The 72,089-nt window shown below is 38.5% G+C and overlaps 1 protein-coding gene and 1 long non-coding RNA gene across 3 annotated transcripts; one reads left to right on the top strand and one right to left on the bottom strand.

Annotated features, from left to right (window-relative positions):
• Positions 1 to 28,736: 28,736 nt before the first annotated feature.
• Positions 28,737 to 32,334, bottom strand: TMEM18 (transmembrane protein 18). Its single transcript, XM_040553049.1, has 5 exons — positions 32,244 to 32,334; positions 31,912 to 32,032; positions 30,307 to 30,361; positions 29,446 to 29,539; positions 28,737 to 29,356 (listed from the first exon to the last, which is right to left on the bottom strand). The coding sequence occupies exons 1-5, from the start codon at positions 32,289 to 32,291 to the stop codon at positions 29,267 to 29,269; spliced, it is 408 nt and encodes a 135-aa protein (XP_040408983.1). The 5' UTR covers positions 32,292 to 32,334; the 3' UTR covers positions 28,737 to 29,266.
• A 10,431-nt stretch (positions 32,335 to 42,765) lies between these two features.
• LOC121068297 lies at positions 42,766 to 68,004 on the top strand. 2 transcript variants are annotated; one of them, XR_005818785.1, is made up of 3 exons: positions 42,766 to 43,400; positions 53,873 to 54,045; positions 67,974 to 68,004. It is a non-coding gene; the product is annotated as an uncharacterized LOC121068297 (long non-coding RNA). The 2 variants fall into 2 exon arrangements; XR_005818784.1 differs by lacking the exon at positions 67,974 to 68,004 and adding an exon at positions 54,335 to 54,697.
• Positions 68,005 to 72,089: the final 4,085 nt, after the last annotated feature.

Raw genomic sequence — 72,089 nt, 5'->3', positions numbered from 1 at the left:
AGATGTTTAAGTCAGTGAGGGGATATCAACATCTACCCTTCCAGAGATGACTGCAGTTATGAAGTCACAGTTTATTCCATAGGGATTTGAGTGGAAATGGAGGAACAATCCATCCATCCTCTGGAAGCTGTGCAGCTGTTTAGAAAATCCTGTGAATAGATCATGAAAAGCTCATCTGAGTCCTCTGTGCTTAAGCATGTAATGCCTAAAGCTTGCTGTGTATTGGCCTCAGGTCTTAACTTCAGTGTGGATTCATCTGAGATGGGATAGCTCCAATAGATTTTTATTTTTTTTTTTTCATGCATGGTACCCTGTTTCTCCTCCCTTTGTTGGATCCTGTGGTTCCTTTCTCCCATCTCCTTATAGGTTATTCTATCCCATTCTGTTGCTCATCAGTAATGTGATGGCACTAATTATATCTTTGTCCATCTTCTAGCTCAATGTCTGGAGCCCCAAGGAACTCTGTTAGACTACAAATAAGCAATAGTAGCATTTATTGGCTACATCTTGTCTTGTCCTTAAGGTGTTGTCCTCTGGCCTTTCAGTCTCTGATTATGAAAATTTCAAGAAAAGCACAATATTTTCATCTGACCAGAAAAATTCTATGGAACAAGTGGAATTACTATATTCATAATTAACTCTTTATTTAACTTTGATGAAAAAAACAAACAAACAAACAATATCAATAAAACTCAACCAACCAAGAAAAAAGAAAAAAACTCACAAAACAACCCACAACATTTTGATGGCCTACAATATTATCTTATTTAAAAGATTTCACTTAAGAATTTAAAAGTTTTTTTCTGTAAAAAAAAGAACAACACTGCCAATCGCAGTGCGGAGGACACCAATAACAGTCTACTGTCATATCCAGATTGGATGACAGTTGTTTTTATCTTCTCAAACAAAGTCATAGAGAATTCAAGGAGAAATTCTTAACCATAACATGTGAAATCAAACCAATTTTTATATATATATAAAGCCACAGCTAAGTCTAGGCAAACCAAAACATGAAAACATCTCTGGCACCACCTAGAGAAGTAATTCAGTATTAGCTTTTAAAGTTTTCAGTGAAAAAAAAAAAAAAAAAAAAAAAAAAAAACAATGAAAGAGAAATGAAGAGGAAGAAAAAATAGATACATTTGTGACAACACAAAGAACTTCAATAACTAGAACTAAATGGATGCTCAGCTCTCTACTGATGAAATGCTGTTTATTAATAGCTGCTGTGCTTCCCATGCAAACTTATTCAATCACCAAAGTGTGCTTACATGCTTGTGAATAGTTTGCAGGAAATGAAAAGTGACAAGATACAATCTGTGATGTGTGGAAATCAGTTTTTACTATGAAGATCTTACTTCCTAGTGCTGGAAGACTATGTATATAGATTAAACATATTTTCACAGCTGGATTTTTGAATAGAGCCTCATTAAACTGGTATAAATATACACCATATTGGTGTGTGTGCGTGTGTGTGTGTGTGTTTTTCTCATCAGCAACAAGACTGCTTTGGTACAGAAGAATGCTGTTTCATTATATCCAATCCAGCTGTGCTCTTCTTCCAAAGCCCTAGCGTTTTCCAAATGTAAAACTTAGCACTTGCTCACGACAAAAGTAAGTTGGTGAAGTTGATTGAATGGAACATAATACTGATGTCTAGATAGGGTATGTGAAGAATTTGAAAATGGAGAGAGAATTTTGTCTACAAATATTTTTTCTCCACTAATCCACCGTGGTTGCACGACATCTTTTTTTATTTTTATTTTTTTTATTTTTTTTTAGCTAAGGGTGTTGTGGTTATTAACATTAAAAAAAAAAAAAAAAAAAAAAAAAAAAAAGACATAGCAGCAGAAAACTCCACAAAGCATGTTTAAAAATACACAAACAGCATTCTACATCCCTAATATTGTTTCAAGTTGGTGCTCAGACGTCTATAAAGAAATTATTCCCCATTAAAAGTGATCTGAAAGCCTCAGTAAGGGCCCGTGCTTAAGCATTGGCTTAGATAGTGGTTAAGAAAGAAACAAACGAAAACTTAAAAACACGAGCTCTGTGATGTTAAAGACAAAATATCTGTTGAATTTCATCAGGGCCAAATTTCATTTGTGGACTCATTAGAGGTAAAGCAGGTACTTGAATGCCTTCCAGATGTGGGACTGTGGCATAGCTGTGAAGTCAGGGGCAGTGTATACCCATTGGGATCTGCAGTCCTAAAGGAGCCAGTTGTCGGGCTAGATGTCTGGAAAGCCGCCAGGGCAATGCTGGCAGACCAGCATGGCTGGCTGGTAGGGCTGTTTTACCCTTAAAACAAGTCATGTTTAGCTATACCAAGTATGCAGAACTTCTGTGCTTCTCACTGGGCATTTAAAGAAAAGAAGCAAGGTGTTCATATATTTATGGAGCAAGCAGCTTCGTGAGAACCTTTGTTTTTCATGATGTTTTGTAATTTGCCAGCAAATACATTTTTCCCAGAAGTTACTATGTAGTCTCCAGGTAGGCATCAGATTCAAGAAAATTGTTGTATATATTCATATTTGTGTTCTTCACAATATATGATAAGTATATAAAATGTCTATAAACACTCTTTATTGATATTCATTACTGAAAGTAGCTCCCTGATGAAACTACTTCAACTGATTGCACTGATGTCGCTCAGAGGGAAACTAGACTGAAGATTGATTTGACATCATTGCATTTCCTTATAAAAATTCATTTTTTTTAACCTAAAATAAGTTACATTTCATTACATTTTGAAATGAGTAAATATTGAGTAAATATTTAACTTGAGATTGTTATGATCCCATTAAAATACGTCTTTTCCTGTATTAAGAGTAATGATTCACTCTTCACGAGTGAGCTTTACTTCACATAGACCATTGACGTTAAATGCTAATCCTTCAGCCAAATCATAGGCAGAATGATTTTCTCCTTGAGCTGCAACATAAAAATCCAGTAAACAAACCATTTAACCTATGTAGGAGTCTCACAAATATCATTTACCAGAGAGCCAAAGTCCCCTACTCTCAGAGAAGGCATTGGAGAATATATAATTGCAATGCCAAAAATCCATGCTTGCTCCCAATGGATAAAATAGCTACTTCTATGCACTGTTCCACTCAAACTATTTGATCCTGTTAGATATTTGGTTATGCTGTAGTTAGTGTCTTTATCAGTGTGGATATTGCCTAAGACAATAATGCACATTCTTCTGCACAGGTTTTCTGCCTCAATGGGCAACTCCTTCCCTTTTTTTATCCAGGATGTTACTTTCACATGCAAATAAAGAGAGAGTTTTTTAAGCAGAGTTCTTTTCACCCGAGTCACCTATCCTTCTAGTGATTCAATACTCTACCTGGGAGAGTCCTCTATCATCAAAACCAGAGGTGAGTTTCTTCAGAGCCCTTCAGCATATACTATGTCAGATATTTAAGAGAGTTTTTAATTACTTTTCTGGTGATTATCAAGCTTTCTAGACCTGCTTACACAAGGAGTATAAACTAAGGCTAAAAGTGTATTAGTTGGATTAAGTTGAACCCCACCTTGACTATGGAGAAGAGGAAAGAGCTTTAGGTAATGGACTGCAGAGTGATATCCAAGTACCAACCACTTTCCATCTTACAGAAACAAGGGTGGAAAAGGAAAGGAACAACAACCTTGTTTACAAAGCAGGTTGTTCCACGTTGCAATGTGTGACATGCTTCCCAAAAGGAAAGCACTATGCTTTTATTCACCCTATGGGAAAACAGTTGAGTACCAGTGACATGAGGACGTGTCCTGCTGTTACAAAAACAAACAAAACAACAACAGCAACAACAAAGACAACACAAAACCTGTGAAATTACTATACCTGAATAATGATCATGGGGAAAAAAAAAATCTCTTTTATATTTTTGGTTTATTCACTTGTACAGTTGATAGCACTTTTGATATTGTCATTTTCACTTTCTTCTCTAAATTATCAGCTTTTCTCTTTCCTTGAAGAACAGAAATTTATGCTTATCAGGCTTTGGTTTCTTTTATTTCATTTCTTTTAACTGATCATATTTCGTGCTCACAGCATTTCCACTAACACATTACAGTCAAGAACAGGGAGGAAGAGCTGTATCTATTGTCTGTTATATTAGGAGTACAAGATTTGTATCCTATTTTACTTACCTAATCTACTTTTTATTATTTCCATGGCAATTGTCATGGTCCTATGTAAAGACAGAAGTCAGTAAACTTATTCTGGATTTATTCAGTGTATTTAAACTCAAAATCAGAAACTGCCACTATAACAAAATTTTCTCTCTTAATGGGACATTTCTGTAAAGAATAAGTCAGTTTTGCATTCTGGGTGGGTTCCGTTCAATTAATTTGAGATTCCAATTCATATGGGCCACATAGAAAGTTTTATTAGAACAGTTCATTAACGCTTTCCCTCGGGTGAGAAGATGATGCTAAATTGATTGCTTAGCAATAAGAAGTCTGTCAGTCACAAATCTATCTCCAGTCTTCCATTTACTAGGTGTTTATTTGGGAGGCTATGGAAAACTATTTTCATTTAAACTGTTTTCCTCTGAATTCATGGATCAGCAGTGTCACTATGAGAAAGAAGTGCTCTTATAATGTTGACTGAGTAGATTTTTGGCAGACTTCTTACCAACTCTGCATACTATTAATGACTGTTGATTTTTAATCTTCTTTAGAGATCAGGTAGGGGTTGAGAAGACTGTTTTCTTTTTCCCTGTTCTATTGTTTGGATGCAAGTGGTTCCAACAATGCTGTTGTCATGGTAGTGCTTCTTGCAAAATTATGTTTTTGTTTTAGGAGGCAGCTGCAATTTTTTATTTTTCTTCCTTTGGAGTCCTTATAGTGTATTATGTCCCTCTAACAAAAATAATAATAATAATATAAACATTTAAAAAAATAATAAATCACAAGTACTGGGCAAATTTCCCTTGAAGAATTAGCAATGAGAAATTTGTAAGATGCCAAAATCTGTGAATATGATGACTCACATCTCAACAAAGAAGCTGAATGAATATAGCAATAATATCCAAGAGTTAGTATTCCACTAACCTCATGCCACTGACTCACTGCTTGATTAGATACAGCACACAACAGCTCCAGTGAATAGAGCAGCAACCTTCAAGTATAAATTGCAAGGCTCTTATCAAAGACCATCAGAAATCTCTAGAAGGTAGCTGATCTATCCTGCAGATCCCACTCTCACCTCCATCCCATTTTCCAGCATCAATATTTGCTAGAGCTTCCAATAAATGTGTGTAATAGGTGGATGTGTTAATATCACTCTTATAAGTTTAAGCCAGAACTACCTGTAGTTAGTATTAGAAAGAATTACGGTTTTCAGTAGTTATTTGTGAATTAGGGAATTCTCTGAACCTTAAACTACACATATGCATGCATGTTATTAAAAATAAATGTATTTCAAATAATTTCAGAATTAGAAAAGACTGGAAGTATGATAAATCAGAATCCTGAAGCTGAAAACCAGTAAATTTCAGAAAGGAATATTTTCATTCTATCATCTTGAATTTTGCAAAATTACCTTGTGTAGAATAGACAAAACATGTTTATTAACACAGTCTGACATTTACTTTGAGTCTTTATTGCTAATAAAAATTAATCAGAGTGCTCTCAGTGTCCTTAGGAGTGAAATGGCATACCATCCCAAATCAATAGACCCTGGAAACAAACAACGATTTTATTTCAGACATTAAAATATTGTGATGTTTCTATTATGATGAAAGTATATAACAGGTTCTAATAAGCCATCTGGAAAAATCTTGCCAAAATAAGATAACTTTCTAGAAAGGTAAGATTTTAGGCCTGTTTTAACTCCAATGTGGAGAACGGTTTGCTCGCTTCCTTTCATCAGCAGTCTTTCATGGATCTGAAGAGTATTTTCATGTCTTGCTTCAGACTTATCCTTCTTCTCAGCAACTCCTCCTCATCTTTCATGAAGATCAGAGCCCCAGGCTTGCACAAACTCCAACTCAGAAAACGGTTTTGAACAGGGAGGAAAGACAATTGTATATGTCATGCAGGCTATCACTGCCTTTACATGCTACTGGCTGTTGTTCATCTGTAGCTCTAGAAAACACTAGGGGCTATTCATCGTCTTGGCCACTGTAATCTCTAAATATTTCCTTTACAAAACTGCTAGCTCACCAGTTGCTCCCATTCTGTATTACTGAACTGGACTGTCCAAATGAATCTTCCACTTGACTTTGTTAAATATCATAGTGATTTAAGACTATTTTTCTAGTTTGCCAAGATCATTTTGAATTCTAATTCTCTTTCAACATATGTGCAGTCCCTACCTTATTGAACACCATTGTCAGCTGTGTTCTCACTATTTATTTGACACTGTTCCAATTCTTTGATTTACTAATTCTTTTTCTTACTACTGCAAAATGAAAGTGACAGAATGATGCTGCTTCTGCTGCCCCCGGAAGCAGTTCAGTAATTCTGAACTACAGATCAGTAGTATTCACAAAATGAAGACTCATATAATACTCATACTTTATTAATAGGACTAATGGACTAATAAACCCACAATAAAATCCTGGGCACACAATGAAATGCAAAATGTTCAGAGTCTAGTATGAATAGTATTAAAATAGTCTAGATGATTGTATAAATAACTGATTTTTAATATTGGTTGAAAAAACAAAATTTAATTTTTTTTCTTATGGGGAAAAAAAAAAACAACTTTTTTTTTTTTTTTCCCCAGTCAAATAAAATGCCTGCTAGAACTGAATAAGAACATTTAATTTGTGAGCTTTTTGTATGTTCTTCCTGAGATTTATTTGTTTTTCCTGTCATTCAGAAATGAACAGTAGGAAAAGTTAACTAAAATACGGCTTATTTTTTAAATCAATATTTTTGCCTTGTTTTATCTTTTTTTCTTTTTTTTTCTTTTTTCTTTTTTTTTTTCTTTTTTCCTTTACTTTCTGAAATTATTGAAGACCTACTTCAGGACTTCAAAAAAGAAATCTTACAAAGAGAGGGTTAAACACAGGAATAAGTTCCATGAAGATATTGTGAAATTTCCATCCTTAGAAATTTTCAAATCTCAACTAGAAGAGGCCCAGAGCAGACAGATCTAATTTTGATCTAATCCCACTGTGAGCAGGGGGTTGAATTACATAACATCCAGAGATTCCTTCCAATCTATATTTTTCTGTGATTGTGCATAAATTGAATAAAGGACATATATTAACACTGGAAAATGATAATAATTTGCCTACTTAGTAAATGTAAGTATCCGTTGTTTCTTCCAGAATTAATAAGCTAGTAGTGCTCAGGCTGTTTGTTAGCACACAAATAGATATGCTTATTAGGTCAAGGCAGGACAATCAGGCTGGATTACTCAAACATCTTGAAAGTTGAGGAGATGACTCTAATTCTTTGTGGGAAGTTTCATCACTGCATCTCTGAATGTCAGTGACTCTCTCATTGGTTCTTGATCTCCATCAATACTTTCTTCCGGAGCATTCAAGTTCCAGTTCAAGGACAGAACAGGATTTGCTAGTTATGAATGGGAGTTGTAGAGTAGGAGTGAGGGCCACCAAGAAAGGAGAACCTGCCAGTGTCCCTCCGTCACTGGGCTGTGCAGGGAAGACCTCTGGTTCTTTCTTTGAAATGGGGCCCAGGGCTGTGGGGGAGTGTCCTGGTTTCAGTTAGGACAGAATTAATTTTCCTCCTAGTAGCTGGTAGGGTGCTATGTTTTGGATTAGGATGAGAAGAGCGCTGATAACATGCTGATGTTTTAATTGTTGCAGAGCAGTGCTTACACCAAGCCAAGGACTTTTCAGCTTCTCGCTCTGTCCTGCCAGTGAGCAGGCTAGGGGTGCAGCAGGAGCTGGGAGGGGACAGACCCAGGACAGCTGACCCAAACTGGCCAAAGGGGTATTCCATACCATCTGACGTCATGCTAAACAATATATAGGGGTGGCTAGCAGGGGTGGGGGGGCCAGCTGCTCGGGGATAGGCTGGGCATCGGTCAACGGGTGGTGAGCAATTGCATTGTGCATCACTTATTTCGTACACATTATTATTAGTAATACTATTATTATTATTATTATTATTATTATTGTTGTTGTTGTTGTTGTTTTTATTATTTTCCTGTCTTAATAATCTGTCTTTATCTCAACTCACAGGCTTCACTTTCCCGTTTCTCTGCCCCATCCCAGAGAGGGAGGGGGGAGGGTGAGCGAACGGCTGTGGGATGTTTAGCTGCCGGCTGAGTTAAACCACAACAGGGAGGACCGTGGGGGCTGGGCAGGGGCAATCAGGGCTGGAGGTGCACTCAGGGCCTGGACTCTGACATCTAGGACAGAAGCCCTGTACATGAGTGGGTCGATCTCACCCCAGGCTGACAGGGAAACTGAGCCCAGGACCTAGTCCAGAGGGAAGCGGTGTGTGTGCAGACCATGTGCTTTTCCTTCCTCCAGCTGGGACAACTGTCCAGGCCCAGCAGACCTTGCCCTTTCAAATACCTGTGCAGCATGAAAACAACACCTGGCAGTGCAGAACGTGAAGGTTCAGCTTTGTGATGTGAAAACACCACGTTGGTGGGCTGTAACAGAGCCTTGTCATTGATTCAAGTGCAGTCAATGAAACGCACACTGAAGTACAAGCGAGTCTCAGATGTGCTCCGTGGTTGTCAGAAGGGAAGGCAGTGCAACGTGCAGCTGTATTACCTGAGGTAGGACCCTACAAATGCCACTTGCTGGGCTGTCAGAGGCATTCTGCTTGTGACTACGCTCTCATGCTCTCAATGAGGGCTGGCAGTCTTGTCACAGCCTTTCTTCTGCTGGATTGTCCCGGCATACAGTTATTTTTTAACAGCTCCAGGCATCATTACTTCTGGCTTATGGAGTTTGATAGATGCTGCCACTAAGTTTTTGATCTTCACTAAGACCTTATTCTTCAACTGCTGATCCTAATAAACCTCTGCGTGCACTGCTGATCCTAACAACTGCTGATCCTAATAAACCTCTGCATGCTATGGTATAAGAGCCTACAACAAGTAAAGAGTACGGCTCTGTTGAACCTGTTTTATTAATTTCTTTTAATTCAAAGTTCTTTCACTTTTTAATGACTTTGCTGTTAACTCACTTGGCTGTGCCCAATGGGAGACTGAGAGTAGGTTCTTGGAATAGCATATCCAAGAGTATTGCCCTTCTTTAATTGCAACGCATCATCTTGCCCAGATCATTATACCTAGGATTTACTAGACTGAAAATATTCTGATAAAACTTTTCTAGTAGAAAGACTTTTAAATCTCCTACCTTCTACCTTCCCTCTGCAACCAGCCATCCTGTTTGAGGGACTCAATTATCCATATGAGCATTAACCGGTGAGAATGATCTCAAATAAATAAATATTTAAATATTTTAAATATTCTGTCCAGAAGTGTCTGTGGAATAACCTGCATTCAAGCTCCAGTGTGCCAAGATTTTAAAGAGTTCAAATACAGTGACTAGAGCAGTTTTCATTTTGCTCAGGGATGGTACTACAGTTAACACTTGATCTGCCAGCTTTTATGGAGTTAAAAAATGTTAGAGTTAAAATCTATGAAGAAAAAACACAGAGGGCAACACAAAGAATATAATATTTTTTTTTACACATCTTTCTTCCAAAATAAGTGTGTCAGTATTTCCTGATCGAGTCTATCTCATTATACATAGTAGCCTCTCTGTTTTCCAGTTACTTAACCAGAACTGACTATGGTGTGTTATCCCCGGGATCTCAGGAGAGGTGATACTTCCATAGATTTACTACCTGGAAGAGTTATTTGATTACTCCCCAGTGACTTTAGTTTCTAGAGGAAATGATTTTTTAAGCACAGATACAGAAAACATTTAGAGCCTTGCAACAATATTAATGTTTCATTCATTCACTGTGTTGGTCATGTCTAAATACAGTTGTCTTTAAAATGTGCATGCCTCCAAAACGCTCCAAAGCACCACCTTTCTTAGGCTACTCCAAGGTGACAAGCAGAACTCGTTCATAACTTGCATGTGTTCTTACATACTCTAATTCTCTATATGAAGAGAGAGGTTGCGTGTATTAGATCCTATTTGCTATGTGGCATTGCTGAAAATGATGTAAATTAAATTTTATTAATATATTAATTAACATTACTTATATTTAAATTAGCACATTCTGCCTGTACAGTTCATATTCTTCACACTTGGTATGTTTTGCTTTCATTCATACAGTTTGCCTAATTATAAACTTTCAGCTGATCCTCATTATATTGTGAGAACTGTTGAAAACTCATGGCACATTTTGGAGCTCAAGTAAATGTTGTGAGTAGAAGTCTAGATACACTGAAGCAAGTGGAGAATCCAGGTCAGTAAGACCAGATTACACTCAAGGAAACTCTTCCTTCTCTTCTTTTACGCATTTTCTCCACAGTAGCCGTTCTGACAAGATGAACAGATTGCTCAATAGCAAGATCAGAATTCTGAAACAGATCATCAGATGCTTCATGTTTCTGTGCTTTATTCTGGCTTTTGGTCCCTGATCATATGCTCTGCATACATGCAAGACTGGAAGAGACATCCAGAAGTATAGATACTGACAAATGTTGTTCAAATCAGCAGGCTATGACATGTCAATTCACACACACAGACACACAGATACACAGACACACTCAAGATATGCTACAAATAGAGCTGATCACGAAGAGATACTGATGCATACCCTAAAGAAAGGTAAGACGACAAGATTTTTGTTTCCATTTTCAGGGAATTTTTGCTTTCTTACAGGATAACTATCAGTTTCAGCTCCTAGGACCTATGTATTCCTCCCAATCAGACTACTGTATATGAGAAATAATAATGTGTGTGCTCAGTGCAATAGTTGTAGAGTAATGGTGCCCTTAAAAGATCAGGAGTATGAGTTTTTCAGAACAGTAAGCTTGACAGGTCAATAGCAACAAAATCATAGCCCTTTAATGCATATTGTCAGGACCTGACTGGTCAAGTTACACTGATAGGAAACAACGCAAAAGAAATCATTTTCTGTATCTGAAAACAAAGCAAAACAGAACAACAACAAAACACACTTTTTAATTACAGAGAGGTATTACCAGTAACTAATGAGACTTCATTAGATGAAAATAGAAAGTGAGGGAAAATCTCAATTTGGTTTGCCAACATTCATATTTTAAATGTGTATTTTATTCTTTACTTGTGCTGGTAGTAACAGAGCTGCTGTCCAGATATCTCTTTAGCATGACCCTTCAGGCTAGCCAGGCCTGATCAGTGATTCAAAGAAGGATTAAAAGAGCTGGGCAGATTCATTAATCTGGTGAAGAATCTGAACACTGAAAAAGAGATATATTAAGTGGTGCTGTTCTTTCTTTTCACTTTGGTTCCTTTAAACTGGTTGGGGGGTGCATTCCTGTACAGAAGTGTACTTCCTATACTTCTTGTCAGAAGTGACATAAGATTTTGTGTAAACTACAGTCCTTTTAAAACATGAGAATCAGGGAACCTACACATAAAGGTAGGATCTCTAGTGTCTAATGTGTTGGAGACACATATTTTAAGCATATGTTTTCAGTATAAAGAAATCCAAACACTGGATCAGTAGTAATAATCTCAGGTTAGAATCTACAATAAACTCATTTATTCCTACAACAAATATTGATTTATGAACAACTCACAAACATAATTTCAGTACTTACCCAGTGCTAACATCCAGAAGGGCTGATTTGCTATTTTTGAGCAATTGCCAAACTTCTTAATTCCTGTTAGCTCTGGGAATTTTAGAAATATGTAATCACAAATCCAGGAAATCCAATACACATATGATCAATCTGAACTTTATCCACTTGCATAAGCTTCTACATTTTAGACAGAATGCATTTCCACTAAAAAAAAAAAAAAAAAAAAAAAAAAAAAGTTATACTGCTAGTATAAAAATATTGTCTTGGATAATTAAAACAAAATGTCCTGAAAAAGACAAAGGTTTCCTAAAACTGGCATAGACTTATTTGAATAATGCCCTGTAATAGAAAGGTTAAATGTACATCAGTTATATGTAATTAATATCATACAATACTGTTCATGCTGCTTTTCCTGCATCTGTCTCTAAAAAATCATGACATGTTGAAGTGAGCAAAATGGATGTGTTTATCTAAACCTGACAGCGATATGTAGTACAGATGACAGCTCTTTGAAGATTACACAAAAATGCGAAAAGGAGATACAGTTCATAGAGATCCAGAAGGAATACAGATTTGTTAAAAAGAGTGGTTTGTAAAAATATGGTTTGTTAAAAAGAGAGAAAATATGAAACCTGCGGCATATTTTTTAGTTCTGCATAACAGTTGTGCCTAGATTTATTTCTTTTCATTTTTTTTGTAAGACAACATTGAGTTAGCAGTTGAGGTGTGTTGTTAATTGTTAGGTGATTGTTAATTTTAGAATTGACCAGAAAATCTTTAAACCTTATAGCCAAAAGCTTGCATGCCAAGGAAACAATGTTCTGTAAATGCTTTAGAGGTGTTAGCTAGAAAACAGTGTTTAGACTGTCTAATAGTGGTAACCCAGGGTTAAGTGTCATGTAGAAGAAGTCTGGTTTTATTTTACATTTAAAGATGATTTTGGCAGAAAGGCAAAATTGGAAACACCAAATATAAATGAGGTATTTATGACACCACTGTAATCAGGATGTCTCAATGCAATGAAATTAAGTATGGCAAAGTGGTTCTCCAATAACTGCACAAAGAAAATTAAATTAAATGAAAAACCATTAAACATTGTTACCCTAGTCAATTCTTAAAGAATAAACAGTGAGAAGTCAAGATCTAGATCACATTTTTAATTTCTTATTAAGCATTAACAGATACTAAATATTAAAATGTCAGCTTTGATATATATATACATATAATTAATTGACCATGCATATTTAAACTTACAGCTGTTAGTAACCTACCACTAATGTAAAATAGAAAAATAATTCAGATTTTTTTTTCTGTCATGGTTAACATCTTTCTAACATACAGTGACTTAGAACTTATTTAATTATATAGCGTTGTGTGTTTCTTTGCTCCAAGATAGGTTGGATGTTAACTAGAACTCTCAAGGAAAGGGTAAGTGACCCTTTGTTTCCCATCCTAATGGTCAACTGGAGCTGGAGAGCTCCGGTTTTCTGGTAACTGAGCAAAGCAGCTTCCTCACCTTTCTATTTCTCTCAACAGAACTTGTACATCCTTAAACTTGGTATGTGTTGTCTTTGCAATAACATTTGTGTGTCCTTTGTAAAAGGAAATAATATTTACTTATTTTCATAAGATGTTTTCAAGGTCAGTAGAAGAAGAGTCATGTACAAAAGCAAAGCATTAGGATTTAATAAAGTTTTGGTAAAATAAACCACTGTCAGTTATACAGAACTAGTACTCAGGCAGCTCACCAGTTATTTTCACAGCTTGCTTAAGCAAGGATGAATGGTATATTGACAGTAGTGAGAAATTTTAGCACCCTTTCTCCATGCACACTCTTCCAGCACTTGATGCTCACAAGGCACCCATACACTGTGGGCGAGCAAGTCCTCCTCCTGGCTAGCAGTGAGGGCAAGAGCAGTATCCGATGTGACTTGAAGATGTTTCCTTCTGTGCTGTACCACCTTAAAGAATATCCTGGAACAAGTGCCTTTTTTACCCTGCTTTCAATGGTGCTGTGTTTCATGGTGTCTCTATGACTTCACCTGTCATCTCATTTCAAGATATTTAATTCACTGCCTTTCCTCACTTTAGAGCCAAAGAATTAATTTGTATTTCTAACATGACTTAAGGTGAGACTTCAGATAATTACTTTTGTATCTGCTTCCCTTCAATTCAAAGAGTAAACATAACTGGTTATTATTAGAGATTGCTGAGATGAAGCGAAAAGTTACCTGAATCCTATTTTCAGAAATGGGGGAGTTAGGGGTGCAGGTGGGGGCAAAGGGAGAAGGGGGGGAATGGATATATTGTAAGAGAACAGATGGGGGATGTCTTATGCTTCATTGAGGCTGGTGCTTGGTTCAATACCCTAAGGAATGTTTCCCAAGAGAATCACAGCTGACGGCTGTGTCAAATTTTGCTCTCAGACTGTAAGAGAATTTTAAGCACAACTTTGATCTAAAAGTTGGGAGTTTAACTGCCATATTTTTTGATAATTAAAGGAAAATAGAACTTTCAAAGTAATGCAAGCAAGGATTTCCACATTAAAAAAATGGGATTCTCATGTTGATTTTCCAATTTAAAAAACAGAATTGTTTTCTCATGCGTTTGGAAATAACATCAACGTTTATGTAAATCTAAGAGGCAAAATATTAAAGAAAATCCCCAAATAGTGGATTTTTTTTATTATTTTTATTTTTTTAATAACCTGGTTAATTTCAGATTTAATTTTGGTTCTGCAAAACAGCTCGGAATTTAACAATGCTATTATAATTAGAAGAAAATGCCAAAATTTAAAAGTTTACCCATTTTTCATGTTACCTTAACTGTCAAGATCTTTGCCTGAGTTTCAGGAAAAAATACATAGTAGGACTGACAGAGAGGAAACAGTAACACAGCAATACATACAACATCGATGGGCATTCATTGATGGACCTGTGCATTAAGTTTTAATTTATGCTCTCATGGTAAAAATTTCAGATATCAGGACTATTGACACTGACCAGAAGTGAAGTATTTAATAGTGCAAAGTAAATAACGTACTGGGACATGATGGTATTGTTTCACACTCTGTATACTTTAAGTCTGCAGTTTTGTCATATGCTAAAGTAATCAATCCCACTTGCAATATAAATGTCAAGTACCATATATTAAGGTTAATGCAAATTTTCCCTCTTGCACCATGAAAAAAATATTCTATAAACCTGGAGAAAAGCCACATAAAATATTAAAATGTTTTCAACAGTTAGGCAGGAAAAAGCTGTCAACAACAGGAAGAATAATGATCATTTAAGCTGTTACAAAAAGGTTACCAACAGTCTTTCCTTGACATACGCATGTGGTTAAAAGTTAATTTTATTGTACATATTGACAGTCATTATTTTACAAATTCCCATGCATGTGAATAATCAGGCAAGAAAAAGGGTTATTTAAGAAAATTATGCATATACATAAGGTTTTGCTGTACTGTATTTGTTTCTTGAAAGCTGTATTGCAATCTTTTTAAAAAAAAGTAGAGCTTGAACATTGAATTGTTCCTACTCTATCTTTTGACTTGTTGTTTCAAAGATTTCTTGTTATTAGCCTAAATATTACAAATATTTAAACTAATGTTATTAAGTATATTTTCCAGTGATTTCACTTTCCACTTCTCTAGTTTTCCAATTAAAACACTGTCTACCTATTTCCAGTATTATAGATAAATAACAACCAAAGACTTATTCTATTGTGCCTAAAAGTGTTTCCAAAATCTATATATTTTATCTTTATTTGTAGTCAAGGCATAAATCAACAAAGAGCATCATCCCACAGTGTTTTGATAGCTAGATGGTTCACCAAGGTTGGAGAAAAACAACAGACATGACTGCAAGTGCAGCTTTTCACACCAGGTTAGAATTTGAAACAGGTTTTCTTATTGCCTAATAACTGGGCTCTCTCTCCTGGGTTAAAGTGGCCCTTAACAGGAGATAGATGTTCCTGGACACTGTTGTTACTAAGGGGCTGTTGATAAGGGCACTGTACTGGGGTGAGTCTAATCCAGGTCAGAATTGTGAATTTGAGTTGTGAATCCCTTTCTAAATAAGGGTCCCATTCATTGACCTATTAGTTATCGTGAGGTTCCCTCCAGCGGTTTAGCAGTTCCAGCCTAAACTTGAGAAACATCTACCAACAGAAATGTTACTGAAAACAGCTCATTCCTGCACCCACAACCCAACCTAAACAAAACAAAACAAAACAAAAAATCCCCCAAACAAAACAAAACAAACAAAGAAAGCCTGTTTCAATCAACTATTGATAATATACTATGTCAAAAACTTCCCTTTCATCCCCACTGAGGAGGACAAGAATGTAGACACAGCCTTTGTTCACAATGAATTTGTCAAGCTATGTCAGAATGGCATCCCCCTACCCTTTTAAGCAGTGACCAGACAGTGAAGGTATCTGAAACATGGTATCAGATACCATGTACAGTGCAAAATCTCACACTTACTTTGCTTTTAGTGTTCACTAAAAGTTTAGCAAACACTGAAGAACTTCATGCAAATTAGCATTGTAGTTACTGAAAGTCCTAATACTTAAAAAAAAAAAATACCTAAAAAAAGTGCATCAATGGTTAATTAATACAAATATTCTTACTAGGATGTTCCACAGCAAAAAATCACCAGGTGGTGGTGGTGACTGCTGGGGTCATATTTTTTTGTTCTTACACACTTCACTAAGTAACTGCTATTGGCAAGTCAGAGACAAGACAAGAATGGATTTGATCAGATCCAGCACAATTGTTATTTTATGTATTTTTCCTATTATCTCTCAGTACAGTAAGATCGTGTTCTGTCCTTAAAAATCAGCAATTTTTACCTTTCTGAAAAACTAGGAAATGTAACAAAAAAGCAAGCAGTATTCTAACATCAAACTATAAACAGTGTTTTTACAGTCTGAGTGGTGACCTCTCCACAGTATGCAAGTCTTTCAAATACATTTCTATTTGAAGAGAACAGCCATAAACTGCAACAAAGGGAACAGCTAATCACTCCTACAAACTTGGGTGGCAGGTTATAAAACCTTGAGGTGATCTCAACATCAGCAGTGGAGGACAACATATGAGGTAACTAAATTGCTTCCTCTGCTTCACTAAGAAGGCCCTCTCCTGTTTATTCAGTTTCATAGGAGCTTGAGGGCAGGAACAGAACCATCAGCCCCTGGGAGATGGTGGAGTTCCCTGCTGTGACAACACCTACACAAATGCCAAGCTACATCCACTTCCCTAAAGTGAGAACAGCGATAAACAGTTTGAGGAAAACACAATGATGTCTCCCACTCAAAAGCTGGATGTATTCTGTCTAGCATCAGTTCATGGATATTACTTTTCATTAATCTGGATGATTATTCCATTTTCAGAGAGGGTCAGAAAGGGAAATATTATTGAAATCCCTAACAGGGTTTCCTATTCTTGCTTGTGCTAGGATACATCATAATGAACTTTTCAAACTGGAGTTAAAATAGGAATCCAAAGATAGCAGGATATAAACGTGTATCCCAGATACGAAAGTGTGAAGGAAATGGCTGCTAGAAGAAAAAAACTGGCACTGGGTAAGTCTGGAAAGCCTAAATGCAGAATTTGGTAAGCTTCATGTAGTAGACTTCTGGTTTCCTAGATTTCAGCAGAGAAAACAGCTCCTTTACCCTGAAGCTGTCAGCATTCCTAAGGGTTTGAGTTGGCTGATAATTGAAAATGGAAAAATTCTCAAATACATCAAGGGCTGAAAGTTCTGACAGGTCTGGAGAGACTTGTCTTTTTTTTTTTTTTTTTTGTATTTTAGTATCAAACTGAAAATGAATTTAAGTGGAGAAAGTAGCCACTGAAAAGTTCAAGCTAGAGGACATTGAATAAATGCTTCTGCCATAATCTGATATGCAGCAGCCCAAATCTGCGTGTTTGCCAGCCACTCCGTGTTTATTTGATATGCTAGTGTGGTTCCTCTGCTGACGGTAAACACGTAGCAGGTTTAAACCCAGCTCAGTAGGTCTAAGGGAACTGTGACTCCAATTGATGGAGGTGTACTTAAATAACAGAATATCTGCTACTTTTTAATTCAAGAACATTAAACAAAGAATTTATGTTTCACAAGTGGAAGTAAGAATACTTAAAATGTAAAAGTCAGCCTTCTCTTCTCTAAGCTGAACAAACCGAACCCTCTAGACCTTTCATCATCTTGTTGCCCTCCTTTGGACACACACTAATAGTTTTACATCCTTCTCTAGTTCTAATGGCACCCCACACTGCACACAGCACTGGAGATGAGGCTTTACCAGTGCAGAGTGGAGTGGGACAACCACTTCCCTTGACTGGCTAGCAATGCTGTGCTTACAAGACTCTTTTGATCAGGTAAAACGCTGATGTGTTGACTCACTACACTAACAGGAACAAACCTGGACTCAGCAAGAGATCAGACTAAATTTGAACCCTTCCGGTTAAGAAACTTCGACCATGTGGTATAAAGAAGTGAGACAAATTTAATGGTCTAGGCCATGCTAGAAATACCTTCTATAAAATAATTAGTGCTAAATCCAGTCACTGCGATTAAATTGGTCCATGAAGAAACATTCTTGCAATAATATGGCTGCTTGCATTTGTTAAGGCTTCATCATAAAATACCATCTGCTCTTTTATATCCTTCTGTATAGCTCCGACTTTCAGAGAGATGGTAGTGATTACCTCACATCTTTATTATATAAAAAGAGCTGTTTGCTCGTTCAGTTTTCAGGAAAGAAAAAAAAGTTTTTGTCAGTTTACTCATCAATTTGCTCATCTGTTTGTCCTATGCAACATGATGATTTCAAGTCTGCTGACACTGTTACCCAAGGGAGTATGATTCATGCAATAATTTTCCTTCCTTCCTGCCTATTTCTTTTAAATTTCCTGGAACTTTACTATAAGCCATACATATTTTTCACCTTAAACAATTCTGCCCTTACTAGCACTACAGTCATTCATTTCACTTTTAAAATCTTATTTTCTTATTTTAGACCAGGGGCTTACTAGTATTGGAAAAATACTTTAAATTAAGTTGTCATAAGATTTTGGTTTCTTATTCTTAACATCCCATTCTTGTCAGGATACCTGTTCTTTCTCACTCTCTCTTCCTGTGGAAAATGAACTCCTTCTTCAAGAATAAAGACTAATATTCATAACAATATCTTTGTGTTCATAGTCAATTTTCACCAAGGCTATCAAAGAATCTTAGAAACGTGGGAAGCTTCCCCTTTTCAGCATGGTGGTCATTGGCAGTGCTCTAGGATCCATTGTAAATCAGCAGCCTTCTCAATTAATGCCCTGACACTGAATCCTGCAGCAAATAGAGCATGGCTTAATGTAAGGAAACCCACCAGGGACTTCTGGGTGAAGCAAACAGGAATTCCTGTACCTGCTGCAAACGAAAGGCCATCGAAGAGGACATCACACTGGCAGTGGTTTCACTTCAGAGGGCTCAAGTAAGGTGAGTCTGAAAATGCAAACCTGGAGAAATGTATTGATCCTGGCAAAGGATCAATTGCCTGATTGTGAGCTAAAACGATCATGGCTAATTTCTTCATGCTCTAGATGAACTGAGCTGGGGCAATTATTTTGACTACAGCACACCCTAATTCAGAGAAAACAAACAAGGATTAGTATCTTGTGGTCAGTCTCCGTGTTCACTCAAGAGCTGGAGGCAGTGCATGAGGTTAAATGGCTTTTAACTCTCAACACTGACCTATCCAATATTTGTTCACTGTTTCTGAAAGAGAATTTTCATTCCCATGTTTTGATGGGTTTAGCAGAGCTTACATGAACAATACAATTTTGGCCCTTCTCACTAGAATTCTTGTGGATGATCTTTATGCACATGAATCTGCCAGTTCCTTCCCAGAGAATGTTGGCAGACTGCAAGTAATGTTCCTTTTTACTTTGTTGTGCATTTCTTTTTTCCCTAAGATAACTGTCTTATATCTAGCATAATAATAACCAGCAGTTCTCCTATTTCCTCCACTTGTCTCACAACCATCTTGTCCTGTACTTTTTTTCACGCAGCTTTTCCTCTCCTTATTTGCCTTTTCATCTTTTACTTAAAAACATTATTTTTAAATATTTTAAACAAACAAAACCAAATCTGACTTTACTTCATTTCACTCAAATTTGTTTCTATGCATGCCTTCCTTGCAGTTCCACTCCAGTTTGCTTTGTGCACTGGATCCTAAGGGAAACATTTATGAAGTTGCAATTGTTCCCAGGTCTCTTCTATCTCCGTTAGTGTGGTACCCCTCATTTTGTCCTTTAAAATTCCATCTTCTTAATGGCATTTAAACATGACTAAAAAAAATGACTAAACATAGTCACTATGCTGGTACAAGTACTTTTCCACATCCGTGCTCTTCCCTTTCATATCAAACACTTCTTATCTGTGGTTCTAACCCTTTGCCAGAGTTACTGTTACTCTTGGCTGTTTTCATGACTCTGAAAAGACGCTGAGTCATACCTGAATCCCCTGGAGGAAGAAAAGAGGGGGCTCTTCCGCTTCTTTCCCCATAAGAGATTTGTTGTCTGGATACAACACACTTTAACTATACGAGCTTGCTAAAGAGCTGCACTGTAATGCTGTAATTTACACACAGACACTCTAGATGGACAGTTAAGCATTCAGAAAATGATGAGACATGATTAAGTCATGATTTAATCATTTTGTCTCCAGACCAGTCCTCAACGCCTTTGAAATTTGGGAACCGAGAATCTTGTCACATTTATTATTCTAATTCCCGTAAATCTATACCCAACAGCTTTGTAGACATTCTATTTCATCTCACAATCCTACATCTACGTCATCAAACCTTTTAACCAGCTTGGAAGGTTCTGCACACAGTTAAAGCCATGTAAACAGAGTTAATATAAGGCCTAAATTAAATTACAGTAGATGTCAGAATATGTTAAAATGTCAAATTAGCCTATTTCCCAGTGCTGTATAGCAATAGAGCCCTCTAAGGGCTACAAAGAAAACTGATTGCTTTCTAGCTCTTATTTAATACTGACAATTATGTATTTAATTGAAACAATTATGTATATATTTTTTATTATTTTATTTTTATGCATTAATACAGCTATAATGTATCACATTTAGTCGGGTTAAATTCAAATGAGATAACTCTGTAAGGGTATCCTCTATGAGAATTAAGTTAATGATATTGAATGATAATGGCTGTTGTTAATTAGAATTAATATATGCCTAACTAATGGGCATGCATACACAAAAACAGGGGGCTTTTGTGCTGTTTAATTGAGTATAATATTCTGACGGGTAGTGTTTTAACCCATAAACTGCTAAATAGAATCAATAAAGAAAAGCAGATTAAAACAAACAAACAACAACAACAAAAAAACAAACTTTTATACAGCTGATATTCTTCCAGCGTTTGTATTCAGCATTTTCTACTAAGTCTCAGACAAGGCTTTTAAAAGAGGGTAGTTTACAGTTCTGAGGACAAGGTTTCCATCTTTCAGTGGAAAGATATTTGGTGCAATTTTTAAAGCACTACAGTTTGGAATTTGTCAATATTAATGTGTATTAACATGTACAAGAATTAAATAAGAAGTTGAAAAATACAACAATATCTATTTTTTTCTGTACTTTTTGTTTACTTGGCATTTAGTTTGTATTGCCCAATCATGATACAACCATGACATGTTGTCTTTAAATGTATTAGTTTTATTATTCACTTTACAAACGTATTGATTTCACTTTGTAGGTCATACTATAAAAAAATCTCAAAGACTCCGATGTATTTCAGTGCACTTAAAAGTCAAAATTGTGATTTCAGAGTCTTGTAGAAATCTTGAAAATAATAACTTCCATAAGTTTTATGAGAGCTTGGAGAAGAACTTGATTTCTCTTTTCTGACGTAGATGTATAAATCACATATTTAACGCTCCAATATATTTCATTCAAATATAAATCTTACTAAACTTTTTTATATAAATCTTTATACAAGTTAATTGTTTAGGGAATTTGTTAAACCTCATGAGGGAATTTGAATAAACCTCATTCAGGGAATTTTTTAAACCTCATGTGTTAAACCACATGAAGTTTAACAAAGGCAAGTGCTGGGTCCTGCACCTGGGACAGGGCAACCCTGCCTATATGTACAGACTGGGCGATGAGACGCTGGGGAGCAGCCCCGCAGAGAGGGATCTGGGGGTTGTGGTTAACAGCAAGTTGAATATGAGCCAGCAGTGTGTCCTGGCAGCCAGGAAGGCCAACCGTATCCTGGGATGCATCAAGCACGGCATTGCTAGTCGGTCGAGGGAAGCGATTGTCCCGCTCTACTCTGCGCTGGTCCGGCCTCACCTTGAGTACTGGGTGCAGTTCTGGGCACCACAGTACAAAAAGGACATTAAACTGTTGGAGAGTGTCCAGAGGAGGGTGACGAAGATGGTGAAGGGCCTAGAGGGGAAGACGCACGAGGAGCGGTTGAGGGCACTGGGCCTGTTCAGCTTGGAGAAGAGGAGGCTGAGGGGGGACCTCATCACAGTCTACAACTTCCTCACGAGGGGGAGTGGAGAGGCAGGTGACCTATTCACTGTAATCACCAGTGATAGGACCCACCGGAATGTTGTTAAGCTGAGGCAGGGGAAGTTTAGGCTGGGCATCAGGAAGAGGTTCTTCACCAAGAGGGTGGTCGCACACTAGAACAGGCTCCCCAGGAACGTAGTCACTGCACCAAGCCTGTCTGAATTTAAGAAGCAATTGGACTGTGCACTTAGTCACATGGTCTAAACTTTGGGCAGACCTGTGCGGTGCCAAGAGTTGGACTTGATGATCCTTATGGGTCCGTTCCAACTCGGGATATTCTGTGATTCTATGATGCCTATAAGCTATGTGTTTTCTTCATTTTCAATTTTTTTTTTTTTATTTTTAATATCAGTTACTGATAGATCAGTAAGATCATTTAATATTTTAGAATATTTTGTTTACTTCTGCTTCAAAGATAATTACATGGAAAGCACATAGCATGGCAACTGTCCTTGTTCACTCGCATATAAAGCCAGACAGCTAATTTTCATGTTAAAATTCTTTTTCCTACAATACAGGGTAAGCAGAAAACTTGGAAAGCACACATTTTATTTACTAATTAATCTGAATCTTTGATGGTAAAAATGAATAAACTGATTTGCTGAAAAAAAAAAAAAGTCTCATTAACTTTTTTTTTTTTTTTATAAATTAGCTCTTGTTAATTAGGAGAATGTTCTGTGTCCTGTTTTCTTTTTCTTTCCTAATATATAATTACTGTAGAAGGATTAGACTAATTTAGGATTTGGGGCAATTGAAACAAGAAAATAGATAAAATTGGACTGTTTTATTTTCATTGACTGTGTGATTTCAAAAGAAAATAGACTGTGATTACTTACAAAAGCTCTCAGTATCAATTAACTTACAAAACCAACACCCAACACCTTAAAGCCATTAAATCTATTTCCAATCCCAGTTTACAACACTGTTGTGGGTCAAATATATTTAAACAATCAAAAAGCTCACGGTTGCCTGGGCTGCTATGCAAAACTTATGCGGTGAACAAACATTACTTGTTTGGTACATCAGTTTCCTGATTTTTGTTGATGCCTTTGCCTGAGTACAAACCTCACAAATCATATGCTCTCAAAGGTGGCTACAGGAAGCTGATTATTCCTACTAATCCCTAATTCAAGGTGAAGGGAATGTTATCAGAGGCATGACTCCTACAGTTACGGACCTTAAATGACTTATGTATTGCAGACCATCCTATATATGACTTCAGGATATATTATCGTAGGATCATTTAGGCTGGAAAAAACCTCTAAGATCATCTGGTCCAACCTTTAACCTAGTACTAAAATCTACCACTAAACCACACTAAGTTCTACATCTACAGGTTTCTTGAAGACCACTAGGGATGTTGACTATCACTTCCCTAGGCAGCCTGTTCCAATGCCCCACTACTCTTTCAGTAAAGGAATTTCTCCTAGTAACCTGATGATAACCTTCTAGTGGCCCCTTGAGCAACTTGAGGTCATTTCCCCTCGTCTTATCACTTGGAGCTTGGGTGCTACATCCTCCTTTACGGTAATTGGAAAGTACAATAAGGTCTTTCCTGAGCCTTCTCTTCTCCAGGCTAAACAACCTCAGCTCCTCTGTTGCTCCTCATAAGACTCGTTCTTTAGACTCCACACCAGCTTCGCTGCCCTTCTTTGAACATGAAAACATTACTAACAAGCTACCCTCAGGTCACTGTGCTAACCCATTTTCTCAAGCCCTTGCTGGACAAGAAGGGAAGAAAGGTTTACAGGATTGCATTGCTTTGATTCAGGGCTTGATTAACATGTGTTATAAAGGACACTTGGAACTCATCCATTTTAAGAAATGTGCCTTGTTTCAATCAGTTCTGCCGAATGCCTTACAAATTACTGTAATGCTTTCAGATGAACGAGGCAACACATTTGATCCTGACTTTGTTTTCAACTGGTTATAACTCTAGACAGTGCCAATGAAAACGGGACGACTATTTCAGTGGGACCACTTAAAGTCAATGCTTGTAACTGTGTAATGCATTACTAGTTACAGCTTTTTTCCTGGCTTCATTACGCCTGTGCAACAATGTAAGAATGGTTCCTATAGTTCATATTTAAACGAAGCAGTAAACACAAAAGTAGGAAATATAGAGCTTCTCAAAAAAAGTTATCATGCACCTGTACACTGCTGAGGACCGTTTGACAGATTGTAGAGAAAGACTGAAGTGACTGCTGATATCTGAGAACCTCATTTATACACATGTGAGTTTAAGTGCACGTGTAATACTAAAGGGTAGTGATGAGCTCTGTAAGGGAAATCAGAAAGAGATGGAAGACATATAAGCTGTCAGTTCACTAACTAGACTGCTTCAGCAAACTTTCCTGCATATTATTAACACAATAATGTAATTGTTTTAGTATTTATATATCTATTTTTTAACTAAAGACCACCATAAGTAAATGTAAGTATCCTCTCTCACTCATACTTAATTTCCTTGCCTAATCATGAAGCTTTAAAACACCAACCGAAACACAGTCCTGACTCTGGAAGCATATATGATATATGCACATCACCACTGCCACTACAAGTACCCACTACAAGTACTTTGACCACTGCAAGCTTCCCTGGTCATTCCAAAATGCTGCATAAAGTATTTATGAAGCTATGGTGAAAAACCACAGAACTTTGAGTTAGTTTCTGCATGTGAAACAGTGACATCCAGTGGCAAACTTGGTTAACTGCAATGGTCTCTACCCCAGATGCACAGAAAACCAATATTTCTATTTCATTGAAATGCATTAAAAGATTTTTAAAGATATTTTAAAGTATTAAAAACATGTAAATATACAATTATATCAAACTATGCATCTCTCTTCAGAAAACTCACATTAACTATAAAAGTGGTATAATCACCTGTAGTGAAAAATTCAATTTGCCTCTTTTTAATAAACTTTATTATAAAAGTATGCAAAAATATTCACATGTATTTGAAGAAATACAACATTAACTACTTTACAGCCTGTATTCCTTTCTATCTTAGTCACATAAATAATGCCCTTTTTCCCTGACATTCCCACTTCCTATAAAAACCAGAGAATTTGAGCTTATGATTCTCAAAATGCACAGAGCAATTCTCCAGACTATTCCTCCATTTAGGATTCATAACAACAGCAGATGAGCATCCAACAGTTTTCCTAGAAACTGATCCCTTTCTTTAAGGCAAAGCTGATGAGAAGTAACAAGACTGTCCTTCAAAATTCTTTATTTAGAATACACACAATGCAGGAGACCTCAATTTATTGTCTTTCCGTGCCTTCGGTGACAATGTGTATGGAATATACCCATCAATTATAAAACAAAAACTACTGAGCTAGCAAATATTCCAATACATTCAAGTTCCTTTATTGAAATTCATTCGTTCTGTCTAGAATAAAAGAAAGTCATTGGACTGAAAGAAGGGAAAATTCACCTAAAGATACAGCATTTCAGTGAACATGGAAGAAGAGAGAATTCTAGGTTCCAATTCTTGGAAACTCATTTTACTTATTACTTTTCCATAGGGAACATGGCAAACTTTGAACTCCAGGAAGTCTGTCAACTAAATTCTGTTAATCTCTGTCCCTGAAGACAAAATTGCTTTCTACTACGGAAAAGTTGCTAGGCTAATATTCCTTCCTCCCCCCATTAATGTTTTTCCACAGTGACTGACATTTGTGTGTTGTTGAGGAAAAATACATTAAGGAAGGCTGAAGATTTGAGTCACTGCCTGTAAGATACACAGAGCCAGAAACAAATCACCTGTGTCTACTCTCACTGTCCAAAGGATCCAATTGAGCAGCTACTAGCTTTTCTGTATTTTTTTTCCATTTTGGAATAAGCAAACAGGCTCTTCCGCAAACAACCTAAAATCAGGTCTCCCAATTAAGGTTATTCCACCAGTCTTAAATATTTGGATCTCATTCACTTATATATACAAAATCCTAAGTAGGCAAAGATCTCTGAAAACACAATGTAATTATTTTCATTTATGTAATTATTTTCATTTGTCAGCAACTAGGCTGTTATGTTACCATGCTGCCACTTCATAAAAAGCGATATAATGAACAAAAGCCTGCTTTGCTTAATTCTGATCATTTCTCATACAGCTAGATGCTTACTTCAAATATTTCTTCTAAACCTAACTCTTAAGAGTTTTCCAGGCAAGGTTAGTTGCAGGCCAACTGAGATACAAGTTTGAGTCCTCCTGAAATGTAGAAAATGGGAATACTTTTCTGACAATCACATATATAGAAACTGTATGCAGCTGTCACATTTACTTATTGTAGTTTCAGCAGTCAGGCAAGTTGTAAAATCACCATGCTTACAATTAATTGCACATTTTGAAATGTTTGTCCTTCAAAAACATTGGTAAAATTTTGGAATTAGGAGCTGTTTACATTCTTAAAATTACTTCTAGGGGACTAAAAATAATCTGCAATGCTGATACTTTTTGTACTAAGCATCATCTGCCTGCAAGCTACCGCATTATGTCAGTGGTATCAGAAATTAACAGATAACATACAGTCAAAATGGATTTTAACTTGCTAATTACAAATAAAGTCCCTGATGCTCCAACTCTAGGGCTCACTTTAACTGTTAAACAGCGGTGCCTTGAGATCTTATATTTAATGGCAACATTATTATGTTAATGCTACATGAAATTAAATACTGCCTGAAAGGTCAACGACACTGATGTAACAGGAAAGAACTTACATACAAGATTTTTTTATTTCACTTGGAATCCCCAAAGTTACAGAGAATTTCTTCTATCCATAAAACCTGTGCCAAGCTAGATTAACACAAAACTCAGCAATACAGGAAATTTGTTATATTGTCTCTTACACTAGGAAAGACAGTTCTGATTGCTCACCAGTTTCACAGCTGCAGAAGAGGGAATTCCACTTTCCAACCTCACACAAGAGGACAAAACACTGAAATATTTGGGGAAGATTTGCCTTGGATGAACTAAATGAAGCACACTGTTTTTCATTGCAAGAAACTTCCTTAGAGAATATGCTGCTCCGAACCATGTCATCTACTGTGAATCAAACTCATAAATTGTATGAAGCCCAAATCTGTTAGCAACTGGTGGTATCATGTATGGCAGGGTACAAAAGCTCTACACTTGTGACACTAGTGACATTTACAAGTGTGACACTAGAACAACTGTGCGATTGTATTGTTGCAGAATCGTTCACAAGAGGAAGGTCAGGAGCATGTCTCTATGGTTAGGCTTCGGTCCATGCATAGAATTCCATAGTTCTCCCCATCAAACTGTAAAATCAAAATTAACTTCTCCAATCCAAACCAGGACTACATCTATCTATATAAAATCAAACAGGTCTGTTCTCTGGTCTTGAAAATAGGTGCTATATCCTATCTTGTATCCATCTGGATAGATTCTCTTCACTCCTTCAAAAGAGTGTTTTTTTTTTTCTTCCATAGGAAGAGAGGCTGCTACTCAAAGGCACATGATCTCCACAAGACCACTACAGTTATTTCCACGGAAGAGTGAGAGTTGACACTGCCCAAAATTGCATCAATAGTCACAACAGAATGGATGGTTATGGGACATCTAAGCCTGCATCTATTTAGTTTGCTAATATATAAATAACCTAGTAGTCAGCAATTCTTGACAGAGGTTTAAGGAGAGCCATGCTAAATTAATCCATGGAAGAATTAAAGAAACAGACCCCAGGCCAACAGTGCACTGCCATTCCACAATGCTGTGAGACTCTCCAGAACATTTCACTCTCCCCTGAACTGGGACGCCCTCATACCATGAATATACACAAGCATCTGCTTATCTTCCTGCTTATTAACAGTAATTCCACTTTGGTCAAGACTATTTGATTTTTTAAAAATCACGGGCAAGCTTAAAACCTTACAAGTGTTCTGCTTTTGCAATCTAGCCTTACATGCTCAACTGTTCTTCACATTACCATTATCTAAGCTCGATTTTGTAGATCATCATTAAATTGATTTTATACAGAGGTTTAGGTCTCCACATAAAGGATTAACCACTTCCAGATGCAGCTTTCACTAAAAATGTATGGACTCTTTTACTATACTCTCCCCCATCCCCCAATTTTTCTTAATCAAATAAAAACAGGTAACTCTAAGCAAAACTGAAGTCTTTATATTTACAATTTAAGTTTTCAGTAACTTATTAAAACAAGTCAAGCATAAAAACCTAAACAAGATTAACAAAATAACACAGAACATCCTACAGTTTTTCCCCTTCCCTTCTGTTCTAAAAAGGGAAAGAGACTACTGAAATTTCATCCAGTTTTAAGAAAATATATTTATGTAACTGCATTAATATCACGATTTGAATGACATATGCAAATTAGGTACAAGATATCAGAACACTGGCAATTTCTTGGAAACAAAGAACAAAAGTGACTTGAAAAAATCAAGTTAACTCAGTGTAAGATACTGTGGATAGTTTTATTTATAAAATGCTAATCATCAGAACTATTCACTGACATACAATACACACAGGAAGTATGAAACTTGATTTACAGACAAGTCAAATGCTTCACAGAAGCAGGGATTCCTGAGGCATTCTGAACATAACTCCTCATTTACTGGAATTCACAACACAGTTCCATTGGCACAAGTAGCAAGAGACTGGATAAATACACAGTTAAGACAGTTACCAAGATACATAGGCAAACGGAAACAGGAAGGTTGTGTCTCACCAACATTAACAGACCTGGTCATAATGAAAACTAGTTTACATCGAAGGGCACAAAGACCTGGTAAGACCAGATTTCTCAATTTCACTGAGAAATTTAGATGTATTGTAGATACCTGCTTTTGTCATTGTCCACGGCCACAGGTTGCAAAGTCCTCTTGGTATCAGACAAAAAAATTGCTGCTTCTGCATAAACAAGCATTAGAACTGATTGCATGGACAAGTATTATTACGATATCAGAAAAAAAATAGTGTTAGACCCTTTCACTTCTTCTTCTGTTTTTCTGCTTTAATTCTCTGCTGTAGTGTCTTCAGTTCAGTCATAACATTTAAAGTTCTGTACACCCAGTTGACCTGAAAAGTAGGTAAATTAATTAAATTGATAATTGCATTTATACAGGTGAGTTTAAAAAAAAGAAGTACCCGTATAAATGAAAACCTACCACAATTATGGTAGTATTCACCAGTAGTGGTGCTGAAAATACTAATGAAATAAACATTCCTCTTGAATCAAAGTACTGGTATTTAGAAAACAGCCTGAAAGAAAAAAAAATTTTAAAAGGAAGCTTTATTCAACATAGTTCACATGTTATATCTTCACAGTAATCATTCAATATGGACATTGTACAGATTATCCTACTTCTTGGGATCCCCAAACACAAGCCAGCTGTATGAAGCTGGAAGTGACAGTAAGTTATCTCATCAGTTATGAGTGTTCACTACAGTACCAGCCTTTTTCTTATGGTTTTATTGCTCAAGACTCAAAACAACCAGCGATATATCTGTGCCTTAGAAGTCAAGCTTATCCTGAAGTGTCTGAGATGACTTAAATATTCATTTTGGTTCCTCGTATTAGAAGAGGTAACAGAAATAACAAACGTAGTGAAGTGGCTGTAACTTAGGCCATGCATGCATTAAGTGGAACATAAAGACTTAAAATTAGATGTCTGCACAAAGTGTTGTTAAACATACAATTTTCAGTTATATCAGAAAATTAGTTCAGTTTTTATGACTAAACTATCAGTTTAACTCTGGTATGCAAGTTTAATAAAAAGGGATGTGATTTTAAGCAATACAATAAATACACACTAACTATTCAAAAATATTCCTTTTTTAAGCGGTAACCATGTCACACCCTATGGCTTTGTTCAGAAGCGTTGTAACAATGAATGCAAGAAACCCTCTGCCATCCCATTCTACTGATGGGAGACTCTCTTTAGGTTAAGTTTTTTGGGGGGATTGATATATACGAAAAGAGAATATTTGTAGGACATTACATTTTCTTATTTAAATGAAATATTTACCTCCAGTTCATGGCTGCTAATTCATTTATATATTCTGCAGAGTACACTAAACCCACTGTACAAAAAAAAAATTAGATTCAGTAATTATTTAAAAACAACTGCCATCAGTTCTGCCATATATACAACAGATGTATACACATCATACAGTACAACTCCTTGATCGTCAGAATATCAAACTGCACATTTAGTATTTCACAGTATGGCTTGGGTTCGATGGGACTTTAAAGACACTTCCAAGCTTAAAAGTACTTCCAAGCCCCTGCCACCAGTTCAGGTTGCTCAAAGCCCCAGTCAGTCTGGGCTTAACCACTTCCAGGGATGGAGTATCCACAGCTTCCCTGGGCAACCTGTTCCAGTGCCTCACCCATCCTCTGATGGAAGAATTTCTTCCTAACCTTTAATCTAAATCTCCCCTCTTTTAGTTTAAAGCCACTGTCACTGTACTTCCTGACAAAGAGTCCCTCTCCAGCTTTCCTGTAGGCCTCCTTTAGGTACTTGAAGGCTGCTATAAGATCTCCCTGGATCCTCCCCTTCTCTAGAAGAAATAACCCCAGCTCTCTCAGTCTTTGTAGTAGAGGCCTTCTTTGTAGACTGTTCTTCATCCCCCTGATCATTCCAGTTTTAAATTAAAATCCCATATAGTTACTATCAAGTATTCAGTGATCACAAAATACACTTGCTGTATTACAGACAAACAACCATGAAATCCTGCTTAACTGAGTTTACAGGAAGAGCTCAGAAAACAAACGATATAAAAAAGAGTCAGCACAGTTTCCAACAATCTTCTTGATGACTCCCTCTAAGTTACATCTTTAAGAAGAAACACCAGAACTTCCCAATAACTGGAATGGAATTGGGATATCATTTTAGATGCTCTGGTGTCACACTTTTGTATCTAGGACTACTATCTGAAGTTAGGGTACTAAACATTTGCAGCACATCTATGAATTTACACTTAAGCATTTACAGGAACTGTTCATGTATTGCACAGTATCCTAATCTTAAAAAAAAAAAAAAAAAGTAACTCCCTTCTAGTCATAGTTTTACCACTTGACTAGTTGACTAAGTGACACTTTTAAATCAGACTTGCTCTTCCTCATGCCACTATCACAGTGGTCAGTGGGGCATATGATGAACCTACTCCAAAAATGAATCCAGGTTGAAGCTAACTGTATTTACTGAACCGCAGCATTAGAGTAATGCAGAGCAGAAAGCAGCTGCTCTCAATTTCTTCCTGACAAGCGGCATAACAAACACAGTGTAACCATGCAAAAAAAAAGAAATATTTATCCCAGACTCTCACTATGGTCAAAAAGTTTCAAGTCTCTGCTTTGTACAGTCTTGGAAATTAAACAAACACATAAATATTTATAGGTCATGGCAGCTTCTGTATCAGGCAAATCAACTGTGTATAGAGATATATATATATACACTACTACTACTACAAGAGGAATACTACTTTGTATGCACTTTATGTGTTGCAGGACATATCAAAAAGCCCTGGGCTGTGTAAGAAACTGTCACCAAAATACAGGAAGCGCGAGCAACACACCTGTCCTGTATCTCCTGACGAGGAGCTCAGGGAAGCACGACTGCACTACTCACCCATGCAGAGAAAGTGCCCGATTTGCACCCGGTAGTGCTGGAAGGAGAAGCAAGTTAAGAGGAAGCAGAGGACGTGAAAAACCGCCAGCCCCACCAGCCAGGGCTCGGACCAGTCTGTTCTCTATGAAAAAAACACGACATGAAAAGAGATTAGGGCACCGCTGGAGCAGCTCTCCTCTACCCACACCGCACCGAACACCGTTTTCAGTCACGGACCGCGCTCACAAAGCACCCCAGCACGTGCTGCCCCACACAAAAAGGAGCAGGTCCCCGTTACACGCAACAGCCAGCGCCTTCTCCCCAGCCCCTTCCCTCAGAGGACGGCGCCTCACCGCCACGATCGTAGACAGCCCCGGCGGGCCGCTCAGCGGCGCCTCCATGACGGTAGCGCTCTGCCTCACCACAGATAACGGCCGCCGAAGTCTCGCGAGAAGACGCCCAACGGCCGCAGTCGCGGCCGTTGGGCGTCTTCTCGCGAGACTTCGGCGAGGGCAAGGTCCCTGCCCCGCGGCGGTGGCTTAGGGGGAGGGAAAATGGCGGATGTGCGGTCGTCAGTGGGGGAGCAAAGGAATGGTATTCCTGACCTTGCTCAGCCTGCTTGTATCAAAAAGCACCTATGTGTGCGAAGTGGTAGCCCTCAAAAATAACACTTCGGGAAAGCAGCAGCAGCTCTGATTCCATTTAGTGTTTGAGTTTGAAGCTAAGCTAGTGAGGGTGCTTTTTTATCATGCTGTGCTCAGTAGAACACTGACAAAAAAAACAACAGCTGACCATGCAGGAGCATAAGTCAAGTTAAAAATACTTTTTAACTAAAATAATAATAAATTAATGAAATGCTGCATGATGGAAAGGGAATTATGACTCATTTATAACTCCTTTAGCCAAATGCATGCAGACCTCTAAGGACCTACTGCACCTAAGAACATACTGCTCTTAAACAGTAATGTCAAATGCAGGTTCATCAGCTAGGCAAGGAGACTATGAATATTAATATAATTATCTTTGTCAAACAATCCATACTGTCCGTACTGTCATACTATAGCTCCACATTCTGCTTGCTTTCCCCCCACCCCCTGTGGCTTTGGCTTACCAACTCTGAAGTTTTCACTTTTTTTTTTTTTTTTCTTTCCAGAATGTTTAGAAGTACATGTATAAGTAAATGCTACAAATATTATTTTTTATTTAGTCTACTGTATAGGCAAATACAGGCCATCACTTTGAACCACTTTCTTTTTACAGTCACACATACCTGCAATTTAGTGTGAGATAACTGAAACTGAGGTTATTTCTCTATTTTACTTTAGGTTTTTGGTATTTTTTTTTCCTCAGCAAGAGGGTCTGGAGGCCAAACAAAGGTTTTACTGAGAGCACTGTAAAATTAAGCAGGGTGGTGCAAAGGTTGCATTTTTACTACTGTTTTCCTCTTAATTTTAAAACAGAAAAAAAAAAAGTTTCAAATCCACTTTATAGATTGGGAAATTGGGAAATAAGGCCAAAAGAAATTGACTTCTCATCTGAAAAGCCCTATAGTTAATCTAATAAATTGAATTGCGTGGGATTTTTGCAAATGAGGAATTAATTTCTTGCAATTGCTCGGTAACTGACTAGAGAAACAAGCTGCAAAAGCTGAAAGGCTTCAGTGAATAAAGGAAATAATAGCTGCTTTATGAACAAACATGCTGGTCAGTGGTGAATCTGTAGTATAGACAAGCTGGGTGGATGGGAAGTTTGTGGTTTATTGTGGCTACAACATAATGTATTAAAAAAAAAATGTAGCTTTTACTGTCAGCCACTGTGGCAGCAGTGTAAGTTTTTTATAGGGAAGTGGAAGTTGCTTCTGTAAGACTGACTAAAATGAAGCCAGTAAAGCTGTTTGTCAGCAGGTGGTAGCAGATACATAAGTATTGCCAGCACCTATGTGTGGTGCAGGTTTTTGCTTGTGTTTTCAGTGGAGAATGAAATGTGAAATGAAACATACTTAAAAGTTAATATACACACATTGCTCTTTGATAAGGAAAAGCCTGTATATTTGTCTTTTTATAGCATTTTGCAAAGCCAGTATGCTATGTTTAGATCGTAATTTAAAAAATGCTGTAGAAGCAAAAAAATACTCAGTATAATAATATTTATGGTCAGACAAACATTTCTGGTCTTTTTACTATAAATAACCTAATCAAGTGGTATCTAAAACTCAGCTTCAGTTTTCTGTTTTATGATTCAAATTCGTACGTGCTTTCTTTCCACACTACCATATTACTCAAGCAGATTGGATAAAAGATCCCCCCCTAAAGGAGATCGATAAAAAGATTTTCTTTTTTTCCCTTTCAACAAATGAAAATGTTAATTTGCTTTACATAGGAAGGGGTATGTTTATAAGGTATATTCCATTGTAAACTGGTTTTCATTTAGGAGGGATGGGGTTTTCTTGAACTATAGAAATTTTTCAAGGCATTGTGGTGAAACAGTTTACAGTGGTCTCAATTTAAACAGGCACCACCATATGGACACATTGGCCTGTTATTGTTTGGTTTGTCACATGGATAGTTACAATCAGAATGTGCGATTGCAGCCACAGCTTATAGCGAGTTAGGACCAGATTGCAGCAGGTGTAAAAGTTCATCAACTTCAGTAACATTAACAAAAAAGCAAAATACATGGACATTCCTATCCTATTAGAGATCTAAACAGTTAACATAAGTGATAATAGTGTACCACAGTTTGTCTACATTGTCTTTTATTCAATACTACATGTGGGATTCATTTCATCAGCTGGGTCTGGGCAGATGCAGTCAAGGCCTTTATGTGGGTGGTGGCTCTGTAGAGGTTACACTCAGTGACAGTGTTGGGAACCTTTCACTGTTTTTGAGGTGCTTCTGTTTCATACTGACATTAGAGTTGCAGGTGGCTACCTTCATCAGGCAGGGTGGGTGCACTGCCACTTCCTGCTGCTTCTCCTGCTGGCCATGGACGCCTGTGTTGGTTCTGAGGGCATGAGCTACCTGGGTCTTCAGCAGCACAACATGTGCAGACCCCAGGGAGGATTATCTGGAGCCTCTCACTGAAGGGAAGTGGGGTACCAGAGGGATAGCACCAGAGGGACAGTGCCAGAGCCGGACAGCAGTGAGGAATGGGAGAGGCAGTAGTGAATGTCTTGTGCTTAATTGACTCACTGCTTCCTTTTTCTCCTGTGGAGAAAAACTTTCCTTCATGTTCTTCCTGAGGAGAGGACAAGCTGCTTTGCTGCTGCAAGGTCAGGGCCTCCCACCATCCAGCAGATACAGCTGCTTTGTCTGCACTTGCAAATTAACCATGGCCAGGCTGGGCACTTGGATTGGACTGCCACCACTGACACACCATCAGCAGTGGCCTCATGCAGCATGGGCCTGGCCAACAAGTACTGACCCACTCCATCTCTGGACAAGATCAATATATCTGAGAAGGACATATTCAACAGTGACCTCTTTCCATGTTCCTGGGGGGTCAGTCCTTTGGCAATGGCATGGCTCCTTGGATTTTTGGCCCTTTAATTTTCCCCATGCTTTTCCCAAGCTGTTCTCTCCCCATTCCGTTTTCCCCACTTCCCATCTCTTCCTTTGATTCGTGATGTAATCACAGACACGTGCCTGGCAGTCCACTGGACTCTGCTGTCTGCCACCCCAAGCATATGAGCTGAGATTCTCCAAGGGACACATGGCAGGTATCTCAGAGGGCAAAAGGAAGGATTAATGGATATCTTCTTTTGTGTCTCCACGAGGGAAGAAAAAAGTTGTCAGAAGACAAAAAGCAAGCTAGCGAATGAGGCAGCACCTCACCAGAGCCTTGTCCAAGGCAGAGATAGGATCTGGACACAGGTGGAGGCTAGTGATACGTATACTCAGTTTCTCTGCTTTGCAAAGATCCTACTGCAGAGTTTTGCTTTGTGGACAGGGCTGCTCATCTCTGCACCTCCTGCCTGCTTGCTGTTGTTGGAGTAGGCTGTTGCACATGCAGAGAGTGCATTGGACAGACTTTTGAAGCTTTGAGAGTAGTATAAAAATAGACTCAGCCTAGGAGAGAAGTCTGTATCATCATCATTGCTATGGTCGCTTCTAGGCCATCATTTTTATCTGCCCTGAAGATTTCTGTTATTTTCACAGTTGTGCTCAAACGCTGACTCAAGTTTGCAGTTGCTTCCCAATACAACTGAAGTGAGACTGCACTTGTATATTCATTCTAATACTCATTTTACTAAAATCCTTCACCATCCCTGATTTTTGAGTGTTTCCATTATTTTTGCAGCTGCTGTCATCTTTCCTTCTTTCTTTCTTTTTCTTTTTCTTTTTCTTTTTCTTTTTCTTTTTCTTTTTCTTTTTCTTTTTCTTTTTCTTTTTCTTTTTCTTTTCTTTTTTTTTTCTTTTTCTTTTTTTTCTTTCTTTCTTTTTCTTTCTTTCTTTTGTTCTTTCTTTTTCTTTCTTTTTCCTTCTTTCTTTCTTTCTTTCTTTCTTTCTTTCTTTCTTTCTTTCTTTCTTTCTTTCTTTCTTTCTTTCTTTCTCTTTATGGTACCAGCTTTTATCATAGAATCATAAAAACGATTGGGTTGGAAGGGACGTTAAAGATCACCTAGTTCCAACCCCCTGCCATGGGCAGGGACACCTCCCACCAGACCAGGTTGCTCAAAGCTCCATCAAACCTGGCCTTGAACACCTCCAGGGATGGGGCATCAACAGCTTCTCTGGGCAACCTGCTCCAGTGCCTCAGCTCCCTCTGAGTGAAAAAGTTTCCCCTAACGTCTAATCTAAATTGACCCTCTTCTAGTTACATCGTATTGCTTATGTTGCACTTGGAAAACAAACAATCATATTTTTTACCCAGATTCCTTTTTAAATAGAATTTAAAACTGCCTGTGGATTGTTTGGGGATATGTCATTTGTGGGTTTCAGGTTTAGACAACGGATGCCACCTCTAACTTTGAAGCTTGACCTGCTTTTGAGCAAGGACATTGGACTGGACGGCCTCCAGAGGTCTATATATTATTCTGTAATTTTAATTTCACAGTGATACAAACTGGGACTGAGAGGCTGGGGAGCATCAGTGCTAAGCATAACCTGGAGGTCCTGATGGGCGAAAAATTGAACATAAGCCAGCAGTGTGCCCTATCAGTAAGTAATGCCAAAAGTCTCCCGGGCAGTATTAACAGTATACCAAGGAAATTAGGGCATTCAGCATTCATTGGATCACGTCTGCATCTAGCTGTGGTACCTCAAATACAAGGAAGACACTGGTAGTTCAGCAGAGAATTGTCAAAATGTTCAGGGAGTTGTAGCATTCGTCCTCAGGAGGAGGCTGAGGGAACTGTACTTGTGCAGCCTAGAGAGGAAATGGCTCTGGAGAATACCTACTGGCAGCCTTACAGTGCCCGTGAGGAGATTATCAACAAGATGAATCCAGGCTCTTCTGGTGAGGTGGTAGGAAGACAAGATGTAATGGGCAAAGATTGAAACTGGAAGTTTGGGCTGGATGTAAGAAGCAGCTTTTTTCCTGTATGGACAATCAAGCAATGGGACAGGTTGTCCAGAGGGGTTGTAGGGCATCTATTGGAGGTTTTCAGGACCCAGTTGGATAAATCCTTGAGCAACATGATCTGGCCTCATAGTGGAGCTTGCCTGGAGCAGGAGGTTGTAATGACCTAAGATCCTTTCCAACCTGAATTAATCTGGTTCCATAAATCCACAATTTAAATGAGAAAAATCAACAGCTTAGCTGTGTACACTAAACAATATTGCATTAGTCTGAAAGTGAAATGGATGTTTTGTGTGTCTTTTTCAGGGTCCTGTTCTTTTAACTTCATCTCTTTTATCTACTTTCTACCAGGGTGTTTTCCTCAGTGCAGAATAGCTTCAGGCTTCTACTTTTCTTCCTCCTCTATTCCCAAACCTTACAGACAGTCTGAAATGCAAATGTCTTTTTGTTCTCTACCTACCAACATGACTGACTGTTAAATTAAGCTACTAATCCCACCGAACATCTCCTCAGGATTCTTTCTAAGCCCTGCTGTGTTCTGGCAAAACAACCAGATTTTACTTCTGTTGGGTCTTTGTCCAGGGTGGAAGAGGCCAAACATAATTGCAGGCAAAAAAGCAGCCCTGACAGTATTACATCCTGGTCTTATTTATGCCTTTTACATTCACTTTGACTCCCTCTGAAGCTTTCTTCTCTTAAAATTGCTGCATAGATTGATTTTTTTTTTTTTGTATTTTTTTTTTTTTCAGCTCAGAAGTACCGTGTTATGTCATTCCACAGAGTGGTATGGAAATCAAATACTTTTACATTTCTTTGATGTGTGACTGTGTAGTGTGTGGCACATAATTCACTGCATTCAAACTGCAATATTGCTATTGTCATAAGAAGGGCAATAAGGTACAGAGGTATTTAGATTGTGTAGGGCAACCTTCATGATTTTGTCTGCCTTGGTTCCAGAACTTGATGTTAGCATTGTATTTTCTGCTTAAGGGCATGCCTGTTTGGCACAATCTAGCCTCTTTTGCCCCTTGTTCTTAACATGCAGGGAAGCACATGCTGCATGGAGAAGGGAGCAGCAGGAACAGGATCAACTGGGAGAGACACTTTTTCAAACATATCCTTGTTCTGAGAGATGTTTTCCTTTTCATCTATGAGACTGAAAGCTCTCTCTGAAATCCTGTACTTTGGAGCTGGTGCTGCCTCTTGCTCATAATCTTCCTTTAATAAATTGGGAGTGAAGGGTGGAAAAACAGGGTAGTAGTTCAGCAACAGAGAAGAGAACCAAGAGCTAGAATTATTAAAGGGAATAATTACATGAGAGTCAAATCAGCAAAAAAGTTTGGGAAGGCAATACACAGCATGCCTAGAAAACCTTTGAGAAAGGTCAAGTTGCACAGGCACTTCCAAGTCAGCGCTGAATACACAAAGCATTTTGCATAGAGCATTTTGAGCAAAGACTAAACTTTAGAGCTGCAGAACAAAGAGTTGCAGGCCTAATTGCTGAATTTTTATTTGCAGATCCAATTTTTAGAGTTCCAGGATTGTGTGATATTTGGGAAGTGAAACATACAGGAATGGATCTATTTTTGAAATTGCCATTTGCAGAGAAACATTACCACAGAAGTGGTTGTACATAGGGCACATTGAAGTGCCGTACTTTGCAAAAGGTAGAGCTTTGTTTTTTAGATAGAAGAATCATAGGAATAGGGGCTATGGTACAGTTTCTTTTTGAAAATAAATTGTCTGGCTATATCAGACCACAGCTCAAGTACTGTCTCCATTTTGGGCTCCCCACTTACAAGGAAAATACTGGTTTGCCAGACCAAGTCAGTGGAGGATCACTACCATGATAAGGAGTCTGAAGCTCTTGACATACAAGAAGTTGAGAGAACTGGGTTTGTAAAGAGGTACGAGGGAAAGCTAAGAGAATATTACACTGTTATCTTCAACCAGTTTTGTCAGGTGTGGTTTCTCCTTTGAAAATCTATGCTGACAACTCCCAATCACCTTGTTGTCCCTCATATTGATGGAAAGGGTTTTCAGGGTTATTTACACTATTACCTTCCCAAGGACTAAAGCAAGGCTGATTGGCCTGTGGTACCCCAAATCCTCCTTCTTGAAGGAAGTCATGACATTTTTTTCAGTCCTTAGGAACATCCCCTAACTGCCTTTCAAAGATAATTTTTGGTTTTGCCAGCAAAAGTTGACTACCTAGAGTACTTGCTGAAGCCAAAGTTTATGTACATTCCCATACCCTACTGAGTCTTTTTGTGGCCAATCATCAGCTCTTGTTCTGCTGAAATAGAATTCAGCAAGAAATATGTATCTGCCCAGCAACCATATCCAAGTCTTCCTTTCTGGAAAAAATATTTTACAACTGGAGATCCACTCCTCCCATTTTTACTTTGTGTTCAGTCCTTCCATTCCCTGTTTGTACATAAGCAGTACTGCCAGAAAGTAAGGTAGTATCCATTTGTTTAAAAAATAAAAAATAAAAATCTCCCATGCAGTGCCTTTTGTTGGCATGCTAGAAAACAAAAACAAAAACAAATAAACAAAAAGAAAAACAGCAGAAGAAAGATAATGACAAAATGTGGTAACAACTGGGACACCACTGATAGATCTACTCCTGAGCCTGTATTACAAACTGAAGGATAATACCTACCTGTGTGGTTTATGCCCCCACCCCCAGCAATATGTGGAAGAGCACCTTCAACATTCACCACTTTGCAGCCTTCCTTGTACCATCCTTTCCTTGTTACTGCTGTTTTCTCTGGAGTGGAATTAAATTTTTCCCTGTTTAACAGCACTGTCTGTGTATGGTTTCAGAACAAACTCTCCTAGTACATTACCAGATGCTACGCTTATATGAGTATGGGTAACAGACCGTCATTTAAGGGTAAAGAGATAAACTGATTCATGGTTGCCCTAATGGAAACAAATTAAAAGTATGATCATATGAAAATAGCTAATCTGCCTTCCTTTCCTGCTTTCCCTTAAGTAGACTACTGCAGCAATGTGGACACATGGCTTCAATGTGTCATTAACTGTTACTAGGGGAAAGGTGCAGACAGAGATCTTTTCCTTGAAGGACAGATCTAGACTTTCACCACTAGCAATAGGTAGCTTATCTTCCATGAGTTATGAACCACAGAAATTAACCACCTCCCAACCAGTATTATGGTGAGTCAAAATCAGAGTTGTAATATTATCAAATTTCTTCCGTTTCAGAACTTCCCATGCTGAGACTTCAGCATATTAGGAAGTACTCACTGGGGAAGATGGTTAATCTCCCTTTTCCAAAGGCTTTGAATATTTCTCAGGAGGGTCCTCTGGTCCCCTTCCAGGCACTAGAGACTGAAGGTTGAGTATTGCAGTAGTCTTGTTTTCATTCTTCCAGACAAAATTATTTGGCTCCCTGTAGCAAGGATAGATTTGCCTGGCTTTACCAGAGACTTAGTTTCTGTTCCTGTTTTTCAAATATGTTGCATTCATCTTTTTCTTCTAACTTAATGCAGCATTGATCCTGTAGGATGGGACTTTGCAAAGATAAGCTTCCATGTGACCTTGGCGGACTGTCATTGAGTTGTTTAGGCTTCCAGTGAAATTTTTGCCTGGCTGAGATCACCAGAGTAATAATCTTTGTCAGGACTGAGATGGGAACCCTTAGGTAGCTGCCCTCAGTTTGGTTCTCATGAACTGAAGACATAATGATGGTATAAGACCACTTATATTGATGAGGCAAATTTGATGTTGACATTGTCCTCTTTGACTTTTTTTTTTTTTTTTTTTTTCTCTCCTGGAAAGCATGGAAACTTATGAATTATCTCCAATTACTTTTCTCATTATTTTGGATTTTCCTCATCTGTAAAGGAGGGATAAGACAAACATTTCCAGAATTGTTGCTTGTATATAGCAGGAGTACTTCACAGTTGTCTAATTCTTTCTTTAAATGCTGTACTTTGGGTCTCCACTAACACTGGGCACTCTGGGTTGCATCCCAGTGTGAAGTTTTGTGCTTAGTTTAGGAGATAAACATACTGTGTGCACAGGCTGTGTGTACAGAGCATGTTCCATATAACTCTTAGCACAAATACCCAGCGCATTCATACCTGAGAAATTATGCTGCTCACTAAACTGCTAACATACCTCGACTGTTCAGATTAAGAATGTTATCCACAGTTACTTAAAGTTTTGTAAGGACTCAGAAGTTTGTCCTTACTGGAGACAATAGTGTAGAAAATAAAGATACCTAAAGGTGGACTGAGGAAGAAGGCCTCATGCAGAATACTTGGTCCTTAAATAAATCAGTGATTTATTTTTTTTTCCTATGAAAACATTTAAAGCCATATTTATTTTAGTTTAGTGTTTAAATTGAGGTAATTGAATACTTGTCTGTGTATTTGACAGCTTACTTCATTTGATCTATTTAACGTATACAGGAAAAATCAAAATACTGCAATCTACCATCTCTTAGCTACTACTTACTGCTATTTGTTGTTCAGATATCAGAGGTATCTTAAGGGATCACCTCTATTTTTGGTCTTAGTGCTCTTCTCAGGCTGAGGTTATTATAGGAAGGCATTTCTTTCATGCACTTTTACTGAATGGATGGGACATTGGGATGTGCCCACTGGTTTCCAGTTCCAGATTCTTAGGGAAAAATATATGAACAGGAGAATCAGATACTGATACTTGCATAGTAAAATCTCGTAGCAATCTTGCAGCTCTTTGCTTTTGCATGTTGAGGGCTGGAAGAAATTTGCTGTGACTGATATTTGAACTGAAGCCGCTAAAGGCTCAGTGCAAAACATTAACCGGTTCCCTGGTGAATGCCCAAAACAGGATAAAAGAGTGTTGTCATCAAATAACATATACAGTAAAAATGGTGCAATTAGCTAATTGTGAGACTAAACATACTTCAGTTCATAGTGTAAAGAAAGGAAAAGAAATGAGCATTCAACGATCCACTGATGAATATCAACAGTAGATGGCACTCTCACTTTGTTCTTCAGTGCATTACTTTTTCAGGAACGTTATATTATTTCAAGCAGCGTTCACAAAACAGGTTTTGAGATACACTCAGATGAGGGAAGTTTTGTGCTATAGATCCTCATCATAATAAAAAGAGCCCAGCATACCTTTTAAGTTTATGGAACAGTTACCTATGCTTCCTGCGGGTGTTAATAATTGCCCTTTTAATCCCTACTGCTAAATATATTCTACAGATACAAAGACCCTGCAGACTTCTGTAGGACCTTCTTTGTATATTAAAAAGGAAGAAAATTTTACCACCAAGACTTACAGAATTATGTTGGGAATCTCTGTGGAAATGCTGAAAGCTGTTACTGTTTTTTTTTTTTTTTTTTTTTTTTTTTTCCTGAGTGCTTTAAGCCAACACCCCTTCAGTTGTGTCTGCCCCATACTGCCAATATGCTGTGGGTGAGGAGCATCATGTACCTCAATTCAGTTAAGCTGTGTCCTACAGCTGTTGCCAGTAAGAAAGAGAAGTCTGCTTTAGGGTTGTGAGAGAGCTGGTGAACACAAGGGTGACAGCTAGAGTGATTCCAGTGTTCCTAATCATACCATACACACGCTGCCTGAGCACTCACTGTTTAACCAATGGTGCCCTGTGATATGTTTTTATTAAGCAGATTTTTTTTCCAGGTGTACTTGGTCACTTCTGCTTTCTAATCACATTTATTACTCTCATCTGAGGCTAATTTGAGATTCCTGGTGACAGGAATTATCTAACGGCACTGACAGTTTGGAGACTCTGTCATGATCCCTGTTGCAACTTAAGATATGGATCTCAGTGGCTGTTCTGTGTGTTTTTGTTAAGACTAGCTCTGGAGCCTTAGCTAGCTGCACAAAAATAGAGAACCTCCATGTGATGACATGGTGAATAGTAGTATCCTGACATAAAATTTAGTTTCTTCAAAGAAGGGAAGATCTGAATTTCTTTCCAGGAAGATTGGTTGCATTTCTGGGTAAATGGTTCATTTTCCTTTCAGTTTCGTATTTTTTAATATGTAGACTCAAGTGTTTGGCTAAAGCAGATCTGGGCTATCTCTCAGGTGAATAAAGATTATTGTAAGCAGACGCTGTTGGACCTCCATTCACAAGAACCCAAGTTCCTTGTAGTCTGTATGTGCTCATTATGTTCCTGTAGGGAGAAGCTACTTAAAAAAAAAAAAAAAAAGAAAGGATTACTCTGCAACTTCCTGAGAATTAAGTTTTTGGTAGAGAACGGGTTAGCACTCTGTCCACAGTGGAAAATACAAATTAAAGTTTAGTGTGTGGAGGGACATGTGCCTCTCTGGCTTATTAAGATAGCTTTGAAGGTTATAGGAAATCCAGCATGAAACCGATCTTGTTGTGTTCATGTATATACTGTCAGTAGGATTAGTATTGAAGTGCAGTCTGACCTTTCTGTATGTCCATTTCCGTATGTGGGAAATTTATCGATATGCAGTAAAGTTCAGCCTGAGTATGTGCCAAAATGTAGGCAATATGCAATCAGGGAAAGAGGGACTAAAACTGGTGTGCAAAGTTATTACATGATGGATTTATTCCAGTGAGTATCCATATGAGACATGGAAGAAAAAAATAGGATTAAAAAAAAAAGCATCTGAAACTCATGTAATATAAACTGTCTTTTTTTTTTTTTTTTTCTGTGATAGTTAAATATTGTTTTTTAAAACTGCAGAACAGATAGCTTGATTTTTTTTCCATGATCGGTCTCTCTGAAAACACTGCTGTTAATAACTCCCTGTTTGAAAAGTCCTCTGTCATGAACAGTGAAGATCTTCATTAGTTACAAGCACTGAAGACTTAAAGAAAGTGTCTGGTTGTAGATATAACAAAGTGGGCATCTTTAGGTGTTCTAATTAACACTTCTGTAGAGGGGGGGAAAAGAAACTCAGTGGAACATACCTGAATGTTATTCATTGAATAATTACATAATGAAGGAACAATGGAGTTTTCAGCTCTTCACGTTTTCTTGGGAAACTATGAAGAATCTGGCAGTGATGTGTACATAAAATAGTACATTGAGGAAAAAATAGACTGCAGTTTCATTACACTGACATCAACGGTAAGCAATCTTAGTGGTAACTTGTATATCGTAATGATTAATGGCAGATGCAAAGCTGAAACAATTATATTTCTTAAATATATTATACTCTATCTGAAATTGTAATATTTAAATGTTTAAAGATGGATGTAGTTAAATTATTATATCACTTGCTGCATGTATGACACATGAAAATGAAATAACATTTGGGTAACCACTATTAAAGAAACGAAGTATCAAAGGAAAATGTTAGAAGTGGAAACTTGAATTGCAATGTCAGAAAATAGAATTTACACATTTTTAAAAGAATCAATATAATACATGCAAGAAAATCTATGCACTTGGTAACTTCTAACAAAAAGAAAAGTTTGAGAGAAGTGTTAATTACAGAAAACTTTCTTGCAGTGTTTTTCTGAAAGTAAGAATTCTTAATTTAGGCTTTATTAATATGAGGGTTGACTATAGCTGCTAAAGTGGGCAGGAGTCTTGAAAGCCTTGAGGGAAGTTCCACTTTGTGGGAAATATACACAAGAGCTTTCTGATTTACCCTTTCACCCTCATTGCACTTTTTGAAAAGTTAAAATTAGCTGAAAAACCTAAGGAGGAAGAGTCCTATAAAGGTAACTCTCTAAGTGAATGCTCAATCCATCTTTTTCAGGAAGATTAGTAAGTGCCATACCCAACCCTCTTTCCTAGTTAGTAAGGCTCCTGGGGATATTCTGTTTTCAACAGTGTTCTATGTATTTGAAAGTAAAAATTTGGTAGTACCTCATTTAGTCACTTATCTTTAGCCACGAATATGTAAATATTGGAGAGATACTGGTTTAGAGTAACAATGAGCATGATTAAGGATTTCAGAAATGTCACTGTTCCCTCACAGTAAATGGGAAATCTTATTTTGTACACAAATGCTGTTGCTGAGGGACTGTGGAATTTCCATCTCTGGATATTTTCACAGTTTGAGGGACAAAAATGCTGAGCAGCCTTGCCTAACCTTGAGGGTAGCCCTGTCTGGAACAGGAGGTTTGATTGGATGACCTCCATAGGTCTCTTCTGTTATAAATTTTTGTATGATTGTGATGACTCTGTTTCAACTATTAAAGTACCCCTTTTATATAGGACAAGGTAAGTCAGTTCTTTCCTGACATGAACTTTTCAGTATAAGGCATAGATATAATTATGTTTTTGAAGTAAAAAAAAAAAAAAAAAAAAATGTTTTGCTCCTTAAAAATTGTTCCTTTTTTAATGAAAAGATTCCTTTTTGCGTGCTTTTATCTATTCATTCTACTTGAATATGAATAGTGCTATTTTTTTTTTATAAGATTGTTTTTATGGAAATAGGACTTACAAACAAGATCAGTCTGCATGAGTCTGCCTTTTCTAGTCATGAAATGTTTCTGTGGCAATAAATTTGGATATCTACAAGTTTTATACCATGGGGTGGTGATCAGAGAAACCATTTAGGAGCTACAGTGTCTGAGAAGGGGTGGAAACCAAGAAATTGTGTGGGATGCCATCAGGATGGAGTCAGTATCACTGTCATGCTTGGGAGAAGTTACAAATTTCTGCATATTTTGTTGTGGTACCCAGTATTACACAAAGACTGACAGTACAATCCAAATGTGCAGTGAGACAGTGTAATGACTAACATTTCAGTTTGAACAAACCCGCATGTACTCTGTCATACTTTAAAGGAAAGAAGAGACTTCTGAAGCTGCTTCTGCTAGTTTGCCTATATAGCAAGCTTAGTGCTATAAAGTTGAAAACAGAAAGCTATGGGAGAAAAAAAAAAAAAAAACAACAAACCAGTACAGAATACGAGATTAGCGCAATGCAGCTTCCGGTTTTTTACTGTTTCTTTTATTCATTTTTGACCCGATTGCACTGGTTGCATCATTGAGGGTGAGACGAAGTCACAAAGCATTACCAAGCAATTGGATTTTTTTTTCTCTGAGAATTTTAATGACGTACTGGAGTGCTGTTGCAGTTTAAAGTAATAGCTTATCAAATGAAATGTAGTATTGTGTTGGTTCTTGCAGAGGGGACAGGAATTTATGGGCAGCTGTCAAAAAAAAAAAAGTATCCACACCCTGGCAGTAGACAGGAACGTACATGCTGGGGGGGGAGTTCAGGAAGAAAAGAGGCACTAATAAGTTTGGGGCAAGTTGAAGGAGGAGGCAGCAAAAGTCAGTGTGTGACATGGAGCAGGTGAAGAGAAGCAAGCTAAGAGAAAACATTCTTAAAGGACTAAGATGAAGGGCTGGAAAACAAATTAAAAATAAGTCTGAAGCATCAATGGATGAGTGATTTTCATATGTATGCAGTCCTCCAGAGCAACTGAGTACTGAGGAGGAGAGAGGCTGGAAGCAAAAAGAAGCAGAACTGTGGCCTCAGCCAGAATCTCCTACATACTGTGCTGTTACAAGATTTTTCTTCTGTCTGTGTAAAAAAAATCTCAGCACTTCTACAGGCTTCCTTTTTGCTTCAACACGTGCTTTTCTGTGGTCAAGTACTGTGGTAATTTGACTGTTGCTGGCTACCAGACACGCACTCAATGGCTCTCTCCTTTCACCTCACACTCTTTCCCTCCTGTAGCACATGTCCACTGATGGGTTGCAGTCCTTCATGATCAACAAGTCTCAGTGTGGTCTCTCCAAAGGCTGTAGAGGGGTCCCTGCTGGAGCACCTCCTGTCCTCCTTCTCTCGGTATTCACAAGATTTTCCTTACACTTTTCCCTCACTCTCTGCTGTGCAGCATTTTGCCATTTCTTATCTCTGAGGTACCGCCATTTTGGGTGCTGGGCCCAGCCATGTGTACTGGGTCGGGCTGGGATGTTAACTTTCCCTGCAGCAGCCCATACAGTGCTGTGCTCTGAACTCGTAGCTAGAACAGCACTGGTATCACACCAGCGTTGTGTCTGCTGCTGAGCAGTGCTGGCACAGCATCGGGACTCTCTCTAACCCCCCTAGGGGTGGGCAAAGATATGAGAAAAGAAACATCACCAGGGCAGCTGACCTAAACCAACCAAAGGGATATTCCATACCATATGATGTCACACTCAGCAATAAAAGGTGGAAAAAGGAGGAAGAAGGGAGGGGTGGGCTCTCGTTGTGAAAACGTCTGTCCTCCTCCCGAACACCGGCTACGTGCCTTGAGGCCCTGCTTCAAGGACGTGGTCAAGCATCTCTCATTTGTGGGAAGTAGAGAGTAATTTCTTTCCTCTGCACTTCCACATAGCCTTTACTTGTTTTGTTTAGTTTTCCCTTTTCCCCCTCCCTTTTCCCCTTTCCTTTTTCCCCTTTAAATTGTTTAGTTAAATTGTTTAGTTAATGATAATCTTTCCTTAATAATTTTTTTTCTTCCCTTTAATGAAATTATCCTTATCTCAACCCGTGAGTTGTTCTTTCCTTTACTTCTTCCCCTCCTCATCTAAGGAGGGGGAGTGAGAGAGCGGTTGTGGTGTTCAGCTGCCTAGCACGGTAAAACCACCACACCGTGCCCTGCGGTGGGGCCGTTGGAACCAGCTGGAACCGGCTGTGTCCGGCAGGGGGCAGCCCCAGCCTCTCCTCACAGAGAGGAGGTACCTGGGCACCTGCACCCCATACATCCATCGAGACATCTCCACACACTTTCTTCAATATCTGTAGGAGACAGAGAGGATGTATATGTGTCTATATATATATATATGTGTGTGTGTGTATATATATATATATATACAAATATATATGCTGTCATGACATGCTGAGACATTCCTGTTTGAAACATTTTAGTGTTAGGGGCTTTCCTATGGCTTATATCTGAAAAATACTGAAGGACTTTTTTATTTTTTTTTTCCAAATAGGGACAAAAATAGTTGATGGAAATATACTGCCTATCTGCGTGTGCTTGATGGGGCATATCCCATTTCTAACTGGGTAATGCAACTTTACACAGACAGTAAAGGATCACACTGTCAATTCAGCCATGCACTTTTCTTATGCCACAATGTGATGGAGCATTCCTTTGGTAGGCTTTCTGTAAGGCAGAAATGCCTTTGGGATTTCTAAGTGTCAATGTTTCAAACATTTTTTAAATAATTGGAGGCTGCAGTGCCTTTCACTAGTTATGTGAAGATGCAAGAGAAAGATTTTACTGTGGTTGGACTACAGTTTCTGCAGCAGCTGCACTCTCAGCCTACAGAAACTGCTTGCATCACATGTAGCACACAGGAAGATCTCAGAATCCGAAGTGCATCACCTTTCTTGACCCTCTGGCAATACTTTGCCTGATGTAGCCAAGAATACCATTTGCTTTCTTAGTGGTAAGGGTACACTTCTGGCTCACGTTCAACTTGATTTCCATCAGGACCACCAAATTCTTTTTTTGCAAATCTCTGCAAAGATCACTGAACAACTACTGTCATGAGCAAATCAAACTCAAATAAGGGAGGCTAATACAATTTATTGACAACTGATAAGACTAGAGCAGTGAGAACTAAAAGCAAACTAAAAGCACCTACCTGCTAGCCACCTTCTTTTGCTCCCTCACCCTGTTGTGGGACACCATGGGCTGCAAGGGGACAGACTACTCCACTGTGGTCTTCTCCATGGGCTGCAGGGGAACTTCTGCCCAGGTGACTGGAGCACCTCCTGCCCTCCTTCTGCACTGACCTTGGGAGTGGCAGGGCTGGTTCTCTCATGTTTTCTCACTCCTCTCGCCCATCTGCTGTTACCAGCATTTTTTCCCTTTCTTAAATCTGTTCTCCCAGAGGCCCAGCCAGTGTCATTCACTGGCTCGGCTCTGGCCAGCAGCGGGTCCCTTTTGGAGCCAGCTGGAGCTGGCTCTGACCTGACATGGGGCAGCTGCTGGGCTCTGCTCACAGAGGCCACCCCTGCAGCCCCCTCTGCTACCAGAGCCTTGCTATGTAAACCTAACACACTGTCTTGCATAACCGTGCTGGTTTTCAAAGACACTACTATGTTTTTTATTTACCAGTTCACTTTGCTTTCTGTGTTCTGTTCTGGACTTTGAACAGATGTAATCCAGTTATAATAAGGATGGGTATTGTGGTGAGCATGTATAAAATGAAATATTCCTTATTTTAGGGAAATACTGATACTTCTTTCGTAATTGCTGCAGCCTGTTCTGAAAGGTAACTAATGGATGAAACCTTAGAAGAAAGCTACATCTATGGCAGTTGAAACTACATAACCTTTGCCAGGAATATTTGCCTCCTCAGGACAGTGAGAGGAAAAGATATCTAACTCTGCTCTTTTATACATAGTAGTGTGGGGGCAAATCTGCACATCTTTTTTGATAATGTGGCCTGGGTTAACAACAGCTAGCATACAACAGGACTGTGAGTGAGAGAACAGAATACCCCAAACAGTTTTGCAAAGGTATTTGCCGAAAGCCTGATAGTGCTAGGAAGAAAACAGCAATGATCAAGTTTCCTTTAGACGACCTTCATCCCAATTAAATAATAACCAGGAAACTGCCAAGAGGCTTTTGAGAAAAGAAGTAAACTTGAAAAGTGTAAAAGCATGAAAAGTTGTGATAGTGGGGAGGGACCTGGAGCGAATGTGACAGAAGACCATCACATGGGTCAGATGCCATGAGCATCTGTCTAGTGGAGTGACAGCACAGAGGGCAGCACGTACAGACCCACACCTCATATGTGTGCATGTGAACTCAAGGGATGCTTTCTCGTCAGCGTGTGGCTTGGCAGATTATTGGAAGAGGTACAGACATACACAAAACTAAAGAAACCATATATCCAATAGAAGCCTTGGGTAAGTACAGGGAAACTGCCCCAAAAGAGTGTTGTCTGCCTCTGAGAGGGCCCATGTGTACGTGTGTGTGTGTGTGTGTGTGTATGGGGAGGTAAGGTGGCTTAGAAGTTTTCAGCAATTAGTTAGAGAAGCACTTAAAAAATTCTAGATGCTTACTAACATTTTGCTAAATGTTCAATATTGTGGTTTATCTGTTGCATTGCTGATATTGATCCTGAATGTATAGTTCTCTGATTGCCAGTTAATTACATGTTATTTATAAATCAATGAAGTGCTTTGAGGCTGATTGGTTTTAACATACTTAAGCAGATTTTCCCTGCAACAAGTGTTCAGCTGATTAAATTAGATATCACTGTAGTGGGAAGGGTTTGCATTGTGTCGGTCTGTTTTAAAACCCATAAAATTGCAGGCTCTAGTAGCAACCCTCTACCATTTCCTAAATGAAGAACTGCAGCTGTGGGTTTAGCAGGGAATGTGTCTGCATGAATGTTTATACAGGAGCTCCAGAGGAGTGGTGAATGGGTAGCAACAAAGAAAACACACCTGCAGAGGTTGCTGAGTGTAACAATGCATTGGGTAGTGGGAGGCCGAGGTCCCCTTTTAAATGCAGAAGTGACATTGATCCCTAAACAGTCCACATTTCAAAGGTAAAAAGAGGAGAAGGAAGAGGAATGATGAGTGTGGGACAGATTGGCAAAGGGGGCAGCAGTCTGGTACACAGCTGTCAACAGAAGCAATGGGGAGGGTGGAGAAACTGGGCAAACATAACATAATGGTTGACACAAAGTACAGTGCTGGAACACATCAGCCCAGAGAGGGAGAAAGAGCCATGCAGCACTTTATACAATTGCCAGCAAGAAAAAAAGAACTACATAATTGGAAAAGGAGACACAGTTAAGGGGAGCTTTTGTGAAAACCTGTGTTTGGGGGAAAAAGGAAAAAAAAAAAATCACACAAAACTAAACATAGCTTCAAAGGTGACTGGAACTTTTTGCCAACATAAGGAATCTTGATGCAGGAGGGTTATGTGCTGCTGAAGAAATGAAGGAAGTTGCTTCCAATATAGATGAACAGTACTGTAAAATTTGTAAGGGAAGAGAGAGGAAGAGGTGACTCTTTGAGTGGTGAGTGGCTGTTTTTTGGGAAGCTCAGCAAGCTTGGATAGTCGGGGCTGCAGCGAAGGCTCACCAGTGGTCTGCCTTTAGGAAGTTAGAAGCAGCTTGGAGGGAAAGCTACTGAGTGTTGATGCCTGCCTCTGACGTGATTTTAGCACTAGGGAAAAAGAGAAGATGCTTTAATGAAATGAGTGAAACATAATTCTTACTGGAACTAGTCAGAGCTGCTTGAATGACCGAATGTCTGCAAAAAGAGATTCTCCCAACTCCTTTATTTTCAGGAAAGACAGATACTAGTATATATGTGACAGCACTCTGAGTATTCTTTATGTACTCAGTTTTTCATATCAATGATGTTTACAAAAGAGAAAAGCTCCCCTCACCTTAATATTCTGGTCCTTTTGTTTGCCAAAGATAACGTGTAAATGCTGGAAGTGCCTTCCCACAACAGCAATTCACTATGTAAAAACCTCTTCTATGTTAGCGACCTCTTTCCCTAGCAAAGAAGGTGTTGGAGAACAATTGCTGCCTTGAGAACAGAAACCTCCCAGCACAAGGCCCCTATTCTAAACAAGACAAACTCTTAGCATTAACACAGAAGTGGCTGAGATAAACTACAGTCTACTTAAGTAAGGTTAAATAGGAGATTCTTTTTTTAAGCAGAGCGGTTAAATTTGATGTTGACCACCAATGTCATGGGTAGGTAGGGTGGAGTGGCTGCTGGAAGAGAACTGTAATACTCAGTGAATTGAATTTATTTACTTGGCAGGAACCAAATAGCAAGAATTGCTGTCTACTTGCTATATTAGCACACCTACTCCCCTGAGACACTCACACACGTATGCAGAAATCAGAGTTTTAGCCCCACTTGTCCAGTTTAGACCAGTACGAATGGCACGGGGAAAGAAGGCACTTGCTCTGGCTGGTTATGTGCTGTGTCCATGGCAAACAGCTCAACTCAGGCGTGGCTGATCTCCTCCTTGGGCTTTTGCTCCTGTAGATGTCAGACATCTGTGTATTGTGACACCTTTTCAAGGGGCTATTGCCTTAATTATTGCTTTCTAATGGCTTTGCTAGTCTTGTAGTACCAGACCAGCTCTTGAACTTTCTTCACTGCTGAGGCCAATTAGTGGAGACCAATTAGTGGTTGCCAGCTATTGCAGTTTGTCACCTCCAAGTTCCATGCTAGTATGTTACAGCAAAATGGGTACATTTGTTATCCAAGTCCTAATCACCTGGTGCTGGGCAGATGCAGTCAAGTCTCCTTTGTCTGACCAGTGTTTCAAGTACCTTTAGTCAATAGTCAGCCAGTTTTGGGGTAACCAGCAGCAGCAGTCCACGGCAGAGGTATCTCTGTGTGTTGCTGCTGGGTAGTACGACATCTGACAAAGGTTTAAATCAATTGCCTAGATAGTCTCCAGGGAGCTGCACCAGAACCCCTTGTCTGCTTGACCTGTGGCTGATTCACCATTGCTGGTGGTCATATGGAAATGCCTGTTCAATAACAATTCAGAATTGAGCAGTGTAATTGATGTAAAAGCCTTCCTGTAAGGCAATGTCTTGGAAGTTCAGCTGTCTAACAGCAAATCTGCTGAGCTGTCTCCATGCAAAACTTAGGAAACGGGGCCTGAATTTCAATAATTTTCCCTACCTTCTTAAAAGGCTGTAGCTATTTCCAATATGGTATTTCTAAGTGGTCATTGCTAGGACAACGCAAGACTGGTGTCTTTCCCCTGGAATTGTTTCATGTCCATACTATAGAAAGGGCCCCAGCATTTAGCTTCCTGCTTGGCTCCACTAGGAAGAGTAACTCTTCTTATGTGTACCAGCATTGCCTGTTACTGCAGTGCCCATGCTCCAGCAGCGGACAAGTGAAAAAGCCATGCTTAAAAAGTCTGTGTTGTGTGCTAACCCACTGATGTAGGCACCTCTGGAGTGCTTCAGATAACGTTTAATGCCTTGCCTCAATTCCTTGCTGGTGGAATCATGCACCATTCAATTTCTTCTAGTCTCTGAGAGCTTTGTGGCTAGAGTTTTAGGAAGGCATTGTCATCTTTCCATAATATTTTTGGAGGTATCTTTGTGAGAAGAAACAAATCCCTTTTTCTTAAAGGCTTCCCACTATTATTATCCTTACATATTGTAGGGATGTATGCATGTACATATTGTATGTATGTACATATTATATGTATACATATGTATGTATGCACGTATTGTACATATTTCTGGGAGGCAGAAAGGATGTCTTTGTGTTTTTAGCATTACCAACCAGAGGAACTCTTTCTTGTTTCTGGGAAGGGTGGATAAAGAAGATGAGGTGAAAAAGAATCAGAAGAATGCCTAGCATTTCCAAAGCTGCTGCTGGTGACTATGAAAAGAGCTTACAAAACTTGACTCCTTAGGCAGAGAAAATCTTTGAATATCTAGACTTGAGGTTTTTGTCTTAAATTACAGCTTGAAAAAGATGTCCAACTATTTTTCTGCTGTCTACCTGCTACAGATCCAAAGATGATTGAGGCTGGGTATGCTGTTGGAAAAGGAAGAATTGCCTGTTAAAAGGTGAATAATTCTAAAGGATGCTGAGATGTACTCTGGCCACGTGATTTGGCCATGGGGGCAATATTGTATAATGACATTAAGTGCAACAGGATTAAATGGATGAAGAGATAAGAGGTGATGAATACAAGTTGTTTCTTAAGCATCACAAACTTTTCTTCTTTGCCTTCTCTAGCACTTTTTTAATCCCTACAGAAAGAGAGCAAAGCCTTTCCGCATTGCTGAAGTTTTATAAAAACATACATAAATGTTTGCCTCTTTCTTTCATGAGCATCTTGTGCATAATCTGCCCCAGCAGAAAAAGCTAGCTATGCACTGTTCCTGTGTTGCTCTGTTAATGTGGCTCATGTGGCCCATGTGGTAGTTCAAAGTAGAAACGTAGAAATACTATATCCATCCTTTACAGGAGCAAGAACTTGCGACTAAGCAGTACATAGTACAGCTGCTGAACTGCAGAATAGGTGGATGATAACGTCAAAGTACAGACGTTCCGAGAAGTTTGTTTTACAGAGTCCCTTGTGCAATGCATCAGTTCCTGAGCATAATTTGGAAACCGAACAGCATGTGACTATTGGTTGCTTCTGGTGAGACTGTCAGCTGAGGTGGGTTGCCCTCGGTGTTCCCTGAATGCAGTGTGCCATGAGGAAAAGCTAGTGTTCTTTTTCTTTTCAAGTGTTCAGCTGTGTTTGGCAGATTTTATAAATATAGCATTATTACAATTATTGTTATTATTTGTTGTCATTATATATTTATAAATACCACAACTACAGAATTTTGCAAGACATTTTCTTCATACAATTGCATCATATATCTATTTTACTGAAAAAATAAATATAAAAACATTCTAATTTAGTTACCCAAACTGATAATGGTAGTATTAAAATGTCTGTGCTGTAATGCCAATATAGCTGAAGAACTGAAATGTTCTATAAATGAGTATTTTCTTTCCTGGAAGGTATATTTATTACCATCGCTTTTACTTATATAATGATTTGTGTCAATTTGTGAATCTTGTCAGGATCTAGAGATGAAAAGAGAATGAGTTCAAACTCTTGGACCCTTGACAATACTTAAACTAATAACACATGAGAAACAGTCTACAACAGAAGTTGTTATAGAGGTACAGACAGGTAAATCATGGGCTGGTAACAGATTTTTTGGGTTGCTTTTTCATACTTTTATTTTTTTTCTTATTTCCTCTCTAGCTTCCAAGTACAGCACTACTTTCATTCCTGCTGATACCCAGGCCACTCCTTGCTGATCCCGAGCATGTGTGGCTTACTTCCAGGGACTGAAATTGCAGCTTAGATCATTCTTTTCAATTTTCCAGCCAGAAGGCAACAATGGCAATTTTTTTGTTTGTTTGTTTGTTTTTGTTTGTTTGTTTGTTTGTGGTTTTTTGGTTTTTTTTTTTTTTTTGGACCAGCTGAGAGCATGAGGTTTCTTAGTCACAGTTATAACAATAGGCAAATCATACAATCATGGAATGGTTTGGGTTGGAAGGGACCCAGAGATCATCTAATTCCAAAACCCTGCCACTAGACCGGGTTGCTCAAAGTGAAGGATTCCTGACTTAAACAGACAAACTTGACTTTTGAATGCATTTGGAATGAAAATAGAAGGTATGTAAGGAGACCCTTGACCTGAAGTAGTGAGCTGTGGTTGCAGCTGAAGATGGAGGTATACAACAGTTAAAAATACATGTTGGAGGAAACACTTTTCTGGTGGGTCAGCACTTTTCTGTCACGGCTGTCCCTAGACAACACCATCTGGAGGGGAGCAAGCCTGTCGCCCGACCTCAGCAAATCTACCTGTCCCAGAGGTATTTTGATCAGCAATATTCCTCAACCCTTTCCTTACCAAATCTCTTAACTTCAGCCTCCTCGCAGTATCTGTTTTCTGTTGTATCTGATAGGTAGTGTCAGAGACAGCAGCTAGAGAAGAGTCTTTAGAGATCCCAGACCAGACTGAGGATGCAGTACATTGAGAACCAGTCTTTTTCAAATGCTAGAGGGAAGAGAAGGAGCTATAGAAAATATGCAAATACAGCAATAGAACAAGGGAGATTTTGATTGAAAAGAAAAAGACAGCAAATCATAAAACCATGCCGAAAAAATCTTTCCCTGTGAAATTAACTGTAACTCTTGCATCTTCCGGTTAAAAAGTGGTAGTTGTTTTAGTTCTATGCCAGTCACTGGTTGATAGTCAGTTGTGTGGCTACATTTTGAAATGCATGTTTCTCCACATACTTGCTGATTTATGTGGGGGGAAAAATAAATTAAAAAATAAAATAAAAACAACAAACCATCTTCTGTCAGCTTCAGTACAGAAATGTGAGCATTAGATGTGGTTTCAGTGATCCAAGGAACTTGTTACACCATACGTGTCATAACTAGTCATGTTTGCTGACTATAATTACAAAAATATGTGCTTTGTAGAACAAACACTTTAAAAATCAATAATTCTTCCTTTTTAGTCTTTCATCAGTCCACCAACACCCATTAAATGTTATAGACCATTTTGTGTTAGTGTAAGGTCATGCAGTACATAATTGGAAAAGGTTTCTGAAAACTAATTGCATAAAGGTCTATTAAATAACTGGATTGTTTAAAAAAAAAAAGTTTTTACCAATTTGCTTTTGATTGCAGTTCTGATGGCTTTTGAGGTGCAGATGTGCTCTTATATTCAATTCATAAGTTTTCAGAGAGTCAGTAAAATAGCATGCAGTATTTTTAGAAAATATTTTTTTTTTTAGTTAAGAAAGAATTTTAGAGACTCTAATACAGCCTAAGCAAATGGAATGACTAATCTCATTTCTTATGCTTTTATTGGGAACAAAACAGATGTTTTTTTTAGCCTCACTGGTGATTTACCTTTTTATGAATATTTCAGGTTAATAAACCAGACAGTATATAAAGTATAGTAGCTGCACTGTTGTGGACTACGTTCATGTCTTTGAACTCTGGAAGTCTAAAAGGTTGTTGTCTGAGCCTAGTGAGTCACATTAGTCTCTTCATGTAGTCAAGAGTAAAAACAGGCATCTCCATAAAGTGCTTCATCTACTTCATCACCTATTTTTATAGACCTACTTCAGCATGAAACGGAGAGAGATTTTTATAAAAGCAGTTTGATTCCTGAAAAAAAAAAAAAAATAATAATAATAAAAAACAGAAAACACTGATCTGTGGCAGATGTTTGGCACAAAGGCATTTTAAATGTTCATTGCAGGTGGCCTGTACACGGCTACTTTGCAGTAGTTCAATGTTCTGTCCCTCAGTCCACTGCATAGTAGCTGCCCTAACTGCAAGTTAAGATTTCATTTCACTGCCAAATTCCAGCTAAACTGACATTTAGGAATAAGTTGAAGGATGTTTCAAGTGAGCAACTTGTTAGTACCCCCTGCAGAATACTTGCAAAATAAAGACATGCACCATTTTAGGAAGCACCAAAAACTTGAAAAATGGCAATCTCATGGTGATTATTTATAAAGTCACATTTATTTGTTCTAAAATTGCAAGGGGAAAAAAAAAAAAAAAAAAGCTTTCTGTATTCATTCTGTCCTCACCATATTGAAAATAATCAGGTGTTAATTTGGACGTGAGAAATGTTTTCAGTTCTGTTTCAGAAGTATTATTAAAACTTGATGGGAGCTAATGGCAAGCACAGGCAGCAAGTACTAATAACCCTAGAGACCCGGAGTAATCAAGTTATAATAGCTGCATCCAAAGGGCTGTTTTTGTCTTGTCTGCAGGGTTCAATTTTCTATCATAGACAGGAGGACAGACGAGGCTTTTTCTGCAACAGAAAGAGAGATCAGCCTCCCAGGCATGACAATTGTGTCTCTTCCTACCTCCAAGTGTTGCTCCTTCCCCTGCTTCTGGTGACATATGTCAGATGAACTGATGACAAGTAGTAGGTCTGCGTAAACAAGGAAACATAGTTTTTTCAAAAATCTCCATTTGCTGTAACGCAGATGTGTGTTCAATGTGACCCTGGCGTGTATTTGAGTGAGGATAATCATAGAAAGGATGAATTCACATGTTGGATAGCAATGCTAATAGACTTTGTAATCTTGGAAAACAGCCTGAAAACACTAGCTGCTAGAAAACAGTTTTTCAAGTGCAAGATCTTGTTTCAAGTATAAGTACAAAAGAAGTCAGACATTTGTAACTTCCTAGGTTTCCCTGAAGGTTTGGAATACCTATTGAGAAATCTGTCACAGTGCAAATGAAAGGGTAGGAACAAGAAATTTCTTTATCAGGCTGTATCTGAGAGACTTCTTATCACTTGGGAAGGACAAATTTTCTTGATGCTTCCAGAGGCTTATTTTCATGTTTACATAAGGACTTGCTATCTTCTGTAAAGAAGAGGGTTCCCTGTCTTGAAGTCTGGATCAGAATGTGAATTATGGGGTACCTCCTAAGACCACATATGGGAATATTATTGTAGAACTCAGTTGAAAAAGCATCCTGGATTTAATTTAATGGATTTTATTATTATTATTATTTTTTATATGTATATATTATGAGTACGCATAACTCAAAGTAATGGGGAAGACAGGCTTGGTGGTACCTGTAAGAGTAATTCTTTGTGTGTGGATGACCTATATTCCTCAGTTTCTTTCAATTTCAGAGCCTCTGGAAATTGCTTTTAGTCTGAGGGAGAAGGGTAGGAAACGAGAATGACTGTATTTAAAGACAATGTATGAACGCCAGGTTGTGGCACAAACTTTACACTGAGTGCTTTGAATGGTTAGGTCATTGAACTGTGTGGTTTATGAGAGAATACAGGCAAGGCTAATCTCACAATTTAAAGGCTCCAACGCAACCCTCAGGAAAAATCCGGGTTGTAAAACAGACTTTTATGGGGGGGGGGGGTGATGTTGAAGGGAGCCCTGTCCAGTGCCATGCCTGTGTGCACAGTCCATGAGAAACTGCGTCATGTGTTACGTAAAGAGTCCATGCACCTGAAAATAGTCAGCTGTAACTTTGCACAAGTGAGGGCTAGTCTCAAGTTGTCTCAAGAGCTCCTTCTGTGCTAAGACTGGAGTGGGTTTATGTGGAAGAGTTTAGATTGGCCTGAGGAATTCCAAGCTGAGTTAGGATAAATTGCAGAAAGTGTAAGGTGACACATTTTTCCTGGTGGGCTGCAGTAAAGGCACTTGCAAAATCATGCTTCTGAACTTGAACTGAATTTCTGAATAAAGTCATTTGATTTGTCTAGTTTCAAAATGAGTTTTAAGCATTTTTTTTTCTTCTTCTTCCTTGATTTTCTTAGTTGCTTTTTCAGAATGCCCATTTCCTGAGGCAGGAAACAAGCAGCTACACTTACATGATATGTTAACCTCTTTCTAATTCCCTTTCTAGTTCCCTTTAGGAAGGGGGCAGAAGGTCCCTTAAAAGGGACAGGAAGAGGTGATATGAGTGTGGCAGAGTGGTACTTTAGGTAGGTTAATCCTGAGTTAAGTGTTTGGTACTCGCCTGTTGGCTATGACAATCTGCTGCGATGCCTGGCAGGTTGGGAGCTGGATTTGTGCCTCCTCAGCCCTTTCTTTGTTGAGGCAAGGAGACAATCCATGCAAAAATCAATATGATAGAGTATTGTTTCTTTCTCTCATGCGTGGCACCTTCAGGTGTATCAACGAATTCTGAGTAAACTCAGTATGCAAAGAAAAGCTTCTTTTAACATTCTCCTTTTAACAGCAGACTGAAGAGCTAAAAATGGAAGCTCCTTGCTGTGGGCAAAGAGGTATTACACAAGGAGGGGAGGGATGTTAATGTGAATGTAGGACACAGGCACTCAGATAAAGGGTTAGACAGATAAGAATAAATGAAGGATAGACAGAAAAAGTGGTGGTCTAAGATTTCAGCCCCAGCCAAGTTTCTGTATTGTCCCTGACCAATGCATCTGAGCCAACATCTGGGAGTAGATCTGCCAAGTGGAATTTCTTCATTCCCAGCTTCCATTTTTCACTTTGTGGCTTGAAATACACCTGAGGATATTATCTTACTCCTCAGATCTAGCTTAGAGTTAAGAAGATTTGTTTTGAAGAAGCAATGTATGTTCAGTGCTGCATATTGGAACACTTTTTTTTTTTTAAGTAACAAAACTGACTTTTGTATCTTCAGTTCAGATGCAGAACACTGAAAAAGTCATGCATTTCAACCTATTATGGAGTACAGAATACTCTGATAGCTGAACCATAATTGTTTGTTCTAGGAAAGGTTAAATCTGTCTGTATCAATGACCAAATGCAAAAGAGAGGTGGCCACAGTTTGTGGCAATGCATTTTCTTTTCTGAAGCTGTTTAGGATGCTAATGAGCAGGATGGTGTAGAGAGAAGTCAACATGGTTTGGAATAAGATTTTCCTCATTCAGGAGGTTATGCTGCTTTGCCCTGCAGCCTTCACTACCTGCTTTTTATTTTTATTTTTTTTTTTCCCTCTGACAGTCCTCTGAAATGAAGTAACCCTCATTGGTATTAATTGCTGACGCTTTTGCAATTTTCTCTTTGGCAAATGCTTCATTATCAGCTATGTAGCATTGTGAGTCAGCAGGATGCTGGTTGTTACTGCGTAGTGGAAAGGAGTGTTAGACTGAAATCTCATAGAATCCTACTAACAGGCATGCTGCTCTGCTGTGTACAAGTGAAAGTGTCTCATATCAATGGTATCCAGTGTTTTTTACTAGAAATGTATGTTTTCTTTTCAGTGCCAACACAGACGTATTAGAAACATGCTAGATAGTGCTAAGTATCGTAACAGCACTTACTATGGGCAGAAAAAGGAGTTGAGCTCTGTATGATGAATATATTTTTACAAACACTGACTGTTCTTTGTTGTATTTCACCTTCTTAAAAATTGCTCTTATTACTTTCATTATTATTATTATTTTCACTTGCTGATTAGATCAAATATTCTTATGCCCTAAAGTACCCTCATTAAAGAACTTATTCACATAATTTGATTGTAGATATCTACTGAGGCAGCAGCTCACAGATACCATTCTTATGCTCGTATGTAGCATTGGCATTGCACACTGCATGGTGTGGCCACTCTTACCCAACAGACTCTCTCCTGAAAGTTACAGGGAAGCACAAAACTTGTCATTTTCCTATCAGACGGAGAATACCTTTCAGGTATATAGCAAAGAGAAAGTACGTCAAGCCATTTCCACTGGAACTTGTAATGACTTTTGGCTATTTCTGTGGGTGCCCTATGACAGAGTATCTGAAAAGTATTCCTTAAGAACTCCATGTGTGACCTGAGCCTGCATACTCACAGCAACATTTGCCTTTGGCAACAAATAGTGCCTTATACTTACAATTTTAATCACTGTAGCTTCAAACAAAAGCATCCTTGCCTTTTTGTAATTTCTGCTGCAATGTGCACAAAATAAGGAAATAACATTGCTAAGATACTGAACATGATACCCAGTTTCCCTTTTGCTTAGATGTCTGTAAGCCTACTGCAGAAAATGACAAAATCACTTTGAAGCACCCATTTCTTCCTTCCCAGAAGACTTCAGGTGAAATACAGAACATGCAAATTAGTTGTCTGATTTTTAAGAAAAACACACTAGGGAAAAAATAAAAGAAGTTATTTAAAAATTCCTTCAGGACAAGGACACAGTCTCTTGGTGGGATAAGGAGGATGCTGCAGATGTAGCCTGCTCTTTGAGGCCTGGACATCTTCTGCAGAGACTGTCAGGCAGGTGGTAAGAAGCAGAAGGGAAGGACAGTCGGTGCTTTCTGATCTGGCAGTTCTTACAACCTAATCTACTCAGCTGTGATGTTTCATTCGCCTATAAGAAGCCATACAGGCAAGTGCCCTAGCTGCTTTATCTTCAGCCCCACCTCTTCTCTCTGAGGTAAATATCACAATCATCCTAAATCACTCCTAATTATATGTTTAGTGTTGGCTATGTGAGCATACAGCCAGTCTTCTACAGAGATGGCACAGAATTGCTAACCAGAGCAATCCTCTACTGTGCTGGAAAAGTTGGTGTTTTAATTCCATCTGATATAAGAACTTGGTAAATGGTTATTGTGGTGGCCTTGTGGCACCCAACACCTTATGTGTGTCTGCTCTCTTGGTAATTTTCCCTCTTTTCCTGCAGGAACTCCTGCCATCATTGGCCATCCCATCTACCTGGAACTGTTTTAAAATACACTTATCAGGGTTTTCTGCCCATGAACAGTGCCTTGTCAAATCAGAATGTCTTTCTTGGTCTCCCCTAATGGGTCTGAAGTTGAGTTGAATAACTTTTGGCAAAAATGGCTGACTGCTTAGTTGTTTTAGATGTTATAGTTAATCTTTAACAAGCTGCTGTGCCAATGCAACCCTCTGTGACATCTAGGACTCCTGAGAGAGATGTGAGGCTTGAAAGGAGAGGATCTGAATGGTACTGTACAGCTTGTATAGGCTGTAAAAGCCATGTTGCAAGTGCAGCCTGTCCAGCAGATGCTTTTTGTTCCCATGCTGTTCCTCCCTTTTGGGAGGGCAGGTTAGCAGAGGGAGTACAGGAGCTGCCCATGATGTTTCTTTCCCCGCTTTTGGATTGGTAGTGGAAGCCTCTTACCCATGGAGAGACCATCTGCGACTCTTCAGAGTACATGAGTGTTGTCAGAGGTTCATCTCCCCATCTTGTCTGTGAAGCCAATGCTGGCCCAGAGCAGGCCTTCTGTGTGCTTGCAGCAGGGTGGGCTGTCCATTTTCCTTCATGGCCAAGTGCAGAGTCTCTGGCATGTGTGTGTAGGAGTGCGAGTAGGAGTGTGTGTGCAGGAGTTAGAGGGGAGGCACAAAGGTGGTGCTTGTGCTTGTTTTCCCAAAAGCATGAAACTTTTTACAGGGTATTGTGCACCCTGTAAATGCATGGATCAGTATAGAAATCCCTCACTAGTGCCCCTGACCCTGTGCATCTGGGAAGCAAGTAAGCTTCTCCAGGGTGATAACACGGCCAGTAGGCGGTGCTGCCAGCCAACTTCCCCTGAAGCAGCAACCCATCCTTGGCAGCAATTATAAATTCTGGAGTTGTCAATAGGCATTTAGTTGTCTACTGGTTGAATAGTTGAAGGTGTTCTTGCTGTTTGTAGTGGCAGATAAGAAATCTTCTGGTAGTGACCTTTCTTCTTATGCCCAGCAACTGTCCTGTGTCTCTGCAGTGTGAAGAGAGTTAGAGGGGCTTACTGTGTGTTGTGACAGGTCTTCCAAAGCTCCTAGTGCCTGCAGTGTTCACTGATTGCCACCTGCCTCTCCTCCTTGTTGTTCTCTGTGTGCAGTTTTGTATTTGGAAAGTTCTTTCCTCTGTACTGTAATGTGGGTTAGCCTTTGTGGGCAGAGGGCAGGAGCAAACAATCTACAACGCAGGTCAATAGCTGTATACTCTAAATTGGCCAGATACACAGCAGATTCAGGCCTTGCCAAACTGCCTTATGCGTCATCTTCTCCTTACCACCTGCAGTGACTACTGTTACTTCATCACTGATTTCTGCATTACAATTACATGCTCCCTCACCATAGCTGCACAGCAGTAGGGTTTCAACTGAATGGTCAAGAGATCTGGTGGCATCTTGACAGTGGAGTTAAGGTGCCTCTGCTTGCCTGGCAGCATGCTGGAGTATGACCTTTAAAAGATGAATGGGTTGGTTTTTGTAGGCGCTTTTTTTTTTTTTTTTGTAGGCTTTCTTTCTTTCTTTTTTTTTTTTTTTTTTAATAAGCATAACCTAGAAGTCATCTATGGAATACTTCTACTTAAGATCTTGAAGACAGGAGAAACTAAGTGTTGAGAAGACTGAAGAAGAAATAGAGACCTTGGGGTGACATAGGAGGCTAAATAGGGGTAGCTGTGTAGTTGGGCAGCCCATTAAATAAAGTATTGCCATTGCTGGTAACGGAATACAGGCTTTGAATTGACTCTGGAAAGCTTCTGGACTAGGACTCACCAAGCTTACTTTGTCTGGACTTGTTCTGGCCTGTCTGGAGTTTTACTGAAGCTTTTTTAGCTAAAACAACAACTGTTGAACAACCAGGTGACTATTTTGTAAAGCTAAACAGCTTTAGCTTACATTATGCCATTGTGTAGTGGTATAATAATTTTGATGCCCTTCTGCAAATGACAGTTATCAATAGCAAACAGTTCTTCTGTGTATAGTGAACTATTTATGACCTTGCAACAATAATGTAGTGAAAAAGATGATAGCAGAAGACTTGAAAGAACAGGAACAGGAAGATGCCAGAGGCTCTAGGGCTATAAACAAATCACCAGTAGTCACTTACTGATCATTAAAGTAATACAAGTTCAGGAAAACCATTTTATTATTTTTTTAAGAATAGCAAAATGAAAAATAACTACCTAGCATATGTAAAACACAGCATGTATAGTACATTTGGAAAAATCTTGAGTTATGGACCATGCAAGACAGAACAAGGGATAATACATGTTAACATAAAGAAGTACCTACCAAGCAGACTCTGAAGTGAGGAGAAAAGAAACCCCTCCATCCATATACATTTCCTGCTCTGCTGATTCTCCTCCAGTAAAAGGGCTAGCATAGCAGCATAGAAAAGGTACAAAGTAGTAGGAGTGTGTGTAAGTGTGGTGATTCTAACTGTAATTTTAAGACTTTTTCAGTGGAATTTTCATGTGTTCTTCCTTGCTCTTCCTATAATGGTTATATACAAGCTGATAATAATTATTTGATTAGAATGTTAAGATTCTAATTAGAATAAATTTCACATAAAATGTTTGCTTCTGTAACCCACATAAGTTGCACATGGTTCAGTGTAATGTGGACAGGGTAGAATCACCTCTGTGTCCACAAAAATGGTGGAAATGGACTTGAAGGGACACAATGACAGAAGTCATATGTTGGAAGAATATCAGTAAGTTCTCATAGGTGAAATACAGTAATTGAGGTATAGTCACAGAAAATGAGAATGGATGTGCATTTTTTAAAAGAAAATACTCTTTTTGTGTGAAGTACTCTAACTGGTAATTAATCTTGCTTGCACCTAAGAATAGACTCTGTAGTCACTTGCACCCCATATGAATGCATGGCATATTCTGCGTGAACCTGCAGAACAAGGTATTTTTGTGCAATGAACACTTAAGCACAGCATTTTGCATTTTCTCTAAATTTTTTCTTTACATTTTTTTTTTAGGTTTTGCAGACATGTAAATATAACTATAGTTCCATATGCACTTCCAAAAAAAAAAAAAAAAGCAATTTAAAAATTCCTCTTCAGTCATCCATTTGCGTGTGCTGTCCTTCATATCATTCCTCTTTCTGGTTAAGATACCATGAGACAGAAGAAATTCTTTAATTGCTTATGTAAGTTGTTAGATGTGTTAGTGGCATGAGGAATAAGAAGTTTGTTCTGCTGAGCATGGAATTGATATTGGTATTACTGAATTCAGAGATGGGGAGGCAGAATTACTCGGGCAGTTGGAGTGTCAAGAACAGGCTGGGTAAGGGGGACATTAAGATGTCACAGGGGTTTGCATGGCCACTGGAGTTCTGAGTAAGAAGAATAAGTGTTTTAAAATACTTTCTCAAACACCTTATCTGGGTTGGACCAGATGACCTCCAGAGGTCCCTTCCAACCTAAACAGTTTGTGATTCTGTTAAGAATTATAGGAAAAAATGAAGCTTCAATTAGTATTATATATTCTATCCTATTCAATGATCTATTCTATTATAATATTATCTATGCCTATTACCCATCTCCAGTTAGTGTTATCTGTTACTGGACAGAGGTGGACAAATTACCAGTTTTATCGGTGAGAACGCAGAAATGTTCAATGATATTTCTAATCTATGGTTGGAAAAAGACTGGCTTGATTTATTTAGATCATAATGATAAAAGACATCCTATTCCAAGAATAACTCCAGAAATATGTGAAAGGACCTCTGCTAAAATTAAACACTTCAAAATTATCTAGCTAAGGTAATTTGCATACAGGAGCTTTAAAAGAGTAGATTGAATGGTTCTTCCAATAAATCTGGAAATTGTTATGAAATTCAAGGGATCTAAAAGAATAGAACGTCAATATTTAAAAAAAAAAAAAAAAAAGTTGAACAGGAGGACCTGGGATTTTTGTCCCCTGATACTGATCAGGGCAAAATGATGTCCTAACTGATGAAGATTTTAAGATTTTAAGGTGTTTAATGATATTACTGCTGATCAACTTGTGTCAAATAGAAAAGACTTTTTCACGCTAACAGGTTGAAACAGTAAGTTTAGATATGATAGAAACCGCAGTGTTAATGTATTTTTGTAAAAGACTTAATTTTACACCAGCTTAATTAATGAAGTAGTAGCAGCCTGTTTCCAGGAGGTTGATTTAGGGCTCCTGAAGTAAATGTATGCATTCTCAGTACATCAGTAACACAATTCAAGCAACTCAGACAGCACCTGCAGCTCTAGGGGCCTTCCGACAGAAAACTTAGCCAACCAGGAGGTGAGCAAGTGATATGAAAGAGATACATAACCTTAGACAACACAACTGTGTCTCTGTATTTGTAAACTTGGTAGTAGTAGCCATGACCACTGTGTTGCAATTGTCCACACTGTTACTGACACTAGGAAGTTCTTGGAGGCTACAGTACAGCCCCACACATTCCCCCATAGGGGAAATGTATCATGTTGATGGCTATTTCTAAGAACAATCATAATGAATATACCTCTTGACGCTGGCTTCATTAAGAGCTTTACCTCACAGAATTTTATGTTGCTCAAGATCCCCAAAGGGGTATTATTGTTATATAGCTACTCAGATTCATACTGCAGAGCAGTCTCAGGTCTGGAGGCTTTTGTTTAGTTCTACTCTTCTACAAACATTCCATTTCAATAAAGAGTTAACAGTCAATGCTGACTTCCACATCAATGTTACTTTTGCTTTTTGTTTTCTTTTTTTTTTCTCTTCCTACGACTTAGCAGGCAGAACAAAATTTTATGAGTGAATGTGAGGAGCGCAAAATAATGCTTTGAAGACAATCAGCCTTACCATGCAGTAGTGTGTCTGAACTAATATTTCTGAACTAGATAATGGCCCAAGCCTACATAATTGGCTGATAGATATAAAATGGTATATTTAAGTCAATTCCTTTTCTAGCAACTGCATTAACTGTTGAAGATAAACTTTTATATTGTATGTGGGTGAAAATATCAGAATCATTATTTACTGTGTTTTCTGGTAAAGCTCAAATCCAATTCTGTGATAATCAGCTCTAGTTGCCAGGCTGAACATGCAATAAACAGTGCCCTCTAAGACAATATTGGAAGTGTTGTTTTCTCAGCATCAGTCAAGGTATGATTTGAGGTATAGCTGACAAGGAGTTCCAGGAGTGTCCTTCCATTATTTTTGGACCCTACTTTGATTAGCTTGGCTCCCTGGAGATCGCAATGTGACTGATGTCCAATATAGATGGGAAGATGTTGATGTTTGTTACTCCAGCAGAGAATAAATGCCTTGAATAAATTGAAAGCATCTGTTGTTTTGTTGCTGCTGCTGCTTTTGTCTTCTGTTGGCATTATTGCAGGTAGCCAGTTATAGTGTCAACTGTTTCAGTATTATTTCTATCATCTACTGACTGTTGCATGGCAGCAAGTTGGTGCTAGAAAGGAAGTTGCAGTCTCCTTCATGATCACATTGACAGTGGGAAGGGTGTCACTTTCTGTTGCCTTTCTGTGCTCTTTGCTTATCAAGATAACAGATCAGTGGCATCATGCAATGACATGAGCTACTTCGTATACCAGAAGCTGTTGTGTGGTGTGTGAATTTACTCACAAGGGAAATTGTTCAAGATACGTATTTCCTATGGTATTTTCATGGTCACTTTATTCTAGTATAATCATCATTATTTAAGTATCAGTTGTAGTCTTTCTTTCAAGCTGCATGGGGTTGCATTTGAGTGTATAAAATGCATTTACCAAGCAGTCTTGACTGCAGTATATTGTTGAATTGTTCACATAATTATTTGTCTCCAACAATTTTTGTGTCATCTGCCAATTTTTCTAGCAATTATTTTATATTCTACCCAGATTGCTGGTTAAAATATTAAACAGAATTGATCCAAGAAGAGAGACCTGTAAGGCGATCAGTAAGAGGCAAGAATCCCTTCAGTAACGGAAGAAACTGAAATTCACATTTATTCATATTTTGAGATCTGTTGGACCATCTTTAATATTTTAGCTACATTCCCTTTATATATTTAAAATATTGTGTGGGACTAAGTCAGTTACAGTACAGAAAAAGTATTTTCTTTTTAAGTTTTAGACCGTAAATACTCTTCAGTAAAAGACAGGCTTTGGGACTGGGTATTTATAATAGAACAAAGGAGCCTTCAAGGTTAAGGAAACTGGTCCCACTTGCCAAATAGGGGCATAGACTCAGCCTGTTAATTTTAACTTACCTTCATCGAAAGTTACAGAGAACTTTTTTTTTTTTTTTCAGATGAGAGTGACTGTGTTCTTGAAAAGGGTTTCAAGACTGTGTTGTCTAGTTAGAAAAAAAAAGTTAGATTGTTTTCTTCTGTTGATTCTACTTGCTCAGGCTTACTGTATTACTTTGATTTGATAGACTATTTTAATTGCCAAACTGCAGCACTGGCACTTTCCCTTAGCTGGCTGCCAGGATGGTATGATTAGCTGATGTGCATATCCATTGAGGATCTCAAGTATCAGAAACTGATCTTGTTTAAGTAAATGTGCATTTACTTGGTAAGCACCTGACTTGATCACGATGATAATAAAAGGTTACCAAAGTCAAGATACAAAGACTAAACTAAATACTTTATAGCTCTCAAGTAAGTCAGATTTGATATTAGACAGGAGTTATACTGCAAAGTTTACGATGAAAAATCTGCTAAATTCACTAAAGCTTTCAAAAGGTACGAGATGCATATTCAGTTTCAAAGCCTAATAAATATTTTATTAAAGTTGATCAAATGCCAAGTGTGAACGATTAAGTGTCATAATAAAGAATCTTAATTCTTCTGCATTCTCAAATCTTCTGCATTGCAGTCCTTGATGCTAATGAAATGTCACTAGTTCTTTAGAGGGTGGAGGATGTGTTTTGTGAGACTTCGGTGAAAGGGTCTTCAATTGAATGATCCTACAAACCTGGTAACCAGGAAGATTTTTAGAGGATGTCTTTGTAGGACATTGGACAACTCATGCCATTACTGGGAAGATCTAATAGTAAATGTAAGAACTGTGTGTGGTGCCAGGTGTTCACAGGTGACAAGTGACAGCACACACAGTTTGCTAAGCCGCATGGGAGCTTTTCAGGGCTTAGCGATGGAAGTTATAAATTTCATTGGGTATAAGCAAAGCTTTTACCCTTGATGTCCTCTATGGTGGGACTCAGGATATCAGTAGAGAGACAAAGAAGTTTGGATGATTGACTGGGACTGGCTTTTGACATTGAGTACCTATTCAGAGACCTCATTCTGTACTTGGAAGTAACACAGAAGAATCACAAGTAGAGAGGAAGACTCCTGAAAACAGCAGTTGGAAAATGGAATCTACCTACAACTAGTCTTCCAGCAAGAACAGATGGTGAGTTGGGTGAGTGGTGAGGTGGTCTTGATGCATTCCTTAAGCAATTTACGAAGCCACTGTCTCCTACAGAAAACAGTACAATCTCAATGAGATAAGAGAGAATCTAATCTTGACCAAGAATACATATCTTTCAGATGTTCTTCAATGCACCCGTGGTCTTTGGGTAGTGGTGTTATCCACATCAGAAGTGGCAAATCCTCGGGACAGTATCATTTGCATGTCATAGCCTGAGTCATCTTCTGACACACAATGGAATGATGTAGAACAGTACAGACTTCATTGGAACTATGCACAAATGAACTTGAATATCTCCTTCATCCTCTAAAGAGACGTATGTTCTGTAAGCCCAAATGCAGATTTGGAGGAGGTTAGAAACAAGGGCTGTACACTACAGTATTCTTTAGAGTGGATAGGAAGGTCTAGAAAAGCTGATGTCCCCTGTATCTTTATTCAGTCTTCTCTTCTAAACATCAGTGATGGTGGCTGGCAGCCCAGGAGAAATACCAGGCACCATGGCAGGTATTGTATAGAATTGTAGAATATCTTGAGTTGAAAGGAACCAACAAGGATCATTGAGTCCAGCTCCACACAGGATGACCTAAAAGTTAAACGCTATGTCTGAGAACATTGACCAAATGCTTCTTGAACTCCATCAGGCTTGGGGCTGTGACTACTGCCCTGGGGAGCCTGTCCCAGTGCCCGACCACCCTCTCAGTGAAGAACCTTTTCCTAACACCCAGCCTGACCCTCCCTTGTCCCAGCTCCATGCCGTTCCCTTGGGTCCTGTCACTGTCCCCAGAGAGCAGAGCTCAGCGCCTGCCCCTCTGCTTCCCTCGTGAGGAAGCTGCAGGCCGCCATGAGGCCTCCCCTCAGCCTCGTCTAGGCTGAAAAATCCAAGTGACTTCAGCAGATCCTCATACATCTTGTCGTTTAGAGCTTTGTAGCCCTCCTTTGGACACTCAGATAGTTTTATGTCCTTATATTGTGACACCCAAAGCTGCACACAGTGCTTGACGTGAGGCTGCACCAGAGCAGAGCAGGAGTCACTTCCCTTGACTGGCTAGTGATGCTGTGCCTGATGTGCTCCAGGATATGCCTGGCCCTTTTGGCTACCAGGGCACACTGGTGATTCATATTCAGCTTGCTATCAACATGAGCACCTAGCCTCTTTTCCCCCAGGTCTGCACATACATACCATACATGGTTGCTCCATTCCAGGTCCAGAATCCAGCGCTCGCTGTTAAATTTCATATTGTTGGTGATTGCCCAGCTCCCTAATTTGTCAAGATCTCTCTGCAAGGCCCCTCTATCCTTGAGGGAGTCATCAGCTCCTCCTAATTTAGTATAGTCAGCAAACTTACTTAGTACGCATTTGAGTCCTGCATCCAGGTTATTTATAAAAGCATTGAAGAGAGCTGGTCCTAAAATGGAGCCCTGAGGAACCCCACTAGTGACTGGCTGCTAGTCCCATGTTATTCACTATAACCGTCTCAGCCTGACCTGTCAGCCAATTGTTCACACATTGTATTATGTACTTGTCTAGCTATATGCTGGACGTTTTGTCCAGAAGGATACTGTAAGACACAGTATTGAAAGCTTTGCTGAAATCCAAAAAGACTACATCAGCTCGCTTCCCTGTGGTAGCTGTTGTAGCTTTTCCTGCTCCTCTCTCTTCATCAAACAGGCACATAGCAGCATCCCTAATGAACACTGCAGCTGTAGTCCCTGCTATCAGAACCTGACTTTTCAAATGAGGGAAACAGCCTAGAGGCAGCAGAAATTTGATCAAACCAATATTCATATATGCTATATTAGCAGCTGTTAGATGACAATCTCTGTTCTTCACTTTGTTTTGAACATAACATTCATTTCAAATAACTATAAAAGTTGTCTCATAACATTACTCATTATGTTATTGTCTGTGCATGACTGTAAGTGTTCATTGCCACTTGCGATACTTTCTGAAAATAAAGAAAATAAAAAGAGTTAAAATATGCATAGACATACTTGAAGTCCTTCCCTTCGACATTCTTGGACAATTCAAGTGTGTGCCTTATATTTAAGCCATGTAAGTAGTTCCTGCTAGGTTTGGAAAAAGTTTTTGTCAGCTAGCTTCAGTTTCAAAAAGTTCTCATTACATTAGTAATGGAGGAAAAAATCCTCTCTCTCCAGCTCTACTCAATCTCCAAAAAGAATTAACATTAAGTGTGTCATCTCTTGTTTGAAATCTGCTATGCTTTTTAAAAAAGGCAAATATATTAATATCTGCAACTAGCTTTACTGTAAAAAGTGACAACTAGAGAAGCAAAAGAATATTCATTATTTAGCAAAAATAAAATCAAAATTATAATCAGTTTAAACAAGCTTCTTCTAATTAAAAATAGAAAGACACTTCTTAATCTGTTTTTGTTTTTCCTGATATTTTCATTTCTTCTATTTTGGTACTGGTATGAAGACCAAACAACTTAAACTACCCCTGGAACAGAAAAAAAATGTCTCTATATGAAATTATGTTAATGCTGATAAAAAAGTGTTATTTTAATGCTTTCATAAGAAGTATGCATACTCTGCAAAGTGTTCTCCTAGCAAACGTGT

This window comes from Cygnus olor, chromosome 3, assembly GCF_009769625.2.
Source record: "Cygnus olor isolate bCygOlo1 chromosome 3, bCygOlo1.pri.v2, whole genome shotgun sequence".
Taxonomy (NCBI): Eukaryota; Metazoa; Chordata; class Aves; order Anseriformes; family Anatidae; genus Cygnus; species Cygnus olor.
Note: the sequence above shows the minus strand (reverse complement) of the source record. Positions and strands in the feature narration are given on the sequence as shown.

What these genes read in the sequence shown, in the direction of transcription:
- TMEM18 (XM_040553049.1), bottom strand. Translation starts at nt 32,291, where the DNA reads ATGGAGGCGCCGCTGAGCGGCCCGCCGGGGCTGTCTACGATCGTGGCG. An exon ending in CGGGCACTTTCTCTGCATGG is followed by an intron (nt 30,362 to 31,911) that starts GTGAGTAGTGCA and finishes TTTTTTGTACAG; the next exon opens with TGGGTTTAGTGTACTCTGCA. An exon ending in TGAATACTACCATAATTGTG is followed by an intron (nt 29,357 to 29,445) that starts GTAGGTTTTCAT and finishes CCTACTTTTCAG; the next exon opens with GTCAACTGGGTGTACAGAAC.